At 40.8% G+C, this 72,089-nt stretch overlaps 2 protein-coding genes across 4 annotated transcripts; one reads left to right on the top strand and one right to left on the bottom strand.

Annotated features, from left to right (window-relative positions):
• Positions 1-36,265: 36,265 nt before the first annotated feature.
• LOC104241930 (T-complex protein 1 subunit theta) lies at positions 36,266-45,281 on the top strand. 2 transcript variants are annotated; one of them, XM_009796899.2, is made up of 13 exons: positions 36,266-36,554; positions 37,462-37,724; positions 37,810-37,956; positions 38,038-38,199; positions 40,011-40,088; positions 40,535-40,668; positions 41,959-42,031; positions 42,118-42,195; positions 42,285-42,407; positions 42,648-42,742; positions 42,835-43,044; positions 44,598-44,655; positions 44,962-45,281. In XM_009796899.2, exons 1-13 carry the CDS (start codon positions 36,419-36,421, stop codon positions 45,028-45,030), a joined length of 1,626 nt encoding a protein of 541 aa, XP_009795201.1. In that variant the 5' UTR covers positions 36,266-36,418; the 3' UTR covers positions 45,031-45,281. The 2 variants fall into 2 exon arrangements, with proteins under 2 accessions (XP_009795201.1, XP_009795202.1); XM_009796900.2 differs by lacking the exons at positions 44,598-44,655; positions 44,962-45,281 and adding an exon at positions 43,690-44,066.
• Positions 45,282-45,918: 637 nt separating this feature from the next.
• On the bottom strand, positions 45,919-50,256 carry LOC104241929 (pheophytinase, chloroplastic-like). 2 transcript variants are annotated; one of them, XM_009796897.2, is made up of 6 exons: positions 50,035-50,256; positions 48,625-49,354; positions 47,755-47,981; positions 47,430-47,621; positions 47,190-47,346; positions 45,919-46,338 (listed from the first exon to the last, which is right to left on the bottom strand). In XM_009796897.2, the coding sequence occupies exons 2-6, from the start codon at positions 49,324-49,326 to the stop codon at positions 46,099-46,101; spliced, it is 1,518 nt and encodes a 505-aa protein (XP_009795199.1). In that variant the 5' UTR covers positions 49,327-49,354; positions 50,035-50,256; the 3' UTR covers positions 45,919-46,098. The 2 variants fall into 2 exon arrangements, with proteins under 2 accessions (XP_009795199.1, XP_009795200.1); XM_009796898.2 differs by lacking the exon at positions 50,035-50,256 and adding an exon at positions 49,826-49,993.
• Between the last annotated feature and the right edge of the window lie 21,833 nt (positions 50,257-72,089).

Raw genomic sequence — 72,089 nt, 5'->3', positions numbered from 1 at the left:
CCCTTCGCGAACGCGTCCTTCAACTCGCGAACGCGTAGGGTGCAGGGGGAGGGGCCACCAGTTTGTTCTACGCGAACGCGGCCACTGGCCTATGAATGCGAGGGCTCGAGGTGCTAAAGTATCGCGAACGCGAGCCCAGTGTCGCGAACGCGAAGGTCTACAGACCTGACTCATCGCGAACGCGTTGAGCTTATCGCGAACGCGAAGAATGAGTTTACCCAGTTATTTTTAAGTCCCAAAACAGAACCCATTACGGGATTTCACCAAAATTTCACAAACTCTTTCTTCTCCAAAGTTCTAGGGCAACTTTTGAAGCATCATTTCACCATAAACTCTTGGGTTAGTAATCTTTAACTTATTTTCTTCCATTTTCATCAATATTTATTGAATTTCTAGGCCTAAAACATGTAATTAAGGGTAGAAATTAGGGAATTGGGTAGAGTTAGGGCTTTTTAATTAATTGTGACTTAGACCTCGTTTTGGGGTCGAATTCTGGAAATAATTATATATTCGGGCTCGTGGATAAATGGGTGATTTGATTTTGGTCCGAACCTCGTATTTTGACCAAGCAGGCCCAGGGTCGATTTTTGGGTTTTTGGAAAGAATGATGGAAAAGCTATAATTAGGCAATGGATTCGAATTGTTTAGGTTATGAAGTCATTCATGTATAGATATAATTGATTTGGAGCCGAATTCAAGAGGAAAAGCAGTAATTGAGGATTGACTTGGCCGTGGAAGTTTGAGGTAAGTGTTTGGTCTAACCTTAGCTCGAGGGATTAGGAGTTGAGTCCTATTTGCTATGTGATAATTGTTGAGTACGACATATAGGCATGGTGACGAGTATCTATACGTTGATGTCTAGCATTACGGTGAGTCTTTACATTGTGAATATCCTGATTTTGTTGTGTTTTTCATGCCTTAGTGATGATTTCTATATGTTGTGAAAATCTTGTGAAAGAAATTGTGACCTTTGAACTTCGAGGAGCATTGACTCGAGTTATATTACCAAGTGTGAAAGTATATGAAATTATTGAACCCTTTGGAGCGTTGGCTCGAGTGATAAAGTGAATTAAGAAGTAAAAGTGAAAGAAAGAGAAAGAGTTATTAAATTGCTCCCTTGTCGGGATGATTGTTGCTTTGTTGATTATCTCCCTTGCTGGGATGCTGAGATTATTGATATTGTTCCCTTGTCGGGATTTAACTGTTTAATTGTGTTCCTTGCCGGGATTTCTATTATTATTATTTGTTTAGTCCCTTGCCCCTTTGTTTGTGATTGTTGTTTGGGTGAGGAAAAGTGTTAAAGCACGAAGGGTGATGCCGTGCATTGTTTGCTATTGTGAGGAAAGAGTGTAAAGCACGAAGGGTGATGTCGTGCACATTTTTATTATATGATTGATTTGGTGAGGACGAGAGTAAAAGCACGAAGGGTGATGCCGTGCAAATTGTTGATTTCTGATTCTTGATGATATTCTAATTATGTTGTTACTTTCCTTACTTGATGCTTTCTATTCGGAACCGTTATTTCCCCCCACAGCATGTTCCCCCTTCCCACATTTACTGGTTATTTTTGTATTTTTTCCTTTTCGCTGTATATAAATAAATTGCACAGGTTTATTTGGTAGTCTAGTTCTAGCCTCGCCACTACTTCGCCGAGGTTAGGCTAGACACTTACCGGCACATGGGATCGGTTGTGCTGATACTACACTCTGCACTGTGTGCAGATCCGGAGCAGCTTACGGACAGTAGTTGGAGGGCTTCCTTCAGTCCACCCGGAGACCCAAGGTAGACCTGCAGGCGTTCGCGGGGTCTGGCGTCTCCCTCTATCTTTATTACCTGTTTCATTTTCTTTCGTTCAAAAACAGTTTATTGTATTTTCTTCAGGCCTTGTTTGTAGTGACTCTTAGATAGTATGTGACACTATGACACCAGATTTTGGGTATTGAGGTTTTGAAAGCTGTAATAGATATAGTCTTGAGTTATAAAATTTGTTGATTTCCGCTTATTTATTTAATTCTGCTGTTTTCATGTTATCACTGGTAATTGAAAAAAAAAGTAAGTAATTTGTTAATGAAAAAGGTAGTTAAGGGTTGTCTTGCCTAACTCTCATTAGTAGGCACCATCACGACTCCCGAGGGTGGAAAATCCGAGTCATGACAAGTTGGTATCAGAGCTCTAGGTTACATAGGTCTCACAGTTCATAGACAAGCTTAGTAGAGTCTGAGGGACCAGTATGGAGACGTTCGTATTTATCCCCCAGAGGCTACAGAGTTAGGAAAAAATTCACATTTATTCTTTCTTGTCGTGCGGATTTGTTTCTCAATGCTAATTGGAGTTCTACTCTATCCTTCGCAGATGGCGAGAACACGCGCTTCCTCATCTATCGCTTAGCAGCCCGAACCCCCAGCAGCATCTTCCACTAGGGGCAGAGGGCGAGGCCGAGGTCGTGCTAGAGGCCGAGGTAGGGGCAGAGCTCAGCCCCGAGCAGCAGCACCAGTGGCGGAGCCTCAGGTTGATTTTGAGGAGGAGGTTCCGGCCCCAGCAGTTCCGGTGGGCCCAGCTCAGGTCCTAGAGGGGTTCATTTCCACCTCAGTTCTTCAGGACGCTCTGGTCCGATTGGTGGGCCTCATGGAGAGCGTCACCCGAGCTGGTTTGCTTCTTGTATCACCAGCCACTTCTCAGGCCGGAGAAGGGGCTCAGACTCCTGCTACTCGCACTCCGGAGCAGGTGGCTCCCCAGATTCAGATTCCAGCGGTTCCGCCAGCTGGAGCAATTTAGCCGGGTGTAGTAGCTCAGACCGGCGATGGAGCGGCTATGTCCGCCGATGCTTTGTGGAGGCTGGATAGGTTCACCAAGCTCTTTACTTCTACATTCAGCGGTGCATCTACTGAGGATCCCTAGTATTATCTGGATAGTTATCACGAGGTTCTTCGGAACATGGGGATCGTTGAGACTAATGGAATTGATTTTGCTACCTTTCATCTGTCTGGATCTGCCAAGACTTGGTGGAGAGAATATTGCTTAGCCAGGCCAGCCGGATCACCATCTTTGACAAGGGAGCAGTTTACAGTGTTGTTTCTAGAGAAGTTTCTCCCGTTACTCAGAGAGAGGCCTATCGGAGGCAGTTTGAGCACCTCCAGCAGGGTTTCATGACGGTCACCCAGTATAAGACTAGGTTCATCGATCTAGCTCGCCATGCTCTTGTCATACTTCCCACCGAGAGAGAGAGAGAGGGGGTGAGGAGGTTTATTGATGGTCTTATTCAGCCGATTCGTCTTCAGATGGCCAAGGAGGCCGGGAGTGAGATCACCTTTCAGGAGGCGGCCAATATGGCCCGCAGAGTTGAGATGGTTTTGTCACAAGGAGGTGGTCATGGGTCGGATAAGAGGCCTCGTCATTTGGGCAGATTCAGTGGTACCTCGTTTGGAGGTAGAGATTCATATGGTAGAGGCCATTCTCCTAGGCCCTTTCAGTCACCTCTCTAGGTCTCACATGGTACTTCAGGTGGTCGTGGTTCTCAGACGCATTATTTTGATCAGCAGCCTTATAGTGCACCACAGCTCCCATCAGTGTACCACCGCTTTAGAGTTTCTGAGGTGGTCATTCAGGTTGATAGGGCCAGCAGTCTCAGCAGCCGAGGGCTTGTTACACTTGTGGTGATCCGGGTCACATTGCTAGGTTTTGCCCTCGAGCACTGGGTAGCTCTCAGCAGCAAGGTTCTCGTGCTATGGTACAAGAACCAGGTGTTCCACAGCCCGCCCAGCCAGTTAGAGGTGGGGGTAGAGGTTCTAGAGGTGGAGGTAGAGGTCCTAGAGGTAGAGCTCAAGCCGCCAGAGGTGGAGGCCAGCCAGCAGCAGGCCATCCCAAAGAGGTAGTTCAGGGTGGTGGGGCCCAGCCCCGATGTTATGCCCTTCCAGCTAGGCCCGAGGTTGAGGCTTCAGATGTAGTTATTACATGTACTATTCTGGTTTGTGATAGAGATGCTTCAGTGTTATTCGATCCGGGGTCTACGTATTCGTATGTGTCATCTTATTTTGCACCGTATCTGGTTCTGCCTAGTGATTCACTGAGTATTCCTGTTTATGTGTCTACATCGTTGGGTGATTCTATTGTGGTAGATTGAGTTCATCGCTCTTTTGTAGTTGTGATTGGGGGTCTTGAGACTCGTGTAGATTTGTTGCTTCTAGACATGGTCGATTTCGATGTTATATTGGGGATGGACTGGTTATCACCTTACCACGCTATCTTGGACTGTCATGCCAAGACTGTGACCTTAGCCTTACCGGATTTGCCCCATTTAGAGTGGAGAGGGACTCCTGGTCATTCTACCCGTAGTGTTATTTCGTATATGAAGGCTCGGCGTATGGTCGAGAAGGGGTGTTTGGCCTATTTGGCATATGTTCGTGATTCTAGTGCTGAGGTCCCTTCTATTGATTTTGTGCCCGTGGTTCGTGAGTTTCTTGAGGTTTTCCCTTCAAACCTGCCGAGGATGCCACCCGACAGAGATATTGATTTCTGCATCGATTTGGCTTCGGGCACTCAGCCCATTTCTATTCCGCCATATCGCATGGCCCCGCCAGAGTTGAAAGAGTTGAAGGAGCAGTTGCAAGACTTGCTTGAGAAGGCTTTCATTAGACCCAGTGTTTTGCCTTGGGGTGCGCCGGTGTTGTTTTTTAAGAAAAATGATGGTTCGATGAGAATGTACATTGATTACCGGTAGTTGAACAAGGTCACCATCAAGAATAAGTATCCACTGTCGAGGATTGATGATTTGTTCGATCAGCTACAGGGTGCTAAGGTATTTTCAAAGATTGACTAGAGATCTGGCTACCATCAGTTGAGGATTAGGGCATCCGATGTCCCTATGACAGCATTCCGCACTCGGTATGGGCATTATGAGTTCTTGGTTATGTCATTCGGGTTGACAAATGCCCCAACAGCTTTTATGGATTTGATGAACCGAGTGTTCAGTCCTTATTTGGACTCGTTCGTGATAGTTTTTATTGATGATATTCTGATATATTTTCGCAACGAGGAAGAGCACGAGCAACATCTCCGAGTGGTTCTTCAGACTCTGAAGGATAGTCAGCTATATGCGAAGTTCTCGAAGTGTGAGTTCTGGTTGAGTTCAGTTGCATTCCTGGGTCATGTCGTATCAGCAGAGGGTATTCAGGTTGACCCAAAGAAGATTAAGGCAGTCAAGAACTAGCCTAGACCAGCATCAGCTACAAAGATTTGAAGTTTCTTGGGATTGGCAGGCTACTATCGTCGGTTCGTGGAGGGGTTCTCATCTATTGCATCCCTGATGACCAGGTTGACCCAGAAGGGTACCCAGTTCATATGGTCAGACAAGTATGAGGCGAGCTTTCAGAGGCTCAAGATAGCTCTGACTACGGCACTGGTGTTAGTTTTGCCCACAGGTTCAAGGCCTTATACCGTTTATTGTGATGTATCTCGCATTGGGCTTGGTGTAGTGTTGATGCAGGATGGCAAGGTCATTGCCTATGCTTCGCGGTAGTTGAAGATTCATGAGAAGAATTATCTGGTGCATGATTTAGAGTTAGCAGTCATTGTTCACGCACTGAAGATTTGGAGGCATTATCTATATGGCGTGGCATGTGAGGTGTTCGCTGATCACAAGAGTTTTCAGTATTTGTTCAAGCAAAAGGAGTTGAATTTGAGGCAGAGGAGGTGGTTGGAGTTGTTGAAGGATTATGATATCACTATCTTATATCACCCGAGAAAGGCCAATGTGGTGGCCGATGCTTTGAGTAGAAAGTCAGCCAGTATGGGCAGTCTTGCTTATATTCCAGTCGGTGAGAGGCCGCTTGCTTTGGATGTTCAGGCTTTGGACAATTGGTTTGTGAGGCTGGATATTTCTGAGCCTAGTTGAGTATTAGCTTGCACGGTTGCTCGTTCTTCGTTATTGGAGCGTATCAGTGATCGGCAGTTTGATGATCCCCATTTGTGTGTCCTTAGAGACACGGTGCAGCGTGGAGGTGCCAAGCAGGTTACCTTAGATGCTGATGGAGTTTTGAGATTGCAGGGTCGAGTTGGTGTGCCTAATGTGGATGGTCTTCGGGAGTTGATTTTAGAGGAGTCACATAGTTCCCGGTACTCTATCCATCTGGGCGCCGCGAAGATGTATCAGGATTTGCGGCAGCATTATTAGTGGCGTAGAATGAAGAAGGATATTGTTGCACATGTGCCTCGGTGTTTGAATTGTCAGCAGGTTAAGTATGAGCATCAGAGGCCTGGTGGATTGTTTCAGAGGATTGAGCTTCCCGAGTGGAAGTGGGAGCGGATCACTATGGACTTCGTTACTGGACTTTCGCTGACTCGGAAGAAGTTCGACACAGTTTGGGTCATTGTTGATAGGCCGACCAAGTCAGCGCATTTCATTCCTGTGGCAGTCTCCTATTCATCTGAGAGGTTAGCTGAGATCTATATCCGGGAGATTGTTCGCGTTCATGGTGTGCCGATATCTATCATTTCGGATTGAGGAACGCAGTTCACCTCGCGTTTCTAGAGAGTAGTTCAGCGAGAGTTGGGCACCCAGGTTGAGTTGAGTATAGCATTTCATCCTCAGACAGACGGGCAGTCCGAGCGGACTATTCATATATTGGAGGATATGCTCTGAGCTTGTGTTATTGACTTTGGAGGTTCGTGGGATCAGTTCTTGCCTTTAGCAGAGTTTGCCTACAACAACAGCTACCAGTCGAGTATCCAAATGGCTCCTTATAAAGCTTTATATGGTAGGCGGTGTCGATCTCCGGTTGGATGGTTTGAGCCAGGAGAGGCTCGGTTGTTGGGTACAGATCTGGTTCAGGAGGCCTTGGACAAGGTCAGGATCATTTAGGATAGGATTCATACAGCTCAATCCAGGCAAAAGAGCTATGCAGATCGTAAGGTTCGAGATGTGGCTTTTATGGTTGGTGAGCGGGTATTGCTCCGAGTGTCGCCTATGAAGGGTGTGATGAGATTTCGGAAGAAGGGCAAGCTTAGCCCTAGGGTCATTGGTCCGTTTGAAATTCTTGATCGAGTGGGGGAGGTGGCTTATAGACTTGCATTGTCGTCGAGCTTATCAGCCGTGCATCCAGTTTTTCATGTGTCCATGCTCCGGAAATATCACGACGATCCATCCCACGTGTTAGATTTCAGCACTGTCCAGTTGGACAAGGACTTGTCTTATGAGGAGGAGCCGGTGGCTATTCTAGACCGGCAGGTTCGTCAGTTGAGGTCGAAGAGTTTTCCTTCTGTTCGTGTTTAGTGGAGAGGTCAGCCTCCTGAGGCATCGACCTGGGAGTTCGATTCCGATATGCAGAGCCGTTATCCTCATCTTTGTCCCGACTCAGGTTCTTCTTTTTTATGTCCGTTCGAGGATGAATGGTTGTTTTAGAGGTGGAGAATGTGACGACCCAAAGGGGTCATCACTTGCTTTTAATTGTATTCTGTGTTTCCGAGGCCTTGAAAACCTCATTTAGGGTCACCTCGATTTGTGTGCATAGTCTGGGCGCGTAGCCGGAAAGCTTAAATATGAAATTCTGTGAAAAATGCTAAGTTTTAAGTTTAAATTGAATAAATTTGACTTCGTTCAATATTTTGGGTAAATGGACCCGGACCCGTGATTTGACGGTCCCGGAGGGTCTGTAGGAAAATATGGGACGTGGGCGTAAGCCCGAAATCGAATTTCAAGGTCTCAAGCCTGAGGAATGAATTTTTAAGAAAAATTGTTTTCTGAAAATGTTTAAGGAAATTGGAAATGAAATCTGATTAGAAAGCGATGGTATCGGGCCCGTATTTTGATTCCGGTGCTCGGTATAGGTCTTTTATATGTTTTAAGTTCTTCCTGTAAAATTTGGTTGAAATCGGACGTCGTTTGACGTGTTTCAGACTTAAATTTCTAAATTGGAAACTTGATGAAGTTTGAGGAAAAATTCTTGATTTTGAGGTTTGATTCATTGATTTTGAGGTTATTTAGGCGATTTGATCGCACAGATAAGTTCGTATGATGTTGTTAAGTTCGTATGATTTTGACTTCTTCGCGAATGCGGAGGATGAGACGCGAATGCGAAGCTCAGGGGGGAGACCCTTCGCGAACGCGTCCTTCAACTCGCGAACGCGTAGGGTGCAGGGGGAGGGGCCACCAGTTTGTTCTACGCCAACGCGACCACTTGCCCGCGCGCGAGGGCTCGAGGTGCTAAAGCATCGCGAACACAAGCTCAGTGTCACGAATGCGAAGGTCTTCAGACCTGACTCATCGCGAACACATTGAGCTTATCGCAAACGCGAATAAGGATTTTGCCCAGCTATTTTTAAGTCCCAAAAACAGAACCCATTACGGGATTTCACCAAAATTTCACAAACTATTTCTTATCCAAAGCTCTAGGGCGACTTTTGAAGCATCATTTCACCATAAACTCTTGGGTTAGTAATCTTTAACTTATTTCCTTCCATTTTCATCAACATCTATTGAATTTCTAGGCCTAAAATATGTAATTAAGGGTAGAAATTAGGGAATTGGGTAGAGTTAGGGCTTTTTAATTAATTGTGATTTTGACCTCGTTTTGGGGTTGAATTCTGGAAATAATTATATATTCGGGCTCGTGGATGAATGAGTGATTTGATTTTGGTCCGAACCTCGTATTTTGACCAAGCGGGCCCGGGGTCGATTTTTTGATTTTTGGAAAGAATGATGGAAAAGCTATAATTAGGCAATGGATTCGAATTGTTTAGTATTTGTTGATGTTATGAAGTCATTCATGTATAGATATAATTGATTTAGAGCCGAATTCGAGAGGAAAAGCAGTAATTGAGGATTGACTTGGCCGTGGAAGTTTGAGGTAAGTGTTTGGTCTAACCTTAGCTCGAGGGATTAGGAGTTGAGTCCTATTTGCTATGTGATAATTGTTGAGTACGACATATAGGCATGGTGAAGAGTATCTATACGTTGGTGTCTAGCATTACCGTGAGTCTTTACATTGTGAATATCCTGATTTTGTTGTGTTTTTCATGCCTTAGTGATGATTTATATATGTTGTGAAAATCTTGTGAAATAAATTGTGACCTTTGAACTTCGAGGAGCATTGACTCGAGTTATATTACCAATTGTGAAAGTATATGAAATTATTGAACCCTTTGGAGCGTTGGCTCAAGTGGTAAAGTGAATTAAGAAGTAAAAGTGAAAGAAAGAGAAAGAGTTATTAAATTGCTCCCTTGTCGGGATGATTGTTGCTTTGTTGATTATCTCCCTTGCTGGGATGCTGAGATTATTGATATTGTTCCCTTGTCGGGATTTAACTGTTTAATTGTGTTCCTTGCCGGGATTTCTATTATTATTTGTTTAGTCCCTTGCCCCTTTGTTTGTGATTGTTGTTTGGGTGAGGAAGAGCGTTAAAGCACGAAGGGTGATGACGTGCATTGTTTGCTATTGTGAGGAAAGAGTGTAAAGCACGAAGGGTGATGTCGTGCACATTGTTATTATATGATTGATTTGGTGAGGACGAGAGTAAAAGCACGAAGGGTGATGCCGTGCAAATTATTGATTTCTGATTCTTGATGATATTCTAGTTATGTTGTTACTTTCCTTACTTGATGCTTTCTATTCGGAACCGTTATTTCCCCCACAGCATGTTCCCCCTTCCCACATTTACTAGTTATTTTTGTATTTTTTTTCCTTTCCGCTGTATATAAATAAATTGCACAGGTTTATTTGGTAGTCTAGTCCTAGCCTCGTCACTACTTCGCCGAGGTTAGGCTAGACACTTACCGACACATGGGGTCGGTTGTGCTGATACTACACCCTGCACTGTGTGCAGATCTCGGAGCAGCTTACGGACAGTAGTTGGAGGGCTTCCTTCAGTCCACCCGGAGACCCAGGTAGACATGCAGGCGTTCGCGGGCCCTGGCGTCTCCCTCTATCTCTATTCCCTGTTTCAATTTCTTTGATTCAGAAACAGTTTATTGTATTTTCTTCAGGCCTTGTTTGTAGTGACTCTTAGACAGTCTATGACACTGTGACACCAGGTTTTGGGTATTGAGGTTTTGAAAGTTGTAATAAACGTAGTCTTGAGTTATAAAAATTGTTGACTTCCATTTATCTATTTAATTTCGTTGTTTTCATGTTATCGCTAGTAATTGAAGAAAAAAAGTAAGTAATTTGTTAATGAAAAAGGTAGTTAAGGGTTGGCTTGCCTAGATCTTATTAGTAGGCGTCATCACGACTCTCGAGTGTGGGAAATCCGGGTCATGACAACGTCGTGCGCGCGACGTTAAATCGGGGATTCGTTAGGAGGCAACCCAACTTTACTGCTTTCTTTTATTTTTAGATTTTTTTAGAATTTTTTATTGTGTTACTTTTGTAAATAGTTTTTATTTTTATACATTTTGTAGGAGCATGAAAGCAAAGTTATTGGATGGATGCAACAACAAGAGAGATGGTTGGAACTAAGTGTGGGGTGATCGCACAAAGAAAAATGCTTGGGAGAAGTCTAAGTACCCCATGAGCTGCTAGGACTTTGGCCTTTGGCCTACCAGGGAGTTTCTTTTACCCTCTTATTATTTATATTGTGCATTTGGGATAATGTACAATTTTAAGTGTGGGGTGAGGAGATTGTCTTGGTGGCTTTCTATGCTATTTTAGTTGTGTTAGTTTAATTGATGATTTTTTTAAAACAAAAATTTAGACTTTTCCCGACGATAGATCACCTAGACAGTTTTCTTGAGGATTTAAACAAAAAAATTAGAAAATAAAAAAAATACAAAAACATGTCTTCTTTATTTTTCTTAGGTAGTAATAATCCCTCGTGGTTTTTCTTCGTGCCTCGGTTCTTTTCCATGAGATGTAATTTGAACTAGGTAGTAATTTATTTATTAGAGTAGTATGTAGGAAATAAAGTAGAAGAAATGATATGATTCTCACCTTTTGACTTGTTTGATAGTTGCATTCTTAGGTTCTGGCATGTGTTTCACCTTCCCTTGATTTTAAATATATGATAATGCTTTGGTAAAAATGAATAGCATGTGTTATGACTCCTATGTCTCATTTGCTTGACTTGTGTTCATTTTGTGCTTAATGCTTAATATATCTCTTGGCTTTATGAATACTTGTTTGATTGAGAGTCGGAATAGGACTATCATTAGTGAGTCATGTGCATGTATGATGTGAGTTCTTTGTATATTTAATGTTACTGCATTTGAGTCTAGAACTTGCCCAGAATGTGAATTGAAGTGAAATCCTAGTTGTTTCTCGGTTTGAAAAGTGATGTTAGACTTTCTTTGATCTTTTCGGGTTTTGATGCTTATCACAAATAAAATCATCCCCGGGCCGGTAGAGGCACCCCAACTATCTGAGTACAACTTCAATGTCGATGTCTTAGGTCGTATCAGCCATAGGGAAAATCAAAGATGCCAGGTGGCCAAAATCCGTATTATCGGACCCTTCACAGAGGAACCCAAACTTGATGTGTAAGTATCACGGCACTCACGGTCATAGGATCGAGGATTGCAGGCAGCTTAGGAAGGAGGTAACCCGTTTGTTCAACGAAGGGCATCTTCATGAGTTTCTCAGTGATGGGACTAAGAACTATTTCCGAGAAAGAGAGGAGAACAGAAAATGAACCAGAAGAACCACAACATGTCATCCACATGATCGTCGGAGGGGTCGACGCCCCACAAGGACCCATTATCGAGCAAACAAAAATATTCATCGCTAAGGAAAAACGAACTCGAAGTTACATACCAAAAGACGCTCTCGCATTCAGCGAGGAGAACGTTGAGATCTTGTCTCAGCCTCATAATGACGCACTAGTAATTTCTTTTCTTTTGAATAAGTTTCAAATTAAACGTGTGCTCGTGGATCCAGGTAGCTCGGCCAACATAATTAGGTCGATGATGGTGGAACAGCTCGGACTGCTCGACCAGATCGTACCTGCCTTTCGAGTCCTCAATGGATTCAACATGGAGAGCCAGATAACAAAAGGGGAAATCATCCTCCCGGTCGACATAGCCGGAACAATCCAAGATACCAAATTTCATGTCATCGAAGGTGACATGAGATACAATGCTTTACTTGGAAGGTCGTGGATACACATTATGAGGGCAGTACCCTCAACCCTTCATCAGATGATGAAGTTTCCAATCATCAAAAAAGCCAAAAGGCAAGCAAACAGACAAATAGCAACCACAACCTACCTCCTCGATTCCACCCGAATGAGTAAATAAAGGACCGTGTTGCGTCCTCGGAGCAAGCAATAAAAAATGGATCGAAGCTCTAACGCCATCAATGCTAAGGTACAACCTTCCCCCATTTCATTTATGTTTTGTACTAACTTATTTTGCAGGTGCCCGATTAAGAGGAATCGAAGCACCCTCCAGCTCGAAGTCCTTGGGTTTTAAAGCATGCGTTGCACACTTTTTCCCTTAGACCAGATTTTATCCCGAACAGGTTTTACCGGCAAGGTTTTTAACAAAGCAACACCCATATGCTATCTAAGGAGAACTCATCAAGTATTCAAGGCTTCCTTTCGATCAACCTCAAATACTGAGGGCCATCACCCCGGAAGGCCGCCTCTTCAAAAAACCAAACTATGCCTAGGAGGACCTCGGTAGGAGAATGTTATATTGGGCAAAACAGTCAAATGAACCGTGTCCATATAGAATAATCGAGTCCCCAAAAGCAAAAAATATGTACACATATATCAAGTAATTAAGAAAGTCCCCTTTGCTTACCAAAACACTTTGTGCCTCGAAGAAATCCACTACTTTTTCATAAGACAACTCGAGGGCCAAAGGCGAACACTCAGGGACTGTCACCGACAGTTAGATCATTGAACCATCGAAAACTCAAATTTTTAAGACCTCAATCAGGCAACTTCGAGCTTGTAAGCCCTCAGTGAGGCAGCACCAAATCTATAAGACCTCAACGAGGCATGCCAAAACTCGTAAGACCTTAAAAAGGCACAACCCCGATATTAAGGCCAAGGCTATATATCGAACTTGTAAGACCACTAAAAAGGCATACCCTCGATATAGATGCCAAGGTCATCTCACCCGGGAACTATCGACTACGGGCACATCAAAAGGCTGCGGCCAAATTAACGCTGCTCGGAGATGTCCGACTGCCGCCATAGAAATAAAGGCCTCCAAATACTTTGAAAACACTTCGAAAAGAACCGGTTAATCAGGCTACCCCCGGCATAAGCAAAAGAGCTTCGATCATATCGGCTCCAAAAAATGACAAGGCTTCGAGACAATCAGCCGTCAGCAAAAGGCTCCGAAAAATTAGCCTTCAAGAGAACCTCCCGAGCTACTCAATTATCGTCGCATATCGATTTGTAATCGAGGTTCTTATTTGAGCCATTGAAGAATCGAATGAACACAAAACATGCCAGGGCATAATCAAAACTTCAACCGAAATGAGGAAAAACTATAGTCATATCAGAGGTCGCATCGACCCAATCTAAAAAGTGCTTAAGGGACAATGCGTAAGAGTCTAAGGGCCAGCCTAAAGAGCCTAAGGGACAATGCGTAAGAGATTGAGGGTCAGCCTAAAGAGCCTAAGGGCCAATACATAAGAGCCTAAGGGCCAGTATGTCGAAAACCTAAGGGTCAATGAGCCTGAGTCAAAACTTGATTCGAGGATCGAGCCCCGAAAGTTTAACTATCATCAATTACTCATCAAGCATAACCTAAGGGTTCCTATCTTAAAAGTCCAACATATCAGACTAATTATCGACAAGCATCAACACTCAAAACATAAACAAAGACACAAACAAGTGAAAATTCATACAAAGGGAAAACCAAAGGTTTCCTTTATTATTATGAATGATGGTACAAAGGTACATTTACACCACTCCCGCAGGGAGCCCTATACAAAGAAAAAGAAAGAAAAACCTAGTTTACCCTCGAGAACTTAGCCTTCCCCCTCGGGACTACACCATCGGCCCCTTCGGGACCAGCTCCCTTACCGGCCCCTTCCTCGTCATTTTCATCATCGAAAACGAGGAACTTGGCGTTGAACTCATCCGCCTTAGCCTACTCTATCTCCTCCGAGAGATCAAAGACCTTACCATAAATTTCCTTGAGAGTTTCCCTCTGGACTTGCATCGGGCATATTCATTGCTTCTCTTCTCTCGATCAGAAGCCTCCATCAACTTCGTATAAGCTTCGACGGCATATTTCATATAGATGGCCACTTTCTTACCGGCCTTTGATCGGACTTCCTCAGCTTCGGCTCGAGCTTCCACGACTTCGGCCTTCAACTTCAATAGATTTATTTCAAGCTTAGCAATTTGGCTCATCTGGACTGACTCACGCACTCGAGCATTACGAAGCTATATATCGAGAGTAGAGGACTTAGCCAAAGCATTCCTTTTGGCCGCAACATGAACATCTATATGTGCCTTCAAATCGTTTCATTCAGAATTGACCTGATTAACCTCGCCTCGAAGGCCCTCCAGCGTACTTGTTTTTTTCTACAATTGAGATACCAGAACATAAGTTTCCGAAAATGAGAGAAGAAGCCTATATTCCCTCAAAATATAAGTTACCTGTTTCTTGAGGTTGCCTTCATAATCTCGGCTTCGGTCCAACTCCGATCGAAGATGTATCAGCTCTCTTGTCTTCTTGTCACAAAGAAGCCTGAGAGAGATCTCTCCATTCAAAGCTCTATGCAACTCACCCTCACAGCGAAGAAGCCCAAACTTGAGCTTATCGAAGGCCTATGAGAAAGAAAAGTTCAGTTAAAGAGGAGGAAATATGAAAATTGAAAAAGTTATAATAACTTCAAAACTCACCATAGAGCAGAGCCACTGAGCTTCCTCGAAGGTCGACCTCGCATCTACCTCGGTCTCATCAACCCCGGTAGCGCAACCCAAGGCGCTCCGGCTAGGCAAAGATACCCTGAAGCCCATTCCTCTCGGGGTACTTCCCGACAACCTAGAACCAGCTGCCAAATCAGGTAATGAAGGACCCCCACCTTTCCTTGATTATGGAATCCTCTTCGGGTGCATTGATGTCCACAGAGCGACCGATGAAAATGAAGCATTCGTTGGCAACAACGTCCTCCTCGCGCCTCCAGACGAATCCTGTTCTATTGTAAGGATTCTCGTCATCCGAGGACCTTTTTCTTTTATTATCTTTCTCTATCTCGAAAATCGAAGGTCCTTCCTCGAAAGGGGATGGTCTTACCTTAGAAAAATCACCAATGCCTACAACTAAGAAATTACTGCAAAAGAAAGGGAAAGTACTCCTCAAGAAAGGGACTACATGGCACATACCATGGTGCTTAGCCTCCCACTTGACCTTCGACAAATCTCGCCAATTGTGCTCATCATAAATCGAAGAGGCCGCCAATTTACGGGCCCTGCCCGCAAGAACGGAGACCTCATTTGGCATCCACGGGATCGCTGCAGAAAAGGAAAGAAAATGGCCCTTACGGAATCAAGCTCCACCGAGAATAAAAATAATAGAATCCAATGCATCACTTACGCTTAAAGTTCCATTTCTCGGGAAACGGCAGGAACTCTGCAGGAATAATATCGACGATCCTTACTCGAACAAACTGACTCATCCATCCTTGATCCCTGTCCTCCTCATCATTGGAGATAAAGGGCCTGGTGGATCGACGTCATAGTGTAATTATACCTCGATGGTGTAAAGGCCGATACAATCTGAGGAGATGGCTAAGAGTGAACTCAGCTCGCCCTAATCAGTAAAAAATCTCATCATCAGCACAATCCGCCAAAAAGGATGGATCTTAGCCAAAGTAACTTAATGTTTTCGATAGAACTCGAGCACGATTCAGTAAAGAGGACCCAACATAAACGGGTACGTGTACACGTTCAGAAACCCCTCTACATGGGCTATGATATCCTTTTCCCGAGAGGGCACCTACAGCCTCACCTTTTCTCCCCACCTGCAGTCTCTCCTCACAGCCTCGAGATGTCTCTCCTCTATTGATCTAATGAACCTCTATGCATGCTTTCGATGACCCGAAACGTCGAGAGGCTTCTCCATCGTAAAATCTCTCTTCGAGATGAAACAATTCGAAGTTAGCTTGCCTAACACCGGAGGTGTACCGCCGGCCGGACAAGAAGCAGAGGTAGGACTTTCCTCTTCCCGGTGAGCATATTTGGGCATGGTAGCCATAGCTACTTCAACACAAGAAAGGGAAGATGAAAACTCAGGCGAAAGCTTTGATCTGATGTGGCACTAAAACTAGCGCAAAAAAGCAACTCTACAGAGACAGGTAGTTACACAAAGCGGCAGAGCCTTCAAAACAGGGAAAGCAAGTATGTATGTATATATATATATATATATAAGAAAAGTGGCGACTATTCATTAACTTTGATAGCCAATCAACTCTCACAATGTAATTATGACTTTTTGGGAAATGTACCGACGGGGCTATTTCGGTCACATCACTGTCATGTCACAGGAATGATGCTGCCACCCCGTGTTCGATACATCGAGGGGTCAAGTCAAGTCCTCACCAACCCGACCTAGGGAAGATATGCAATTAGAACTAGACCCACCGGATCTAGAGGGTCTCTATTGCTCTGAGACCGAGCTCGAAGAAGTAAAATTAAGTTCGAAGCTTGACTTCGGCGTAAACACTAAAAGGCTAAACTTTGAAGACACCAAAATCCTTTGTATTCCAAAAATATATTTACAAAGGTGCATTTACAAAACTCCTACGCAAAGTTCATGTACAAGAAAAGAAGAAGCAGAAAAAAAGGGCAAAGGTGGCTTAGTCTTCGTATTCGCCACTCCCCGAGCCCTCGTCCAAAGAAGTCGGAGCTACTGACTCCTCTTCCAAGGCCTTTAATTCTTCGACCTCGGTGCAGAAATCAAAACCTTTGGCATGCATTTCCTCAAAGGCCCTTCTTTAAGCCTCTAACCGAGCGTGTGCAAGGGCACGAGCCATTTTGAGCTCGGCCTTTTAAGATATCTCCCTAGCTCGAGCATTTGCTGCAGCAGCATCTTTCCAATATGAGGATAAGAGTGCATCGGTCCAACTTAGCCATGGATAACGCATCAGTAGACTCGACATAAATCACCTTGAATTTGTAAGCCTCCTCCTTAGCACCTTGAAGAAGACCCTGGGCCGAGGCCAGCTCTCCTCGGAGAGTATTTCTTTCCAAGGATGTGCTATCCTTGCACTGCTTCAGCTCAAGTATCTCGGCATCTTTGGCGGCAATATCTTCCCAAAGCTACTCCGCTAGGGCATCCTTTTGCTCAATCTGTAAACGTCGAGCCAAGATAGTAAACACCAAGTTACAAAAACAACAAGCAAGCTCACAAATACTGAACTACCTGCTCAGTGAAGTTAGCTTGCTCTTGGAGCATTTTCTCCTAGCTTGCTCAAAGGCTATTTAGTTCCTCCTCCCTTCGGGCGTATAGAGTTTTCAGCTCTTTCAGCTCCGTGGAAAGTTTCTCAAACTCCTCCTCGCGAAGAGTCAGTTCAACTCTTAACTTAGAGAAGACCTGGTCATACAACATCATGACCTATAGCACGAAGGAAATAAGTAAGGAAAATGAAGATCAAAACTCAAGGCGCAAAGATGATGTCAATATCACCTGTTTTTGTAGTTTCGTAGCCTCCTAGAGAGCGACTAGGGCATCAAGATCATCATCCTCTTCGACTCCGGCAAAGAAATCTCCAAACATCTCATCCTCCCCCCGGAAAGCCCCCACATCGGTGTTCTCCCTGCTTTGGGCATCCCGTATTTGCCCTGGGGAAAACAATGGGCCTAATTGAAGACCGCCCATGACATCAACCTTTATCGAGGCTTCTTCTTTCCCTCGAAGGGCCGCAGAGCCAGATCCTCCAAATACACCGAACAAGTGTTCATCAGCACAAGTTGAACCCTATTCAATAATCGGCTCAAGAACTGCACCCAAACCCTCCTTGAGGGGTTCCTCAATATGAGATGGGACCACATTGACCGCCTCTAATTCGGTAGTCTTATGCCTGGCAACCGTCGAAGCATTAGTACTTCGTCTTGACCTATGTATCAATGGGCAGCCGTCATCATTTTCAGCACGAAGACTCTCAGACGCTGCCGAAGTTAAGACCGTTGCATCGGTTTTGGACTTTCGAGCCTTGGCTCTTTTTTTTAGTTTTGGGGGTCTTCGCCAGCGTCTCCTCCTTTCTATTTCTATATTTGGTAGGCCTTTGAGTCTCATCATCATCAGGAGGGGTGGTCTCATTGAAACAACTTCCCCGAGGCCTACACAAGCGTAAAATGTCAAACACACTGGCAAAAAAATCCATTCATAAGGGATTTGGAAGTGATAATGGCGAAGGCGTACCATGATTTTTGACCTCCCATCAAGTTTTGGCTAGATCACGTATGGAGAGCGAAGTCTAAAAGTCTAACCCAGCCCGTGAAGTCGTTGACCATGCCGGGGAAACCACACGGTTGCTAAACAATCAGAGAGAAATCAATTCACACAACAAAGGAGTTAGTTCGAAAGAGGAAAAGAGGACATTCAGATGATAAAACATGCTCGTTGTAACAACACTTATGCCTTATATTCCATTCCTCGGGGAATGACATCTTCTCAGTAGGGATGAGGTCTGAAGTTCTGACCCTAACGAGCTGCTTATCCACCCCTGGTCCTTATCTTCATCGGTATTGGCAAAACATGCTTTGGCAGACAGATGCCGCAGTTTGACTAGGCCTCCTCAATAAAGGTAAGGGCTATACAATCTAATCAGGTGATCGAGGGTGAAAGACATCCCCTCGACCATGTTCGAGAAATGTCTAATGATAACTAGGGATTTTAACGTGTTTCATGCTCCTTCTTGCTTATGCTTTTATTATAAATTGTTACAAAATAGTCCCAAAAGGCTCATAAGTTGTGCTTGATTGCAGGTTTGATCGACAAAGTGATGAAATTTCAAAGATCGGCTCAAAAGGAGTGAAACCTGATCAAGTATCAAAGACAAGGCAATATGAGAGCAAAAAGGCCTAGTGCGGCCGCATTTGACTTTGTACGGCCACACTAGGTGGTCCAGAGAGTTGGCAAAAATGGGCTTCAGGTAACGCGGCCGCAGTACACATTTCGCGGTCCACGGTGAAGGCTCCGCGGCCACGCTATCATTATGTGCGGTCCGCGAAAGAGAGATTCAGAGAGGTGAAATTTGCCATGGTTCAAGCTGTGTGGTCCGTAGTCATACTTGTGCGAACCGCATTAGAGATTTCCGCGGCCGCGGTCCATTCTACGCGATCCTCGGAGCCCAAGTTCAGAGAGCCCAAAATTGAAGTCCAAGAGTCTAGCGCGACCACGGTCCATTTTATGTGGCCCGCGCTGACCCCATAGGGGTATTTTTGTCCAGTTTTTCCAACCTAGTATAAATAGAATATTTTGCTATGTTTAGGTCATCAGTTAATTCCAGAACATAGTTGCGCTCGTGAAAAGCTATTGTGTAGCCATTTTTGGCATCTTAACTTAGATTTTACGATAGATTCTCTGTATTTAAATTAGCTTTTAAATTAATGTCTTGTTGTTCATCTATTTCTCTATTTTCTCCTTCAAGCATGAGTAGCTAAACCCATTAGCTAGGGTTGTGGCTCAACCCTAGTGTGAGTAAATAATGGGTGTTGCCATTTATTGTTAGATTGACTATGGGTGTTTGTTATTTGGGTCAATTTTATGGTTTAATCTATGAATTGGTGGTTGTAAACACTGGTTTGTGCTAAGTTGACTTGGCTCTTCTTGAGAAAGAGAGCCTAAGTTTCCAAAATTGACCCAACAAGGAATTGGGATGGACTCAAGAGAATTGATAGTCCTAATTAAAGGGTTAAACCTCGAGAGAGTAATTACCCAACTTGAACCCTAGTTGCTTGAGCTAATTTGCCTACCCATTTGGTCTCGAGAGAGTCAATTGGGCAAAATCACTCTCTCTACCGAGAGGTGTGAGAGTGGGTAAAATTGTGCAACGGTTATAGCATATTTCCCCAATTATGTCAATCGAACCTTAGAAATATTTACCCGTCAATTAGCCACCTAGGTGAAAGTCACTACCCTAGTGCCTTTCTACCCATTAGATTCAACTCTAGCAATTTTCTTATTAGCATAATTTAGTTCTAATTAGTAATTGATAATATTAGTTTGTTAAAGAAAATTCAAAAGATGTTTGGAAGTGACATTTGGAACAATTACACAACTCTAGTCTAGATAGATACTCGACTCCATTCCTAGCTCCCTGTGGAAATCGATCCTGACCCTCATATCAGGTAAAAGCTATTGCGACCCTCTCTTCCTATTTTTTAGTAGTCTGGAGTTGGTAGCGATCACTTTTTGGCACCGTTGCCGGGGAGCTAACGGTTTTGGCTATCTATTTAGTTAGTTTTGTGTATTGTTCTTTTTTCCTTCTTTGTTACTTACTTGTTTGTGTCATTACTCAGGTACCAACATGGCTTTAAACAACGCTAATGATCCTCTTGAAAACGTGATAGCGGGGGAGGAGGTAGATGATCTTGAGCAAGATGAGGTGTCTCTTGCACCTCAAGGTCAACGAAGAGGCCGGAATGTCAATGCTAATCCAAATGACAATATTCCAGACCCTCCCCCGGTTCCTCCAAGAGTGGCTCCCAGAGTATTACCGAACCAGGGCTACGAAAGTGCTATTGTCCCACCCCAAATCCGGGCGGACAACTTTCAGATAACAAATGTGATGTTGACCTTACTTGAGCAGCGTGGGTACTTCACGGGCGCTGCAAACCAAATGCCTACAAACATCTCAAGGGGTTCGTAGATACATGCTGGGGGAGCAAGCAGACGAATGTATTCGAGGATGCGCTGAGATTGAGACTTTTCCCGTTCTCACTTCGGGAAAAGGCATTGGATTGGCTCGAGAGACTCCCCAACCATTCCATCACAACTTGGGATGAGTTGGCGGATAAATTTATTGCCAAATTCTTCTCTCCTAGTCATATGGCAGCACTTCGAGATGAAATATTAACCTTCAAGCAAGAGCCAACGGAACCTTTGCATGAGATTTGGGAGCGGTATAGAACGATGGTGAAGGAATGCCCAAATAATGATATGACCGAGGCCATGATCCAACAAACCTTCTACCGGGGCATAAATACTACAAATCAATGCATTGTTAACCAATTGGTCGGGGGCAATTTTATGAAGCTTTCTTATGAGGAGGCATGTGATGTACTTGATGAAATAGCGGACACTTCTTCAGCATGGCAGAGTAGAGCAAATATGCCTCAAGGTGACCCTACGGTTATTTATTTGCACAAGGAATTACATGATCACGGGCAAGCGATAGCTGAGCTTACAACTACTATGAACCAATTGGATAAGGTGCAGTTGCAACAAGTTCAGAATCCTCGCCAAGTGAATGTCATGGAGGGTGTTAGTATGCTTGTCAACAAGAGAAGGCAAAGGAGGCAACAAAATCAAGGAAATTCTGAGCAATTTGTTGATGAATATGATGGGTGTCAAAATAATGGTTATGATGACCAAAGTGAGAACGTACAATATGTCAACAACTATTAAGGCAATAGAGGCAACTCTTCAAACCAACAATGGCGACCCCAAGGAAATTGGGGCAATCAACAACAAGGTGGTGGTAATTGGAACAACAACAACCAAAACAACAATTGGGGTAATCAAAACAACAACCAAGGCAATTGGAATGAAAATAACAATAATTGGGGCAACAACAACAATCAAGGCGGGTGGAACAACAATGGAAACCAAGGCATCTGGGGGCAAGGCTTTCAAAGGCCCCAAATGTACCAACAACCGAACAATCCACCCCTTTCCCTTTTAAAGGTCCTAGTTCTTCCGGTAATGATATGGGTTGAATTGAAATGATGTTCGAGCAGATGATGAAGAGGAATGCGGATTCAGATGCACAGTTAGTTTTTCACAACACCTTTATCCGAAACTTGGAGGTGCAATTAGACCAAATCTCTCAGTCATTGAATACTCGCCTGAAGGGTGCTCTACCAAGTGATACGGTAGTGAACACAAAGGGTGGGAACAATCATGTTATGGCGGTCACAACAAGAAGTGGGAGAGGCGGTGATGTGAATGCCTCTAAGCAAAAGCAAATCATGGATGATGATGTTGAGTTGCAAGATGACGAAGTCCCTTTGGTAGTTGAAGATGTGGTTGATGAAAATGTGAACAATGAAGTGAGGATTGATATTGAAGAAGTCAAGGTGGAAACCCAAAACGATGTGAACCCGTCTAGGGAACACATAATTAACATGTCGGAGACGGTTGTGCCAAAAGCCAAGGCTCCTTTGCCAAGACCACCTCCACCTTATCCTCAAAGGCTCGCGAAGTAGAAGAATGATAATCAGTTTAAAAAGTTCATTGACACGATGAAGAGCTTATCTATTAATGTGCCTCTGGTGGAGGCACTTGAACAAATGCCGGGTTATGCAAAATTCATGAAAGACTTGGTTACAAAGAAGCGTTCTATGGATTGTGAAACTATAAAGATGACTCACCAAGTTAGTGCTATAGTGCATTCAATGGCCCCGAAGCTTGAAGATCCCGGTGCTTTCACCATTCCTTGCACCATTTGGAGTGCGGATTTTTCCAAAACTCTTTGTGACTTGGGAGCTAGTATCAATTTGATGCCCTACTCGGTTTTCAAAACTTTGGGTATCTGGCAACCTAGGCCAACTTCAATGAGACTTCAAATGGCGGATCGATCAATGAAGCAACCTTTGGGCATTATTGATGATGTGCTTGCCCGGGTGGACAAATTCATATTGCCGATTGACTTTATGATTTTGGATTGTGAGGTGGACTATAAGATTCCTATTATCTTGGGCAGACCTTTCCTTGCAACGGGGAAGGCATTGGTTGATGTTGAAGTGGGTGACCTCACTTTCCGAGTGGGAGATGAAAAGGTCGTTTTCCACGTTTGCAAATCTATGAAGCAACCCAATAGCACCGAGGTGTGCTTATTTGTAGACCTTGTCACAGTTGTGATTGTGGATGATACCAGTGCTATGATCAACGTGGAAGATCCTCTTGAAGCAGTGCTCTTAAACATGGATGTCAATGATGATGCTAGTAGAGTGGAGTGCGTGAATGCCCTACATGGGATGGGCTTTTATTCTTATGAGCCGAGGAAATTATCTTTGGATCTTGAAAATCAGAAAACTCCACCAACAAAGCCATCAATTGAGGAGCCACCAGTGTTGGAGTTGAAACCACTTCCTACACACCTTAGGTATGAATTCTTTGGCTCAAATTCTACTTTACCAGTTATTCTTTCTTCTGGCCTTACTAACATGCAGGTTGAAGCCACCTTGGCGGTTCTTCAAAAGCGGAAAAGGGCAATTGGATGGACTCTAGCCGACATTTGGGGAATAAGCCATGCATTCTGTATGCATAAAATTATCTTGGAGGATGATGCAAAGCCTTCCTTGGAGCATCAAAGAAGATTGAACGAGGCTATGCAAGAAGTGGTAAAGAAAGAGGTGATTAAATGGTTGGATGCCAGGGTTGTGTACCCCATTTCTGATAGCTCATGGACTTCTCTGGTACAATGTGTGCCGAAGAAGGGTGGCATGACTGTGGTGACCAATGACAACAATGAACTTATTCCTACTCGTACGGTCACCGGGTGGAGAGTGTGTATGGATTACCAGAAGCTAAACAAGGTGACTCGAAAGGATCATTTCCCATTACCATTCCTTGACCAAATGCTAAATTGTCTTGCGGGGCGTGCCTTTTATTGTTTTTTGGATGGGTACTCGGGGTATAATCAAATCTTAATTGCCCCAGAGGACCAAGAGAAGACCACATTTACTTGTCCATATGGAACCTTCGCTTTCTCTCGGATGTCGTTCGGATTGTGTAATGCTCCGGCGACATTCCAAAGATGCATGATGGCTATTTTCACCGACATGGTGGAAGATATATTGGAGGTCTTCATGGATGATTTCAGCGTAGTTGGTGATTCCTTTGAAGAGTGTTTGGGTAATTTGGATAGAGTGTTGGCCCGGTGTGAAGACACAAACCTCATACTCAATTGGGAAAAATGTCATTTCATGGTTAAAGAGGGTATAGTGTTGGGTCACAAAATCTCAAAGCATGGAATTGAAGTTGACAAAGCCAAGATAGAGGTGATTTCAAGGCTTCCTCCCCCTATTTCTGTCAAAGGGGTGAGGAGTTTTCTTGGGCACGCGGGTTTTTACCGAAGGTTTATAAAAGATTTCTAAAAAGTGGTACACCCCTTGTGCAAGTTGCTAGAAAAAAAGGCAAAGTTTTTGTTCGATGAGGGATGTATGCAAGCATTCGAGCTTCTCAGGCTTAAGTTGACCACTACCCTTATCATTACCGCACCAAATTGGAGCTTGCCTTTCGAGCTCATGTGTGACGCAAGTGACATTGCTTAGGTCAAAGGGTTAACAAGATGTTTCATCTGGTGTACTACATAAGTAAGACCATGAATGAGGCTCAAAGGAACTATACAGTCACCGAGAAAGAGTTGTTGGCTATTGTGTTTGCTATGGAAAAGTTTCAACCTTATCTTATGGGGGAAAAAGTTATAGTGCACACCGATCATGACGCCTTAGGTACTTGATGACAAAGAAAGACTCCAAGGCAAGATTGATGAGATGGGTGCTACAACTCCAAGAGTTTGATCTAGAAATTGTGGACCGAAAAGGTAGTGAGAATCAAATGGCGGACCACTTGTCCTGTTTGGAGGAGGAGGGGAGGCCTTGTGATGGCCTTGAGATAAATGATTCATTTCCCGACGAACAACTCTTTGCGGTGTCAATGAATGATATGCCATGGTTTGCCGATGTTGCCAATTAACTTGTGACCAGAATAATCCCGTATGAACTCTCTTCTAACCAATGGAAGAAGCTCAAGCGGGATAGCTTGGATTTTTATTGGGATGAGCCATACTTGTTCAAGATTTGCATGGATAGTGTGATTCGTAGATGTGTCCCGAAGGAAGAACAATTGAGTATCTTAGAGGCTTGCCATTCTTCACCCTATGGTGACCATCATGGTGGGGTGAGGACCGCCTTAAAAGTTCTTAGTTGTGGATTCTATTGGCCCACCTTGTTCAAAGATGCGAGCGATTTGGTGAAGAGGTGTGATGAGTAAAAGAGCGGGCAGAATTTCAAAAGGGGATGATATGCCTCTCAATACCATTCTTGAAGTGGATATCTTTGATGTTTGGGGCATCGATTTCATGGGTCCATTTGTTAGCTCTTGTGGGAATACTTACATTCTCGTGGCGGTTGACTATGTCTCAAAATGGGTTGAAGTCGTGGCTTTGCCTAATAATGAAGCCCAGAGTGTTGTTACATTTCTTAAAAAGAGCATCTTCACAAGGTTTGGCACTCCTCGTGCAATTATTAGTGATGGGGGGTCTCACTTTTACAATAAAGCTTTCGACACATTGCTTTCCAAGTATGGTGTCAATCATAAGATTTCGACCCCTTATCATCCTTAAGCTAGTGGTCAAGTGGAAGTCTCCAACAGAGAAATTAAAAGTATCTTGTCAAAGACGGCCAATGCAAAATAGGACCGATTGGTCGAAGAAGTTGGATGACGCTCTACGGGCTTATCGGATGGCTTACAAAACTCCAATTGGGATGTCTCCATATCGGTTGGTGTTTGGAAAATCTTGTCATCTTCTGGTTGAGTCTAGCACAAGGCCATGTGGGCTTTGAGGAAGTTGAATTTGGAATGGGATGTTGCGGCAAATCTTCGTGTTGAACAACTCAATGAGCTCGATAAGTTTAGATTCCATGCCTACTCAAGTTCATCCTTGTATAAGGACAAAATGAAGTACCTTCACGACAAATATGCTCGGGGTAAGGAGTTCAAGGTTGGAGATATGGTTCTCTTGTTCAATTCCCGGTTACGTCTGTTTCCGGGTAAGCTCAAGTCAAAGTGGAGTGGGCCATTTGAAGTTGTGTTCGTGACCCCATTTGGTGCTCTTGATCTAAGGAACAAAAATGGTGAAGTTTTCAGAGTTAATGGGCACTGGGTCAAGCTTTATCTTGGAAAATTTGATGACAGCCACGTGGTGGCACTTCTTCATCTAAAGTGATGTGATGGTAACATGCGTCGTGCCGCGACATTAAATCAGACGCTTCTTGGGAGGCAACCCATGTCTTTTTTTTCTTGTTTTCTTTGATTTTCTTTGTAGTGTAGGATTGATTTTTGAGCTAATTGATTGTGAGATGTTGCAGGGATTGTGTTGATATAGTGCAAAATATTTTGGAAAAATTGAACAGTCTCTGAAGTTGCTAGTGCGACCGCATTGCACTTTGTGCAGTCCGCACTGGTGAAGGCTAAATGGGATACTCTCTAAAGTTTTCCACCATAACCGCACTCCATTTTGTGCGGACCGCGGTGGACCTCCGCGGCCGCGGTTTGTTTTGTGCGGACCGCGGAGGTTGCCTTCTCAGACTTCTTCTGAACAAACCCAGCGCGGTCCGCGGTCCGTTTTGTGCGGCTGCGCTGGTAGGTAAGACTGGGTCCCACATGTTTTTCTATAAATAGACCACAGGGGTCACCAGTTACCCTTTTCGAAAGATTGACTCTCAGAGACCTAAATTCTACTGTTCACCCCCACTTTTCACGTAAATCCTTGCTTAGATTGATTCATTGCATTCCATCTCCACATCTGGTAACATTTCACTCATTTTTCTTTGTTTGATTTTATAATTTCATTTTATTTTCATGTCCATTAGCCTGTAGCTTCTTCTTCTTCCCATAATTCTTAAATTTCTAGGTTAGTTTGGTTTAACTGTTAATCTTTGTGTGCTTTGTGAGCGTAATGAAATGGGTAATTGAGTAGGGACGTTAATTAAGCAAAAAAAATTTGAACTAATTGCAAGATTTGAGGACCCTAACTCAGTGCCTTGACTTAGCACCCTCGTGGACCGTAGTCATCCTTGTACGGTCTGCGGTGCTGTGATGTGGTCCGCAGTAACACTTTGTGCGGACAGCGATGAGGATTTTTTAGGAAATTGACTTCTTGCCCAGCGCGACCGCATTGCATTTTGTGTGGTCCGTGCTGGCCCACTGCGGCCGCGGTGCTACTTTGTGAGGGCCGCGGTGGTTAGATTCAGAGAAGTGGTTTTATAAACCTTGCCTCAGTGCGGACCGCAGTTGCTTTTATGCGGTCCGCGATGCCCCTAGTGCGGCCGCACTCCTTTTTGTGCGGCCCCCGCTACACTATTTCTGCAACATTTTCTGCAACTTCTGGCTTCTGTTCTGCAATTCATTTTCCACATCTGTTTCATTATCTGTACTGATACTAACAAAGTTAAATGCTTGTGCTTGCAGATAATGGTTACTCAAAGAGGGAGAGGCTCAAAACAATCGGGGAGAGGTGAATCCTCCTGGAGAGGCAAGGGCCAGAAGATGATCCGATGCACTCCCCAAATGAGAGAAAGTATTAAAAAGTTGCGGAAAGCAATTAAAGCTGCTGATAGAGCTTGTGACCAGTCGGGGAGTGAATACATACCTTCCTAGGATATTTCCTCTAATTCTGTGCCCGAATTTGTCCCTGACTAGCTCGGGAGAATGAGATTGACTGATGATACTCCTCCACCCACACCCACTGCCCAAGCAGTAGATCATGTCTCCAATGAGTCATCTGAGGGCTCAGCATCCGGCAGTGGTGATTACTCCACATCTCTCACAACTTCATTATCCGGGGAGAGTGTAGACGGAGAGGATGAGGGAGATGAGGAGGTACCTGCGGGTGGTGTGCCTCAGGTTGGGGGTGTTGACCGGACTAGAAATCCCGCTGTTTGGGAAGATAGATTCGTCAGCCAGGTGGCGTTCCACAAGTTTAGGGAATGGTGGCCGTCACATAAGTTGATTCTTGAGATGAGCTTCATTGACAGAGACCTTTTACCCCTACACCCCAATGTGCATAGATAGTTTCGAGCTCGAGTGGGTTGGGAGAACTTTATAGATGATTGTGTGAAGGCAAATGAGCACATGGTCAAGAAGTTTTATAGCAATGTGGCCCACATCTTGAAGGGCACCAAAGTGACCAAGGTGCGAAACAAAAATGTGGTGTTTACCGGAAAGGCGCTGAATGAATACCTAGGCTTCAATGAAGAAGATGAGTCCCTTTACAATGAAAAGTTGGCAATGGACGAGGAGGTTCGTCCATGGTTAGCTTCATACCTGGCAATCCCGGGTACTGTTCCAGAGTGGTTGACAGCAGGGGCCAAAATCCTTCGGAGGACCCTTAACTTTGAGGCTAGGGGGTGGTTGACTTTTGTATATAGTCGGTTTGATCCCACTACACATGATCAGACTCTTCCACTTGCCTGGGCTGTTCTAGTTGCATCGATTATGGCAGGATACCCTATCAACATGGGGAATGTGATGTTTCGCATCATTTTTTCAGTGGGGGTTGAGCATGACCGGAACTACCCTTTTCCCAACACCCTCACTATGTATTTTCGGGACCTGAAGGTGGAGAAGAGACCTTTTGACATCAAGGTCAAACCTGTGGCTCCGTTTTCGTGGTATAGTTTGAAGGGGTCAGACAAACCCAAGGACAAGAATTACAAGCCGCCTGCTTCTACCCCAACTGGCCAGTCTGAAGAGCCGGTTGCGGTAGAGCCCTCCACTGAGCCTGCCTCCACAGTTGCTGACATGCCTCCTGAACCTTCCACTACTGCTGGTCCTCTAGTTCAGCTGGCACGGGGATTCCATCTTCCCGGGCCCATCCTATCACTACCCACCAGCTGAGCCAGACACTTCATAACTTGAACAACTGGATGACGACTGCTTCGTCCACGTTGTCTACATTGACCTCCACCATTGCGGCTCAGTCGGCACCACCGCCAGTGCATGTGCCCCAGTCTATCGAGGATTCACTTAAGGAGATTCTTGCCAACCAACAGAAGATCCTTGATTCTCAAGCTGCCTTGGCTAAGGCTCACATGGCAAGGCACTGAAGGAGCTTGCCCGGGAGAACAAGAAGCTGCGCAAAACACGGGCTTCCAAGGAGTCTGTGAAGGAGCTTAGAGCGGATGTGGACAAACTGAAGGCTGACCAACTGCCTTTAAACTTGCTATTTGAGGATCCAGCTCCAGCAGCAGTACCAACAGTAGAGCCACAGCAGGAGCAGACATAGAGGCCTCCAAAGAAGAAGAGGAAGCTCCCTAGTGCAGATGAGGCCATCATCCAGTTGGCGGACCCACCGGAGGCCTCCTCCAGTCAGCCACAGGATGTACATGATATACAGCCTGTCCATGTCCAGGCCCCAATCCCAACAGCTGAGCAGCAGGATATAGAGAACCAGTCTGAGGTTCCCGTGCATACAGAGGACTCGGGGACCACTGATGATCCTATGCAGACGGACACGGCTTAGGGAGTCCTCATATCCTTTCCTTATACTTTTTGGTGCTTATTTGTTTAGTTGGCATTGGGGACAATGCCAGCTTTTATTTGAGGGGGTGCGCCCTACATTTTATCCTTGGATGATTGTATATATATACTGATTTAGTTTATGCCTTTTTGAATTTCTATTGGTCTGTATATAACTTTACATTTAGTTACTTTTATCGCACTTTTTATCTTTCCTTTGGTCTGTATATAAAGTTTACATTATTGTATATATTCATCCCCCGTTGTATATTCAAATCCTCTATTGTACATATTCAAATCCCCGTAGCTTCTTATATAGGCTCGTAGTTTTTTGTTTCATTTTTGGCGCTTTCAATAAACTTTTGGTTTTCTTAATGCCACGGTTCTTTCCAAAGGTAGAGTATTGTGTGAATCGGGTGGCTCTTCCCGATGATGGATGGCATAACAACCTTCTTAAGGGTTTGAGTCCGTTTTTTTTTGTTTTTGTTTTTGGTAGTTTGTAGTTAAGGGTACCTCAAGCAAAGCTTCACTTAGGCCTAGCACATGCGAGAAATCGAATTGTGAGTCCAAGTCCCGAGCCAATGGTCTAGAACTTGCCCTGAATGTCTGTTGAGGCGAAATCTTAAGTGAAATTTGACTTGAGAAGTGATTATAGGCTCTTCTTGATCCAAATGATAGTTGAACAATTCCATAGCCTACCAATGATATAATCCCTAGTTAACTCTTTTGAGCCTTAAACCTTTTTCTTCCAAGAACCAATGTTATAAAAGCCTATACCCATTCGAAAATATACCCTCTCTTGGCACCCGATCTTTCCTTGAGCAATGGCAAAAGTCTAAGTTTGGGGGAAGAGACAAGAAAGGGAACAAAGTGGTAAAAGGTACAAAAGTGAAGAAAAGGAAGGCAATGAAAAAAAAAGAAAAAAAAAAGACAAAAAGAAAGCCCAATGTAAAAAAGAATAAAAAGGTATTCAAGAAAAGCAAAAGAGAAAAAGGTGTGGAAAAAGTTGAAAAAAGAGAAACGTTTTGAATTGCATAAGAAAGAGCGACAATATGTCTCTCTAACCCCTTAGAAAGAAGTGAGATACTCAAAGAGTCAAGAGAATTGTGCCAAATGAATAAAAAAAGTGCTTAAGGGAAGATGAAACCCATTTAGATCAAAACATTCCCTACCCTGAACCAAAAGCCTTCACATTGACTCCACAAAAGCCCTATATGATCTTGAGTTGAATGACGCTTGCATTAGTGGATACTTACATGAGGAACAAGCATATGGTACGTAGAGCCGGACTTGTGACCTTTCCTTGAGAGAGACGAGTGAATTCTCATTAACCTCGGTTTGTGTGCTAATACTCTAAAAAGGTGAGGTTTGCTTAGGGAGAGTTGAGGATGTGTGAGTTTGGGTTCCACAATGACCAAAGTAATTGAGAGAGTTCTTTGATGTAATGAGTCAACTCTTGATGCTCTTGTGTCACACTTGATCCATGGTTTTTCAAAGTTTAAATGTTGTTAATGATTCATTCGTATTGAGGACAATTGTTAGTCCCAATTGATGCTTGTTGAGATTACTTTAGGATAGCTGGAAATACTTGGATTTTCCCTTAAGTTGTCGGTCTTATTTTGTTTGCTTGAGGACAAACAAAGGCTTAAGTTTGGGGGAGTTGATAACTAGGGATTTTAAAGTGTTTCATGCTCCTTCTTGCTTATGCTTTTATTATAAATTATTACAAAATAGTCCCAAAAGGCTCATAAGTTGTGCTTGATTGCAGGTTTGATCGATAAAGTGACGAATGTCAAAGATCGGCTCAAAAGGAGTGAAACCTGCTCAAGTATCAAAAACAAGGCAATCTGAGAGCAAAAAAGGCCTAGTGCGGCCGCATTCGACTTTGTGCGGTCCGCACTAGGTGGTTCAGAGAGTTGGCAAAAATGGGCTTCAGGTAACGCGGTCGCAGTACACATTTTGCGGTCCGCGGTGAAGGCTTCGCGGCCGCGCTATCATTATGTGCGGTCCGCGGAAGAGAGATTCAGAGAGGTGAAGTTTGCCATGGTTCAAGTTGTGCGGTCCGCAGTCAAACTTGTGCGGACCACATTAGAGATCTCCACGACTGCGGTCCATTCTACGCGGTCCGCGGAGCCCAAGTTCAGAGAGCCCATAATTGAAGTCCAAGAGCCTAGCGCGGCCGCAGTTCATTTTATGCGGCCCGCACTGACCCCGCAGGGGTATTTTTGTCCAGTTTTTCTAGCCTAGTATAAATAGAACATTTTGCCATTTTTAGGTCATCAGTTAATTCCAGAATGTAGCTGCGCTCGTGAGAAGCTATTGTGTAGCCATTTTTGGCATCTTAACTAAGATTTTACGATAGATTCTCTGTATTTACATTAGCTTTTAAATTAATGTGTCTTGTTTTTCATCTATTTCTCTATTTTCTCCTTCAAGCATGAGTAGCTAAACCCATTAGCTAGGGTTGTGGCTCAGCCCTAGTGTGGGTAATTGATGGATGTTGCCATCTATTGTTAGATTGACTATGGGTGTTTGTTATTTGGGTTAATTTTATGGTTTAATCTATGAATTGGTGGTTGCAAACACTGGTTTGTGCTAAGTTGACTTGGCTCTTCTTGAGAAAGAGACCCTAAGTCTCCAAAATTGACCCAACAAGGAATTGGGATGGACTCAAGAGAATTGATAGTCCCAATTAAAGGGTTAAACCTCGAGAGAGTAATTACCCAACTTGAATCCTAGTTGCTTGAGCTAATTTGCCTACTCATTTGGTCTCGAGAGAGTCAATTGGGCAAAATTACTCTCTCTACTGAGAGGTGTGAGAGTGGGTAAAATTGTGCAACAGTTATAACATATTTCCCCAATCATGTCAATCGAACCTTAGAAGCATTTACCTGTCAATTAGCCACCTAGGTGAAAGTCACTACCCTAGTGCCTTTCTACCCATTCGATTCAACTCTAGCAATTTTCTTATTAGCATAATTTAGTTCTAATTAGTAATTGATAATATTAGTTTGTTAAAGAAAATTCAAAAGATGTTTGGAAGTGACATTTGGAACAATTACACAACTCTAGTCTAGATAGATACTCGACTCTATTCCTAGCTCCCTGTGGAAATCGATCTCGACTCTCATATCGGGTAAAAGCTATTGCGATCCTCTCTTCCTACTTTTTAGTAGTGTGGAGTTGGTAGCGATCATCTAAGCAAATAGACGATTCTCCAAAATGAAGGATAAATCTGACCAAGCGTCACTCGATATTCTCGACAAAAATCGAGGATCACCGGGTCTATCGATGGAGAAGAAGAGCTTACAGGACCCAAAGTAAAGGGATATGTTTACACGCTGAGGAAACCAGGTTTATGCATAGTTATATCCTCTTCCAGAGAAGGGATATATACTTGTACCGCCTTTCCCCAACGACAATCTATTTTTACCTTCTTTATGTCAATTATTAGACTAACATACCGAGACATGGGTTCGCACCGGCCTGGTACTGAAGAGGGTTTATCAATCTTGAAGTCGGAGGCTATATCGAATGTCCCATGAACACAATCCTCGACACTGGGGGGGGGCACTACCTTTTTTCTCTTAGACGAGCGTGACAAAGAAAGGGCTTCCCCTTTTTGAGGTACTGTTTTAGAAGTATTTGCCATGGTTGTAACAAAGGTTTCAAAGCAAGTTGACAAAGAACTGAACACGAAAGAAGGGTGAAGGCATGAAACTATTAATGAGGACTTGAAGATTTGAAAATGTTGCAAAGTTTTGAAAGATAGAGGATTGGAGTATTTATAAGTCACTAGGAGGAGTTGAAAGGGCGACCAATAGCGGTTTGTGGGCTTTTCGAGAACCGTGTTTGATAAGACCCCTGTATAACTTTTCTGTCACACCATTTAATGATCCACGTGGCTGACGTCATAATGGGGGTATCGAAGAAGCAAGAACTCAAGATCTTTTCTTATTATTTCATTCTAAGAAACGCGGGGACTATCTGTATACAGCCAAAATTGGAGAGTTTGATTCTGGGGCTACTATGCCTCTCCACGCCTAACCTCGAAGAAGCTCGAAGCGGGGCATAAGGTGCAACCCCAAGGTAAGTCCCTTGAGGGAGCACATCGAAGACTCATTGTGGTCAACCTCGGAGCAGTACAATCAATGATCGTCATGGAGAGGCGGGAAAATTCCTGAATACACGTAGTTAGAGCTGACCAGTCTGCAAAGGATAGTACTAATCCGTACTAAGTCATTATACAACTGTACCAATAGCATTCCCTTATTATTATTAGACATGTACTATGTTGGGATTATCCTTCCTATATAAAGGGGACCCTTGTCATCTTGTAAATGATTCAGATTATTACACAACATATTGAATACAATACAATATTCTTTGCTCTTTGCTTAAACAATTATTATTCACATTTATTGCTTATTCTTTCATTGTTCATTCATTGTTCATTTATTATTCTTCATTTATTGCTTATTATTAACCGCAAATGACCATCTTTGAGGCCCTCGTTATCATTGATCCCCCATCGATCGCTCATCGCTATTAGCCCATCTAGACCTCGAGGCCCAGCATCATAACCATATTGGTTTGTATTTCTTATTTTCTTTATTCACACTTAGCATCTATTGCCTAACAACTAGCGTTAAGACAAATCACGTATTTTTAGAACCACAAAATCAAATATAATTGTAGTTACCATTTTCAAGGTAAACAAATTCATAATCTCGAGGTGGAGGCAAAAGGGTTCACATCGTGCCGCGATCTTAAATTTGGCGCTTGTTGGGAGGCAACCCAACTTTACTGCTTTATTTTATTTTATTTTAAATTTTTTTATTGTGTTATTTTGTAGATAAGTTTTATTTTTATTTATATTTGTAGGGACATGGAAAGCAAAGCTATTGGAAGGATGCAACAGCAAGAGAGATGGTTGGAACAAAGTGTGGGATGCTCGCACAAAGGAAAATAACTGGGCGAAGTCTAAATACCCCATGAGCTGCTAGTGCTTCGGCCTACCAATGAGTTTCTTTTACCCTCTTATTATTTATGTTGTGCATTTGGGACAATACACAATTTTAAGTGTGTGATGAGGAGATTGTCTTGGTACTTTCTATGCTATTTCAGTTGTGTTAGTTTAATTGATGATTTTTTTAAAACAAAAATTTGGACTTTTCCTGACGATGGATCACCTAGATAGCTTTCTTGAGGGATTTAAGTCTAAACAAAAAAATACAAAAAAAAAATACAAAATAGAAAAATACAAAAACATGTTTTTTTTTCTTAGGTAGTAATAACCCCTCGTGATTTTTCTTTGTGCCTCGGTTCATTTTCATGGGATGTAACTTAAACCGCGTAGTAATTTTCTTTTTAGAGTAGTATGTAGGAAATAAAGGAGAAGAAATGATGTGATTCACATCTTTTGGCTTGTATGATGGTTGCATACTTTGGTTCTAGCATGTGTTTCACCTTCCCTTAATTTTAAATATATGATGATGCCCTGGTAAAAATGAATAGCATGTGTTGTGACTCCTATGTCTCGTTTGCTTGACTAGTGTTCACTTTGTGCTTAGTGCTTAATATATCTCTTGGATTTATGAACATTTGTTTGATTGAGGTCGGGATAGAACTGTCCTTAGTGAGTCGCATGCCATGTGTGAAGTGAGTTCTTTGTATAGTCCATGTTATGTATTGCTTGAGAAAGAGTGCATATTTAGGTTTTTGTCGAACAACGTCACTCCTAAGGTATGAGAGATCAATATGGCGGGTTTAAAAGCGGGATTAGAGATAACGAAGTTTTGACGTGATAATAGTGAGCGATAAATAAGTGCGAGCTAGCATAATTCGAGAGAATATGACTAATACTTTATTGTAGTTGCTCGAGAGAGAATTACGATAAGTCGAGTGCTCATGATCAGTAGAGAAAACTTAGGCTGTAAGAGACGTAGCGGGAAAGATTCCGGCAATTGGAGAGTTCATAACTCTAGGCTTTTCTAATCTTGTTTCCAACCCTTAGTATCCCTAGTTTCTAATTTACTTCTTTAATTTGTTAGTTAAGTAGTTAGACATAAGAATCTTAATATTTATAACTTAAGAATTATTCGAGGTTGTCTTCTGAGTTATATTGAACAGCTATAGTGAAACTTTAGTTTTCTGTGGGATTCGACTCCGGGCTTTTAGACCAGATTATATTTTCAGCAACCATTTATCCTTTTTAGGACTAGAGTTGAGCGTGAACAGTACTCTTATGGCTTGTGTTGATCTCATTTCTATATAGAATTCACAGAGGCCATGACTTTCTCTATAAGAAATCAACTACGTAACGAAGATACACATATTATCAAGTATAAATAGGTAAAATTCCACATTTGTAGACGAGAGACACTTTTGGAAAAAATGAGGTAAACAAAGTAAACAAGGACATTGAGTATAAGCTTAAATATAAATTTTTTTAACGGGTTAACAATTTATTCGATAAAAAAATTGAGTAATTTGCTCCCAAATCATTAAACTGTTAATTATAAAATCTCAATCCGTTCATCAATTACTATCACGATAATCCGATACCAATAAGCCATCGATTCAGTTCGATTAACTGTTGCGATTCGATTTTGAACCGTCCTAACCACCACTAGTTGCCTGTAACCAACTATTGCCGAACTTTTAAAATGTGTTACTCAAACAAATTATTTTTTATATACCACATCAGCAAAGATTTTCTATATTTTGTTGATATAATATTAAATTTTATCTAAATTTACTCTAATAAATTCTGCACATTCAAATATTAAGGAAAACAATAGCCTTAATTAGTTAGATTTCCAATTTAAGTTTAATCTAGGAAATTATCCCTTTTTAGCTTTTGTCATCGTTATTAAAATATTGAACAGGCTAATAGGAGAATGTGTATTAGGGCTTTATTTGGGTTTCCCTCTTCTCTTCACTTTACTCTCTCTCCCCTCAGTGAATACAAAGAAGCCTTCACAGCATTTGCTAGGGTTTAAGGAAGAGAAGAGTCTTCAGTAGAGTTTTCATCTGTCTCACGAGATCAAGAAAAATGCAGCCCTATGGAATACAAGGAATGCTGAAAGAAGGCCACAAGCATCTTTCAGGTCTTGACGAAGCTGTCCTTAAAAACATCGATGCTTGTAAACAGCTCTCCGCTATTACTCGAACTTCTCTCGGCCCAAACGGTACTTCCTTTTTCACCTTTCCTTTCCCGAGATCTTATTTTTACACAATATTGTTAAATAGGATCTGTTTCAATGAGATTTGTTTGTATAATACCTTTTTTGATAAGCAATGTGTATGTTTAAAACAAGTTATGGATAATTAGCCGCTGACCACTTTTTTTGTTCAATGGGTATCATTTCATAGTCAATCTACTAAGAAAGTGGCATTTTTTGGTGGATAATGCTAATGTAATGCTTTAATGCTATACTTGAAAAAACATATGAACAGCACTTCATTAATATTCCCACAATAAAGAAGAACAATCTTAGTGATACATTTATTGAGAAAATTATACAGTAACTACGGATAACATCTCAAAGTTTGTATCTTGTCATCCTTTATGGTGTATTCTCGAAAATTGAACGATTTTTGATTTTTCCACTTATACGATGGCAGAGAGCATAGACATTTTTAAATTTTTTAAAAGGATTTTTTACTTCCATCCCGAAGATTTTGAATATTTCAGAGATGAAGGTGTGAATGATTATCCTATTGCTTTTATATCCTTGGCCAAAGGTAAAATTGATATAACGTTAGTCTGATAAATAACCATTGACAGGATACAAGTTTCTTTTCCATTTTATTGTATTTTCTATGGTTATTTCCCATTTCACTTTAATAGTTGTTAGTTGCAGAGGTGCTCTAAAATAATAATAATCTAAGTAGATAAATAAAGTAGACATTTTGTCAAGGGAGCTCATCGAACTTGGCAATATGTAAGTTAAATCGGGAAAGACTTGAATAGTTTTTGAACTGTGAAGGAGTGTGTTTGTTATCAGGAATACATGATGGTCCATGCATGCTCCTTTCTATTATCTTTTAGATAAGTTACTTTTGTTCACATCTTTTTGTCATTTATTTGTTTAGGTATGAATAAGATGGTTATCAACCATCTGGACAAGCTTTTTGTCACAAATGATGCTGCCACTATTGTCAATGAACTTGAGGTCCAGCACCCTGCTGCCAAGATATTGGTTTTGGCTGGAAAGGCACAGCAAGAGGAGATTGGCGATGGAGCTAATTTGACTGTTTCATTTGCGGGGGAGCTCCTCCAAGGTGCCGAGGAGCTCATCAGGATGGGGTTGCACCCTAGTGAGATTATCATTGGCTATAATAAGGCGATAAATAAGGTACATTATATGTTTTACACTAATTGTGCTTACTATACATTGACTAGTGATCCGAGATTTACTCGCTAGTGTTCCACCCTTGCAGACAATTGAATTATTGGATGAGCTAGTCGAGAAAGGTTCTGAAAATATGAATGTCACAGACAAGAATGAAGTTATTTCACGAATGAAATCTGCAGTTGCCAGCAAACAGTTTGGACTAGAGGATGTCCTGTGTCCTCTTGTTGCTGAGGTACATGACCTGCTCTTCGCGTAGCATTCTTGGTGGGTTTTAACCGTCTTGCTTTCTAATTCATCTATTCTTGTTGTGTAGGCTTGCATTCAAGTGTGCCCTAAAAACCCAGCAAACTTCAATGTGGATAATGTACGTGTTGCAAAGCTCTTGGGCGGGGGTTTGAATAATTCCTCCATAGTCAGAGGTATGGTGTTGAAAAGTGATGCTGTTGGGAGTATAAAGAGGATAGAGAAGGCAAAGGTGAGCTGTTACAAACTCATTCCAGAAATTCTTTTACAGTGAAGTCTAGTTAAAATGTTACAGTCTATATTCATTTCCCTTTGTTATTCAGGTTCAGCTGTTGTTACCCTGTCTGATTGTGGTTCAGATTTTGACCTTCACTTTGCCTTTTGTGCTATTTTCACCCATTTGCAAGAATTATTTTAGCTTTCTTCTTTTCTATTTTTTTTTGAATAAGTAAGGTCTGTTTCAGCTTTTTCTTCCTAATCTTCCATTTCTTGAGCGGATAAAACTGCTATATGGTAGTTGTAGGATGGTTGGTTATTTACTTTTTGAAAACAGTTTCTTCAACATGCTTCATATAAAAATAGTTTCTTCGGCATGATACAAGAATTGTCAGTTGTAAACCAACCAGTTATATGAAGATGCAGTTTTCATTTTCTAGGATGTTCCATTATGTTTGGTGAACTTCTATTAATTATGTTTGAACTTTTGTTTTATTTTTTATTTTAAATCTAATTAAATTGGGCTAATCCATGCGTTAGAAGCATTACCGAGACAAGGGTTAGTTGCTTAAGCATTGGATGATAGTCATAACATGATATCACAGTTTATAATGGATGACATTTACTTTTGCTATTGTGGCATATAACTGAGACATTAAAATGTGCAGCTGATAGGGAAATCTACAATCTAAGTCCCACCGTAAGAAGATTAGTAATTTCAGCGGTCCTGCTGCACCAGTTTTGATTGTTATTCTGCGTGGCTTGCTGGTAGATTTGGTCTCCAAAACTTAATAGTTTTCTATTTTACATTATACCTGGATGCCTGTATTCCGACACAATCTTCAGTTTTTCTCATCCCTACCTAAGGTGAGCTTCCTCTCCAAAACCGCTCCCTACTTATTTCCGGGTTGAAGTGACGTCCAATATTTTCTCACTTTTCTTGGATAACTGCTTCCCTCCTGTACCCTCTTGCTTTTCCTTTCCTTCACATCATGAAGGGTCAGAACTAGACCCCAGCACCTGCTTCTTCCATGGATTGTTGTTTTCGCAAACCAAATTTTCGTTGTTCCTCATTCGTTTTTCTTCATCCTTTTCGACATCTGTTGGGGGCACTACACGAGTTTTTCACATAACTAAGGGGACTATAGTAGTTGAAAATGCTAGTATAAGGGTTGTGTCATACATATTGGGGGCTTCAACCCCCCCCCCCCCCCCCCAACCACCAAAGCAGATGGGACAAAGCTACTGGGTTGGAGACATAATCCGGAAGTTACTGTTCAAAGCAACTATTTATCATAAAGCCTATGCAACCGTCGATATGGGCTGGAAATGCATACTTCTAAAACAAAATGAATATGTGCTCCCTTGATCCTCTATGTTTGGTACTCCCTCTGTTCCAACTTATGTGGCACTCTTTCCTTTTTAGTCAATCGCAAAAAGAATATCACCTTTCCTTATTTAGGAATAATTTAACTTTAGAATTCCTACTTTACATTTGATGATTTGATTTACAGCCATGCAAAATATTTATGGTTTGTTTTAGACCACAAGTTTCAAAAGTCTTCTTTCCTTTCTTAAATTCCGTGAGGAAGGAGTATTTGCTTGCTAGTTGTATGCATGGAAAATCTTGGCTTGTTCTCGTGTGATTTGCTTTGGCTTGTATTGCTTAATTACTGTTACCATTATCAAAAAATGTCCTCTCAGGTTTGGTCCCTAGTTGTAGTTGTAATGACTGGCTACATTAGCATACACACAGTTGAACTGTCATCCTCTTAGCTTCAGCCTTCGCTTGGTTTTTTGCTTTACGAACCATCTACTTCGATGCAGGTCGCCGTTTTCGTTCAAGGCGTTGATACATCTGCGACCGAAACAAAAGGAACAGTTCTTATTCATAGTGCTGAGCAGGTAACTCATTGGGACTATACTGCTTTTTAATTAAGAAGTCTCATTGGTGTAGAAAGTCAATGCACAAGTATATTGTTGTTTCTGGATGGAGTTAAGAGATGTTAATTGACTTAACGGTGGTGAACACAAAAAATGATAGATGATGCATTTATTTGTTATAAGACAGGAAATGCTAATTCTGATTTCAATCTGATTTCTGTGGCCTTTTTTACCTTTTCAAGAAAAAATCTGATTTGTGTGGCCTCTGTTGTAATAAATTTTCTATGTACATGAATTGTAGGATTAGGCTTTGAAGTCTTAGGATTAGCACCACTCTGAATTAAAACTTGAAGTTATTTAAATTCCAAACAAAGTTATTTCCATGTCTTTCCCTTTTATTTTATTTACCTATTTGTCTTTCAGCTTTTTCTATCTGTCAGTAATCTCTTTGTCTCTTGCATTTGCAGCTTGAAAATTATGCAAAGACCGAGGAAGCTAAGGTGGAGGAACTTATTAAAGCAGTTGCTGACTCGGGTGCCAAGGTCATTGTCAGTGGAGGAGCTGTTGGAGAGATGGCTCTACATTTCTGTGAGCGTTACAAGTAAGACGAATACTGTATTTCCTTTTACATATGATGTTATTAGTTAGGGCCTTTTTGTGTACTTCTTTATAAATATGTTTCTGGGGAGTTATATGATTTTCTGAAAATGAGCAGCGAAAAGAAGCTAATTGGGGGGGGGGGGCAGTCATCATGGGTCATTTGTCTGCACATGTACTTACCCATGATACTCTTAATTTATATCAGAGGATTGAGCTTTTGATTATCTTAAATTTTATTCAAAATACACCAAGATGGTTTCAAACTGTGTTTAAAAATAAAGTTAAAAGCGATTATTATCCCGGAAAAATCTATGCAACTATGGTGACTGATATTCTCTTAGATTTTCAACAATAGAATTCTTTAGCTTCTCAGTAGGGAATGTGATGTTATAAAATCTTTCTCATCTTGCTTGGGGATTGTCGATAGTTGGCAAAGCAGATCCTCCTAACTTGGCCTTTTTCTCCTCTTAATTCAACTATCCAACCAACAATTAAGCTCTTTCATATAAAGCATCATATAGTGTTTTATGGCTGGTATCCTTTGGTTTTGACTAATTGAGCTTCCTGTTCGTTGGAGAAAAAGAAAGGGACTTTAGGGGATTTTACATTAAGTAGCAATTCAAAAGGTTTTGGCTTGTGTAATTTATTCTCTGTTTTTACTGCTCTTGTTATGTTGCTAATCTTCCTATGCTTCACTTATGCTTTTTTGGTACATTCAGTGCTTCATATTTATGTAGTTGGACTTGTACTATATTTAGTTGAAGCTTTTCAAAATAGAAAGGGAAAACTTTTGAACTGACTATAGTAATTGTGTCATCGTGTTAAAATGCTTGTGATATAACTGACTATAGATGTTTGTTGCCCTTATACACCCCCCTCCACCCCCCCCCCCCCAAAAAAAAAAAGAATATCTGTTGCCTCTCAAAGAAAATTCTTTTGACTTCATAGGTAGTCTTTGCTTTATGCTAACCAGACTGTTTTAATGACCTCTTCTGATTTTATTTTTACTTATAGACTAGTTTATGTTTTCACATCTGCCAGGGTATAATCTGGATCTGCTTCATATAGATTCCATTTTTGTTGCCTCTCAAAGAAAATTCTTTCGAATTCATAGGTAGTCTTTGCTTTACGCAAACCAGACCGTTTTAGTTACCTCTTCTGATTTTTTTTTTTGCTTCTTAGACTAGCTAATGTTCTTACATCTACCCTTGTGTAATCTGGAACTGCTTCATATAGATTTCATTTTTTTTGAGAAAGGTATCATTGAGATTTCTTTTTTGTTTTTTTGCAGGCTTATGGTGTTGAAAATCAGCTCCAAGTTTGAACTCCGTCGTTTTTGCCGTACTACTGGGGCGGTTGCGCTTGTAAGCAAATTGGAACTGTTTCATGATTTATGTTAAAAAATAACACTTAAATTTCTTATAACATTCTTCTTTGATTGTGAAAACAGTTAAAGCTTAGCCAGCCAAATGCAGATGACCTTGGCTATGTTGATTCTGTTTCAGTGGAGGAAATTGGTGGTGTTAGGGTAATTATCTTAGATATTATATTTGCAGTCAGGTTCATCAGTTTAGCTGGGATTAACAGTAAATCTGGTTCCTTAAATATGTAATATAGGTTACAGTTGTGAGAAATGAAGAAGGTGGAAATTCTGTCTCCACTGTTGTGCTGCGGGGAAGCACTGATAGTATCTTGGATGACCTTGAAAGAGCCGTTGATGATGGTGTAAATACATACAAGGTAGCCGAAGTAAAAACATAAAGATTTATCACCTGCTAGCTCTTTTCCTTCGAGGTTCATGCATGCATAATAGTCTGTTGTGATTACTTGTCCCTTCATTGTTGCTTGGAAATAGAATTGGATTTCAGAATTACATTTTGAAACGTGATTACTGTAATTGAGGCATTGACAAATGATGGATAGCTATGATTATGTCCGGTTATAATCTTGAATACTTTGATTGCTCTATGTTTATTTCAGGCAATGTGCAGAGACAGTCGGATTGTACCTGGAGCTGCTGCTACTGAAATTGAGCTGGCTAGCAAGCTGAAAGAATTCTCTTTCAAAGAAACTGGGTATTGTTTTTGTTGCTTTTTCTTCGCATATGAGCTCTCGCCTATCACTGCAGCCCAACTTTTCTGTTGTGTAACTCCATTGCTATTTTCAGGCTGGATCAATATGCAATAGCAAAATTTGCTGAAAGCTTTGAAATGGTTCCTAAAACGCTAGCTGAGAATGCTGGCCTCAATGCAATGGAGATTATATCATCCTTGTATGCTGAACATGCGTCTGGAAATACCAAAGTGGGCCTTAACTTGGAGAAAGGTGCCTGTGAGGATATCTCTGCCTTGAGTATATGGGACCTCTATGTTACCAAGTAAGCTGCTCTTTTCTTGGTGTTTGTTTTCATCTTCCAGTAAAATGTGCTAGAAAGGACCTACGCGAGCACAAAAATCTAGATCTTCTCACTTGTGCTTGTTCAGTTCTATCTTTTGCTTGAATAAATTTCCGCTAGCATGTCTATAGTTGATTCAATAGGACTGGAGTAGCATTCAATTGATTCAATTTTTACTGCTGCAACAAGAGGGAGTGAACTTACAAGCTAACTGAACTTTTCCAGAATGACATATTCCTAATGTTAATGTTCGTACAGTTGTTCTTTTTATAATTATTTGGCAAGTTAATTATATAGCTAGTTTCTAGAGAGACTCTTCTGTCAATTGTGAGCAATCCCCTAGACTTCAAAAGAGTACTCAGATTATTGGTTTAGTTTCAAAAGGCAATTTCGTAGTCGGTGGTGTCCAACCATATGGAAGATTTGCTAAACAGAGGCACTAAAAAGGTGACTTTCTTTCACATGGTGTGAAGTGTGGGATGCCATCTTGATGTTTAGTACTATAGTTGTTATTGTTTGTGTAAGATGCATGGGGTGAATATGGATCATCTTCTACTAGTAGTAGCTGTTCTTCAGAATTACGAAGCCTGATATATTCCATATGTTACAATCACTGGCGCTTCCTAGAGTAATGGCTGAAGCAATGGCAAGCTAGAGGGTGGAAAAAATGGATGCTGAAAACAAAGATATGGACGACTGCTCCATTATGTAACTTTTGGTCGGTATGGAGTTATGCTTTTAAGGATAAGTCTTTTGGTCGGTATGGATAGTAGGAATAGTAGAATTTGAAAGTGTCAAAATTTTATTGTCTATCGTAAAAGCTCTCATTTCGTTTGGTTTTTGTGTAAGGAGGCTGGAGGACACCATTAATGTATTAATGGTTGGTCTGAGAGACTTGATATGTAGTAGTGAAACAACAATGTTATATGGTGATCAGATCTTGGTGTATTATCAATAAAATATATAGTATTGATTTATTAGTTAAAAAAAGTTAAATTGGGTCCTCCCGTTGCACACTAATGTTACTATTCTTATTGTCATTATCACTTTTTGATTTGTTTATTTCCTGACAAACTACTATTTCATGATTATGTATTCTGTACTCTGAGTAAGAGTTCCTTTTTGGTGGATTCATTAGCTTTTTATGCTAATCCCTATTCCCTAATCAGTGTTGTCAAAGGCGCGCTTAAGCCCTGAAGCAAGGCGCAGAACATGATGAGCGCTTCGCCCCGCTTTGTATGCGCTTTAGTGTCGCATCAAGGCTCTAAGACATACTTTTCCTTGCCAATGAGTGTAATCCTGAAAAGGCGACATTAAACAATTGATATTTCACTGTATCGTAAAAAAATTCAATTTTTTTGCCCTTATAAAAAACCATATACATATTTTTACTTTTTCTCCAGTTGCGCCTTTTTTCATTAAAGCCCACGCTTTATTTATGCTTTGCGCTTGAAGCCCCAATGGGCCTTAGAGATTTTTTGCGCTTTTGGCCTTTGATAACACTGTCCCTAATGCATCTTGGTCCATTTGAGCAGGTTTTTTGCTCTAAAATACGCTGCTGATGCTGTCTGCACAGTGCTTCGGGTAGACCAGGTATCTTATTGCCCTGTATTAGCTACTCATTTCATGTTTTACTCCTGAGAAGTGCACAATTTTCTTCCACCTTGTGAAAATTTCAACTGTCTTAGTAGTTGGGTTGATACAGATGCATGGAAGAATCTCTGAATAATAGTTAGATTACGATCATCGATGATAGAAAAGGGATAAGAAAGACCTACTATTAAAAACTGATCGACGTTCATATTTGACTACTTGTGCTTTTTTGTTTGCTAATGTAGTTTTTATTCAGTTCTGTTTTAAATTTTGAGTAGGTTTTTAATCATCTATTTTTCGCTGCAGATTATAATGTCAAAACCAGCTGGGGGTCCAAGCAGGAGAGATCAACCGGCAGGGATGGATGAGGATTAATCTTTAGTCTCCGATTTAGGGGTCGGTTTAGTACGGTTTTGAAAGATTTCGGTTCGGTATTTTTTATTTCTGATATTGAAAATGTTATACCAGTACCATACTGACTTGTGTGGTTTGGTTCACTTTTTGGTTTGTGTGGTTCAGTAATTTTGGTTTTACTCTTTAAAGTTATATTGTATTAACCAAACTTGTAATTGTGATTCATGGGACTGATTTTCAAACTCAAGCAAGAAAGACAAATTAAAAGAGAACATATTAAATCAAACAGGTTAATGATGCTTCATTCTAAAACCAGACAATTTTTTTAACCGGAATGTATAAAAGTGAAGAAGTCAGCCTTACAAGTGTCGCTTGTCGAAATTTTATATTAGTGCACTAATTTCATTCCATGTATAGATGTTCTTTATCTGAGCCCGTGGGAAGTTCAAACATATTTTCTACCATTTTTAATAGGAACAATACATAAAACCCTCCCTCTAAATTTTGGTTTCTTTTGCGGCTTACACACTTGTATTATTTCGTGTTTGTATTACTCTTTTGAACTTTCTTTGGGTATCTATTACCATCCTGGACTGGAATCTGGTGAGAAGTGATCATCATTCGGCAAATACGTGAATTTTTTGATGGCGGTGTGCATAAATTTGTAAAGCTTACTCTTTCTTCCAAAATCTGATGGGAAGTGTCATATTCTCTTGTCGGAAAAAACCACGTGTAACTCAACCTTATTGATTTAATAAAATACTGTTGCTGCGTAAACTACTAAAATCAAAAGAAAATTATAGGAGGATTAAGTTAGCTTGATTGTTGACATAGTAATTCTTATATTGCTGTAAAAAGCTTACTCGTTTTCTAGTGACTTTGATCGATAAACCCATTTTCATGTAAGCATTTTGGGCAATCATAAGTATGATTTAATCAAGGGGCAAGAAAAAAAGTTATATATGCTGACCTATATTACAATTTACATTGCTAAATTGTTATGTAGCCAAAAAACATTCAGCTTACTATCGGTGGGAAATTATCACACATGATATGTGAAAAGAAAAAAATGAGTAAATTTATGTGCAGTTATGGAGAGTAAACTCCATATTGGAATCGAGATTTTAGAAACATGCGAAGCCTCTCCCATTGAGAAGTCATTGACCCGTAAAATTGCACTCTTACTGCTTTTTTCATTCCTTGCCGAACAAATTCCAAGTCTCTGACAATGTCATATTCGATGCTTTCTGGACTATCAAGCAGTGGCAATGCAACTGAACTATGCGATTCGATGTTCTTGATCCATCCACGCAGCAAAAAATTCACAATCTGCACATGTAATATCATTATATTCAGGGGCGAAACCAAAATCTAGAGTCGATGGATTCAGATCTAGTGTCAGTGTGGTTCCAGAACAAGTGTGATCTTATGTACATGTCTAAATTTTTGCATATGTATACATAGTTTTAGCAGGGTTCGGTGGAACTCACTGAACTTGCTCTTGATTCGTCAATGCTTCTACAATGTTTCAAAAATGACTTGGATAAGCACTTGTCGGAATTCAGAACTTGGTTTAAGAGGTATGAGGTAAGGGGCTGGGAGAAATGTATAGTACTATATTTCAGTGGCTGAAAAGGAGCAACAACAATTTCTTGTCGTATAACCATAAAATTAATAAATAGGCTTTTAAGCATATGACTCTGAACAAGTCTATATTGCCCACTGACCATTTCTAGTGCGGTCTGTTTCAACGTGGTAGAGCATCCTGAGTAGCAAGGTAAGCTTGTTACCAACCAATGGAGCCCGATGCACTAAGTTTCCGCTGTGCGCGGGGTTGGGGGATGCACCGGACTATATTGGGTCTGTTATGCACCATTGCGTTGCATTTATGCAAGAGACTGTTTTCACAGGACAAAGAAATCCAGATTCAAACTTTTCTTTTGCATTTGACTGACATTCCTCTATCCCTTATTGTTTTATGTGATACTTCGAAGTCCAAATATAACAGTAACCATTCATCTAGTTTGGAGTGGCAAAATGTTTGGATTAAGTCTTGAATTATGTTACTACGTAACAAGTTATGAAGAAAACCTTATGAAGAGATGGTAACAATGAGGAAACATGTTGACAACCAAGATCAAATGTCCAAAGAAGATGTATAGCTTAGTAAGACGGCCTACCTCTGGGACTTCATCATGGGGGCAGTGACCAGCAGGGCTAATCTGATAATATGGAGCTTCAGGCAATTGGCGTTTCACTTGTAGTGCCCAAATAGGCATCACCCAGGGGTCTTCTTTTCCATACATGAGACAAACGGGCACATTGTTCATTCGACACCTAAAAATAGCAAAGGTTGAAGACTTGAGATTTCCAACATTAAGAGAAGCCCAATGCAGTTATGTAATACTTGCTTTACCTACCCATTAAGTGCCTCCTTAAAACTTAGTTGTCCCCTAGGAGCAAACATTATTGAGGTTAAGGATGCAGCTGCTGCAGGGTGTTCTGTTATCTCAAGAATACTGGAGAAAACTTTATCCACTTTTGTGGTATGATCAGCGTAAACTTGTTTAAGCACCTCCGCAATGCTCTCGGGAGCACTAATTTTCTGCCATCTGAAAATGAAGCAAGGGAATAAGTATGAATACTGAACAAAAGCCCTGGTCTTAAATCTAATCAGTATTATAACTGGCAAGAAAAAGATAAACTTCCTCGGTATAAATTAAAAGAGCAAGTCATAGCACTCACACAAGTTCTGTGAGCTTTCTGATAGTGGTGGGAAGAGGAAAAGTCCCAGCCCATGGAAACAATCTAGATAATCTCGGAGATCTAACAGGATTAGGGAGAAATCCCCAAAATGGGGTCGCATTAAGCAAGGTTACACCTTTCACCAATTGAGGGTAGTATGCTGCTAAGTAGAGGGCAACATATCCACCAAGCGAATTTCCCACAACGTAGACTGGCTCTTTAATAACCTGCACCATCAAAAGATTATACGAATTTATTTGTTCCTTATGAGCAAGATTGTTCTAAAAGCAATCCCTCAAGTCTAAATCAATCAATAACTTGGAAGACTTATTAAGAAGCCCATTGCACCATCATAATTAACTGTTTAGTCAAATAATCTTAAGCTTCCCTGAAGATTCAGTTGTGTCTAATAACATAATGCTGTAAGAACAGGAAAAAGAGCATCGGAGAAACATTACACGTGAAGATCAACTATAAGATATCTTCCAAAGAATAGAGAACAAACAGCATAGTGTTATACAATAAGACATACCTACCTTGAGTCTGAGATCATATAAGCATTAGGTAAAGTTATAGCCATGCAATTATACATAAGTCAAACAAAAAACATACTAAAGTTCCAAGGGATGGAAGTCTGCTATAATGTAGCATACTGTCATTGACTGCATCAATAGCGTGCTCGTAAACCTTCTACAAATGTTTATAAGTTCATCTTTCTACGAAGAATACTAGACACATGACCCGAAATAGAACAGGTAATTAATAGAAAGAACACACAAGTTAAAAGCCAGCAATACATCGATACAATTGCTTAAGTCTGCGCAATAACCACTTAGAGGAAAATCATAAGGACAAAGATAGAAACGGTACCTCTTCAATAAAATAACGTACTTGGTCCCTCCATAAGTCAACAGAATAGACAAGTTCTTTTGCCCAAGGTTCTGCTTCATCTCCAAAACCCCAGACGACACTGTTTCCATCAGGTTCAGATTCATCTAATCTTTTGGACTGCAAAGTTGGATCCTCGCATGGTAATGACTTCCCTTGTCCAAGAAAATCTAATGCCCATACTCTGTGATCACGACCAAGATCTTTTAATTGCTTTTCATAGTGAAAGGAGCCAACACCAAAACCAGGAAGAAAAAGTATTGGTGCGGAGTTAACATTTTGACAACCAGATTTCTCATAATGAACTTTCAGTTTGGGTTTCCATTCCCACAAGCAGCTATCGACCACAGCAACAGAGTCGGCTTTAGTTTCATCAGGTAAACTGGGAACGATAACCTTTGTTACTGATTTAGCACTACCAGTCACATCTTGGGTACCGACTTTCCCATCTATAATATCTGAGTTATAGCTTTCACTCAAGAGACTTGAGTCGACACTGTCAAATCCTTTCAGAGCAGTGATAGTAAGCCTCTGAGTCCTCTTTTTCTTTATGCTATAAACATCTAAACCAGAATACAACCTTCTTTCTTTTACTATGGGAAACTTTGCCTGATTTGAAATTAGACATTTGCTAACATTTACAATGCAATAATAGGTTGTAGAATAGCAAGAATGAACTTCCATCTTGGAGTCAGCTTTCTAAAATGAATACCTGAAATCAAGAATGTATCGAAAAACAAAGCCCTTAGTTTATTATCAAAGAATAAGCTAAAAAGTACAGGATAGTAATGCAATCAACTCAAAGAAAAGGACTATAGGATGTCAGTAATTTACTTCTTCACATGTAATTATCACTTGAAAGAGCTCAATTAGTCAGGCTATATGATCAATCAACTAAGACCGGGTTCTTTTACTACTCAAGCAAATTCTACTTCCTTTTTTCTTAACTAAAACTCGTTTCGTCTAACTACAACATCGTCCAAATAAAAGCTTGGATTCATCCATCTGGGTATAAATCAAATCAGCCTGATCTAGAAAACCAAAAACCTGAGCAAATATTGCTATAATTTCTCCTTCTACTACAAGTACGATAACTGAAAATATTATCAATATTTCACTTGTGCAATATTGCTAGATTTAGAGAGAAGCAGATCATACAGAATAACTAACTGGAATAACTTACTTGGAAATTGACAAACCAAAAAGACCAGTTTTTCATAATTCTTTTGGTAATAAGGAAACACAAAGAAAACATAAAAGCCAAATTAATGAACTTAAACATCAAGGAATTAGAAAATCAATCTTATTATTACACAAAGCTCAATTATTAGTAATCACAAAAAAGGAAAATATAAACAGAACTTAACTTTTAGTTGCATAAAATATTACTACCTTTAATCAGCTACGCGAGATAATTGATCAGCAGAATCTCCACGAAGAATATGGGGTTTGGACATTCCCTTTTTCTCTTTTTTAATATTCAGTTGGCGGACTATTCGTTAATTATATATGTATTCTACAAGACTCCACACAATAAGAGATTGCTTAAAAACACGGCATCTCTTTAGAAACCAAGAAAATTGCGATAAATGACACTTTAACACGCTTGTACATGATTATAACAGAAAATTTGTTATCCCTAAATAACACTCCCTCCGGTTTAACTTTAATTAATTTTTTGGTCTTTTTTTCGTGGTCAATAATATTTAATTTTTTTCCCCTTCAGAATTGTTAGAGTGAAGAGCCTAGGGGCATTTGCTATATTTTTAATGAATAAACTAAAGCTAATATGATCAATTTTATTGTTAATTAACCTAAAAGGTGGATTCCTTAATATGTGCAAAAATAGCTAAAAATCAATTAAAGTGGACTGGAGGGAGTACTCCCTACTAATGTATATTTTATTATGCAAGGAATAATAATGCAAAATATAATACACCAACTAAGCTCCCGTTGGACATAGATTTTGGTTATTATTATTGAAAACATTATTTGTTCATATAATTTGATCAATTTTTGAAAAAGGATTGAAGAAAAGTTTTCAAGTTCCTAAAACTGGTTTGGGCCAATTTTGGGAGAATTTTTTTTGGCTCACAAAACTTTAATAATTGTTCAAGTAAAATGCATGTCAAAATATAATTTCAAATTTCCAAAAATTATTTTTCAATGTAACTTTTTAATTTTTATTTTTTCAAATTTCAACTAAATTTATGTCTAAACGCTAGCTAAGCCTCGATCTAAAACAAGTTGGAATATGAAAAGTATTGCAAACATATTACGAAAGATATTACTTTACTTGTATATCAGAGACTAAATATTGTATTACTGGTATAAAAATTTAGATTAAAATGCAAAATTCAGTAGGTGGGAAAGGAAAAAAAGGAAAAGAATGGAGTACACGAAACGAATTAGTGTAGCCAATTGGGCCACCACGTGATCCGGTGTTCAAAGTTGATTGGATTTTGGTATATTTGTCTGCATGCATGGTGGGAGCAACATAAATGTGGAAAATTCAAAGGCAGATCTAGTGAGAATGAGGCTATGAAGAGTGAAATTAGATGGACCATTAAAAAAATATCCAAAAAAACACCTCGTTTATTTCATGTATCTTATTTTAGACCGACAATAATTTCTTTATCTTCCAACCTTTACAAAAGTCTTGAAAATATTGCTAAAAAATCAAGGAGACTTCTTGTGGATGATTATGATTATGTTAAAAAAATTCTTGAAAAAGTATTTAATGAACAGTTAAATCCAACCGACTATTTATGTAAAGATCCCATGTTAAGACTTACGTATTTGAATGTATAGTAATGGTAGTAAGTTGGGATGTTATCATTTTAGTCTGTGTCAGAAACTATTTATATTCGTTACTCAAAAACTTATATAAAATCTTTATAATTTTTGTATATAAGATACAAAATGTATATATACAAAAAAATATATACTTTTCGACTATTATTTTGAGCGCGCAATGTAATTTTCCCTAGTAAATTTAGCATTTAGGAAAGTTGTGCTAACTTAGCCTTAATCAGAATTGCATGCTTGCAGCCCAAAGCTATGGCTAGGCCGTAAATAGGCATTTCGTAACAGGTCTTGGACTTGACTAGATTAGTTTAGTTCTTTGGTTTTTTGGCAGAGTCGTGTTTTGTTTAACCGTATCAAATGTTTTAATATAAGAGAATGTCGTGTTTTTACTTTAATGTTTTAAAAATGAGGATGTATCGATTAACTATAAATTGTGGTAATTAGTTAGCAAATGCTGATGCTTGATTATGAATAGAATGGAGTTCGTGAGTAAACGTTGCTGAAACGGTGGAGAATGTGAACATATTCTAAAGGAATTTTTACCTCCTATAGCAAATGTTGATACCTTATTTATTTTAAATAATTACCCTTTTAAAAAATTATATTTCATAGCTATCTTTTGATTTTTATAGCCAAATATCTATTTATGGCCACCTTCTATCCTTAAGCCATAACATATGCTTTGTATTATTTTTCTCTCTCATTCTTTCAAATTTTTCTCCACCCTTTCTCTCTCAACTCCAGTCTTTCTCCATGAAATTTTCTCTTGGTTTAACGAATCAGATCTCATGGGTACTACAAGTTGACATTGATCCTAAGGATGCAAAAATCGAACAAATGTCTAGGGACGAAACCAATAAATTTGGTCTACTTTCTTGAGAATTCGTCCGTCGCCATGGGCTGCACCTATTCGGCACAACTTCCACATGGTTCTTGTTGGACATTGCTTTCTATAGCCAGAATCTATTCCAGAAAGATGTGTTCAACGCAATTGGATGGATACCAGCAGCCAAAACCATGAATGCCGTTCAAGAAGTTTACAAGATTGCAAGAGCACAAACCTTGATTGCACTACTTAGTACAGTGCCAGGGTACTGGTTCACCGTGGCATTCATCGATGTAGTTGGAAGGTTCGCGATCCAATTGATCGATATACTTCGGATACAAGATTCGTAGAAGAAATACTTCTGTTAATATATTTCAATGTATTTCAATGTATCTCTCTATATTTCATTGTATTTACTGTCTTTTCTTTCATTGTATTTCAATGTATCTCGCTCTATTCTATGTATTTTCATTGTATTCATTGTCTTTTTTTTCATTGTATTTCAATGCATCACGCTGTATTTTATGTATTTCATTGTATTCACTGTCTCGCTATATTTCATGAATGTATTCATATATTTTTTTAATCAATATAATTTATATATTCAGATGTATTATATAATTTCTCTAAAGATTGCTATGTTTTTGGGGTGTTTTTCGGTTGAGAATCTTTTTTATAACTGGAAATACAAAATTTATGTGTTATAATTGAGTTGTTGAGTTATATTAGGAGCCTATTATGTTAATTGATTCACTTTTCATTTAAAAATAGTGTAATTCCCTGTTTCACGCCGTGAATACAGTCGAATGCAATAATCTGTCAAGCTGTAATCCCTTGTTTTACGCCATGAATACAGTCGAATACACTCGAATACAAAAATCTGTCTAGCTGCAATCCCCTGTTTTACGCCTAGAAATGCTACTGTATTCATAATACATCGAATACACTCTAAAAATCTGAAAACATAGCTATAGGAAGTAATATAGTAAATGATAGCTACAACTAGCTAATAACCACTAAAACATAGTGGTTTCTGTAAGTTTCTCTATTTTAAATCCCTGTTGCACGATTTTATCTCTTGAGAATTGGCTACGGTGTAAAAGGGGGCAAGTGCACAATATGCTATTTAGAGATTAACACTTATTTTGTCCTGAAATTTTAAACTATAAATTTTAAGTTAAGGACAAGTAAGGACATTTTTGTCCCAAAAATTTAAACTGAAAAAATGAAATTCAAAATGTACTGGCTAACTCCTAAATAGTAACCCTTTAGAGTGGGTACATGGTGTCATTTATACCTAAAAAATATGGATCCAATCTAGATGGATTTGAACCATGAAAAGCCTAGATTGGGTTGTTGTACAATGGGCAATTGCATATTATGGGCCAAACCAAAGGGACTCCCAAGTACATTGGGCCACAGCGTCCAAGAAAAAGGCTCCATCCGCAAATTTGAACAATATTTGGTTTATGTTTGAAAGAAAAGTAAGTAATTGTACTTAAAATTGAAAAATACTACTCCTGCATTGAAACTTTAGAGACAATCCGCCGGTGGCAATCAGTTAGCCGGTGTATTTAGCTGTCAAAGCTGGCCAGCTCAACTTACTCAATTTTTCGTTAATTAAAACATGTATTTCCGATACTCAGATAACGTTAATCTTTGATTGTATAAATAAAATCACCTCTTGGAATTAGTCGTCATCTTCTACCCTACCAATCTTACAGGACTACTAGCTTTTCAAGAATTTTATATACTGTTAAGAGGATAATTATCAATAGTAAAACTAAAATCGGGCGAATGTAATATAGTAAGCGGGGAAAAGTTTTCATAAGAGTCATAATTAGACAAATGATTGTTATTTTTCTAAATGTTTCATCATTCATGTTGTACCGGTGCGGAGCTAAGGCATATGGTAATTTCTCGAAAAAACTGTATTGTTATATAAGGTTAAAATTATTTTTTACAAATATATAATACACGATCTTTTTTTTTTTTTTACTTCGGCCACACTGTGTTTACAGTACAGTTACTCATGGCTTTAGTACTTTGCCCTCTTTCAACAAAATCATAGCTACAACAAACTTTGGTTGTTTATTCTCTCATAAACATGATTGATGATTCCATTGCTTTTCAAGTTCAATCATTTGATGATTCCCATCCCAAGATGCTCCGATGCAAAAAGAAAGTTTCATTTTCTCTCTATCTCTATTTTTTGTTTTCCTTCGGAAAAGCAATCAATTATGACTTTTGGACCTTCATGTTTAAGCTTTTCACTTTACAGCATTTGCGCAGCTTATATTTACACATAAAGTTAGATTCAATCATTCAAATAGTTTTTTTTTCTCATTTCCTACACTAGCTAAAATTAAATGATTCTTTGTTTAATATCTCTTCTTCGTAATAGTATTGGCAATACTATAACTTACTGCGATAAAGAATTATAAAGAGAGAATACGAGAACACATGTGCTGATGAAAGATGATAAATACTCGATGAAATAGTCAATATTTTGAAGAAAAGAAGAAGAAGAAAAGAGAACATACATATGTGTTTTCTTTATTTGAGGTACATTCTAATTGTAATAAATTAATGTGTCTCGCAATGGTTAACGTCTTAACGAAACATCTGAAAATTTCTTGTTTTCATGTCAATCTACAAGTGTCCACGAAAGATACTCTCTAGTCGTTGACCTTATCGCCATGGGGCAAAAGTCAATGAGAAAAGATATACATACATACATACAATTACCCGACCATTTACTTTAAGGTTAAATGATATCTTCGTATTTCATTCTTTTTTTAAGGAAAAACTTTTGTGTTAATTTCTTTTAAATTAGTTTGATGTAGTATAAAAATCTTACTTTATTTTAACGCTTATTCATTAAATTTTTTAATTCATATACAGTCAAATTTCTCCATAATGTTTGGTCCGAAATTTTTTTGCTGCTAGAGTAAAGTGTTATTATAGAGAGCATATATTATAACATAACGTAAATAATCGGTTTCAAGGAAAACTTGACCATTATGCGACGTGCTGTAATATAGATGATGATTGTTATAGAGAGGTCTAATAGACGCTCATACTTCAAGTCTCGTTTATGACTTAATGTAAGATATAGGGGTGTGCATTCGAATCGGTTTATCGATAAATCGAATCGATTATTTGTTATCGGTTTATCGATTTCGATTTTTCGGTCTATCGATTTCGATTTCGATTTCAAAATTTTCCTTATCGATTTATCGATTTCGATTTCGATTTTGTCCTCTTCGATTATCGGTTTATCGATAAACCGATAAGCTACAGTAAATTGTTTTTAATTTTTTTAATTTTTTTTTAATTTTTTTTAATTTTTTTTACCCTTATTCTATAATACCCTTTCCTTTACCCTAAGTCTCTAACCCTATTATTTCCTCTACCACATTTAAGGAATGATCATATTTAAAGCTCAAGGGAATGAAGTTCAAATTAATGGAAAACAGAATTAGCCGTGATAATGTATTTTGATTTTTTATTTGTTTATACCGTTGGAGTGTTGGTAACATACATTTGATCCCTTACTTTAGTTTCGTTGCATGTGCTTGTTGACACAATTTTTATGTTATAAACGGTGCTCTTCTTATTTTAGCTTCCTTTTGTCCATATTAGTTAGGTGTGTTTGCAGCAATATACTTTCCGTGGAATCCCGTAAATTTTCTTATTGGTGTAATCGATAACCGAATCGATAAGCCCCAAAAATCGATAAATCGAAATCGAAAAAATCGAAACCTTATTGAAACGATAACGATATGCATATGTACAAATCGATAATCGATAAGTAATTATCGATAAGGGTCAAAATCGAATCGATAAATCGAATGCACGCCCCTAGTAAGATATATGACTTTTATACACATATTTATCACTTAATCATGATAAAGTAACACAATTCAAGGGGAATATATGCAAAATTTTGCATAGTTCAAGTGCAAGTCTTTTTATGTTTACCCTCACCCTTAAATTTCTTTTAAAATAGATCTCTGCTCTAGAAAATTTATTTTTATTTTTAACCCTTGTTCATTAAATTGTTCAGTCCATGTATGCTCATACTTCAAGTCTCATTTATCACCTAATGAATATGTATTTTTATATACATTTATCATTTAATCATGATTAAATGATATAGTTCAATGGCAAATTTGAATGATTTCCGTTGTAAAAAGGGACATGTGTTGCAAAGCCTCTGTCCTTAGTCACAAGGGAATTACCCATTTTGATAACGGCAAGTGTAAATTTTGCCCTCCCCATAATAATGGAAGGTAAATCAAGATCTTGTTAGAACATGCGCAGCGGAAGCAAACATGATTCAGATATCACATATATGTAATCTAGACAATGACTTAATTACGGAGATTAGAAGTACTAACCTTTCGAAACTGTTGCACAACTCGTTCATAGGACAAGAATCTAGGACTGCAATCTTCTGCTATGCTCCAAGTAAGCTTTAGACGAAAATACTTGTGTGGACAATTATTACTACTACAAAGAGTGAGTTATTAGGTGAAACTGATCTTCTATTTGTAGCACAAGAAATCAGGCCAAAATACAGCCACAAAACTTGTAGGATTCTGCTGAGGTAGTAGACTCCTATTCCAACTCAAATAGAGAACTTTTTTCTCAAGTAACTTCCTTTCTAAGTCTGTCAAGGTTTTAACTAGGTATAGCAGAGACCACATAAATAATAAAAGGCTACCAATTATGGTATTAATTTTAAAATTTTGAGTGAATTAAATCCTACTATAATTAATCACCGTTTATTCCACTAAAAAATTATAATTAAACTCCTCAATATGAATTTCAACTCGCCGATACTTGTTTTAACTTCCCGTATTATAATTATAAATACCAGTTAATTAAACTAAATCACTAACAATTTAATTTAATCAACTAATTAAATTCTTTATAATTTCGCTTAAACTATTTCATGTGACGGATACAAAATTCACCGGCTGGGTTTTCACATGAAAACTTATAAGCTTACATAAAGGGGTATTATCAAACTCAAGGTCGAGTCATGGACTTTATCAACTAATTATTATTTCACAAATATCATTCGTTATTGTCCAGTCTATTAGGCATACAATAACTCAACATAGAGTTGTATCTTTTGATAAATTAAATGTAACGACTCGGTCGATTATTTTGAGAGTATGAGCCCCAATCCCCTATTTATTGCTTCCTCTGTTTTATTTTGTGGTTACTTGACTCACCGGAGTGCTTGGTGTCGGGTTTGGGAGAGTTTCAGAGTGAAATGTGACACATAGTCCCTAAGTTGAAGTTTAAGTTGTAAGAGTTGACCGTAGTTTGACTTGTGTGAACACGACTCCAAAATGGAGTTATGTCAGTTCCAATAGCTCCGTATGGTAATTTTGGTCTTAGGAGCGTGTTCGAATGTTGAGTTGGAGGCCCGTAGGTCATTTTGGCATTAATTGGCGAAAGTCGAGAAGTTGGAAGATTTTTGGAAAGTTTGTCCGGGAGTGGACTTTTTGATATCGGGGTCGAATTTCTATTTCGGAAGTTAGAGTAGGCCTGTAATGTCAAATGTGACTTGTGTGCAAAATTTGAGGTAAATCGGACTTGATTCGATATGTTTCGACATCAGATGTAGAAGTTAGAAGTTCAAAAGTTTATTAGGCTTGAACCAATGCGCGATTTACGATTTTAGTGTTGTTTGATATGATTTGAAGGCTTGATTAAGTTTGTATGATGTTTTAGAACTTGTTGGTATATTTGGTTGAGGTCCCGAGGGCATCGGGTGGATTTCGGATGGCTAACGAGGTGAAAATTGAATTTAGAAGACTACTGAAGGTTTGCTGATGTCCAATTCTGGTTTTCTTCTATGCGATCGCGTGCGTAGGTACGCAATCGTGAAGACTTGTTTGGGGGCAGCTGGATTTTTGCTCTTCGCGTTCTCATAGTTAGGGTCGCGATCACAGTAGTGATGAAGCTTGTGCTTCGCGAACACGTAGGTAGGATCGCATTCGCGTACAAGGAGTTGAGGTAGACGGTTCAACACAGTTGTGCTTCGTGATCGCGTGGGCGTGTTCGTGATCGCGTAGGCCTGGGAGTTCGTTTATTCTGCGTTCGCGTGGTGCCAACTGCATTCGCGAAGGCCATTTCTGGGGGCATCCTTGCTTTCTTCTTCGCGATCGCGAGGTTTATTCCGCGACCACGTAGTGTAATAACTGGGCATCAGAACTTAAATTTTAAAATCAAGGGTTTACTCTTATTTTTTATTTGGGGACTTTGAGAGCTCGGATTGAGGCGAGATTTTGGGGGATTTTTAGAGAAAATATTTGGGTAAGGATTCTTGACTCATTTTTGATTAACTTTCACTAATCTATCATTAATTCCTTCATTTAATTAAGGATTTGGGTTGTGAAATTGGGGAAAAATGGAGGGATGTTCTTAGGTCGAATTTTGAGGTATTGATTGAGATTTTTATATCGGATTTGAGGATTTTTTGTTTGGGGGGACTCGTGGTTAAATGGATGTTCAAATTTTGTGACTTTTACTCGATTCTGAGACGTGGGCCCGGGTTAACTTTTTGAGGCGATTTTCTAATTCTCTGCTAAAATCATAATTTCATTATTTAGATTAGTTTCTCATAATTATATTTATAGTATGTAATTACTTTTGTCTATATTTGAGCCGTTTGGAGTCAGAGAGCTGAGGGAAAGGCCCTCTTATTGACGATTGAGCGTGGTTTGAGGTACGTGACTTGTCTAACCTTGTGTGGGGGAAATCCCCTTAAAATTTGGTACTATTGAGATAATTTGCGATATGTGATGCCGTGTACATGAGGTGTTGAGCGCGTACACGGGCTAAACGTTGAAATTTCGATTTTCGCTAAGCAGCTTTTTTTGTTTTTATTTTTTATACCTTAATTGAGTTATTTTAGCACATGTAGTCTTCATGTTTATCCTAGATTCACATGTCTACCTGCCCTATCTCTTATTTGTAAATTGTGCTACATGCTTAGTTGAATTACGTGCTTTCTTGATATCATATCCATTATTTAACTATGTTCCTTACTCGAAATTGCTACCGTTGAAATATCATTATTTTAGTTGTTATGTTTGGTTTCCATGATTATTGTTGAGGTGATTGTTTGGTTGTGGCACGAGGTTTCTGCCATGCGGATTGTTATTTGGCACGAGGTTTCTGCCATGTAGATTGTTATTTGGCACGAGGTTTCTGTACCTTGTATGGTACTAGTCCATAAATACCGGGTATGTTGCTATTTGGCACGGGGTTTCTGCCGTGCAGATTGTCATTGTGGCACGAGGTTTCTGCCGTGCGGATTGTTATTGTGGCACGAGGTTTCTACAGTGCGGATTGTTATTTGGCACGAGGTTTCTGCCGTGCAAATTTTCGTTGTGGAACGTGGTTTCTGCCTGCGGATTGTTATTGTGGCACTAGGTTTCTGTCATGCGGTTTTGTTTTGTGGCACGAGGTTTCTACAGTGCGGATTGTTATTTGGCACGAGGTTTCTGCCGTGCAAATTTTCGTTGTGGAACGTGGTTTCTGCCTGCGGATTGTTATTGTGGCACTAGGTTTCTGTCATGCGGTTTTGTTTCCTCTAGTTGCTGTATTATTTGTTGTTGTTGTTGTTCCTTAACTTGTAAGATTCTGGTTTCCTTGCGTGTTCTATTTGTCTTCTTTGATTCCTGTGCTATTTCTTTCTGTACATTCTTATTGTTTAGTTTCCCTACCATTTTATCGTATCATTTTTTCTTATATTCCACTAGGGCCCTGACCTGACCTATGTCACTACTCTACCGAGGTTAGGCTTGGCACTTACTAGGTATCGTTGTGTGCAGACCCAGGTACATCATACTAGCCTCGATATTAGAGTGTTGTACTGCTGCTTGGAGACTTCAAGGTATATCTGCCAGCATTCGCAGACCTCGGAGTCCCCCTCTATTTTTATTATGTTGTTTTCCTTATCCTCATTAGACTCTAATGTATAGAGATATTTAGTACTTCTCTTTAGAGCTTGTGACTTATATCTACTGGGTTTTGGGTAGTTGTTTGTACTCTGAGTTGTAGATTTTATTTATTACAGCCGTTGATCTTTTGAGTTTTGCTTAATATCTTAGTTATTTCGCATGCATGTTAGGCTTACATAGTCTTAGAGGCTAGATGCCGACATGACATCTTACAGAGGGAATTTGGGTCGTGATAAGTTGGTATTAGAGCCCTAGTTTGATAGTATTATGAGTCACAAGAAGGTTTAGTAGTATCTCGCGAATCGGTACGGAGACATCTGTACTTGTCTTTGGGGCTATGGAACTGTAAGGAAAATTTTCACTTCTTGATTCCTTGTTGTGCGAAATTGTTGAATTCAGAATTCTAAACTTATGTCTTTCTATTCTCTCATAGATAGTGAGGACACATACAGCCAGATCAGATGACCAGACACCCGTGCCCCCTACTAAAGTTGCGAGATGCCAGGACCAGGGTAGAGGCCGAGGATGTCCATATGGTGCTTCTAGAGCACCCACACGAGCTACTGTAGAGGCACCACTAGTAGCTCCAGTCGGAGCGCATGCACTTGAGATGCCTGTTACTGCACCAGCTCTCTAGGAGACTATCACCCAGTTTTTAAGCATGTTCTATACTTTAGCTCAGCCAGGGTTGATCCCACTTGCTCCTGCCACATCTCAGGTCGGGAGAGAGCACAGACTCCCGCCGATCGTACCCTAGAGCAGCGGGTTCAGGTCGACCAGGTTCCAGAGGCCATACCAGTACAACCGGTAGCCCCAGTTCAGCCCGAGGTTTAGGCTGCAGTTTCTAAGGGGGAGTGATAACTTAGGATTTTTACGTGTTTACGTCCCTACTTGCCTATGCTTTGAGTATAAATTGATACAAATAGTCCCAAAATGCTCACAAGTTGTGCTCGATTGTAGGTTTGATCGACAAAGTGACGAAATGTCAAAGATTGGCTCAAAAAGGAGTGAAACTTACTCAAGTATCAAAGACCAAGAGAATTGAAGAAGAAAGGGCCTAGTGCGGACCGCATAACAGTGACCGCGGCCGCACTAGGAGGTTCAGAGACATGACATATTCAGGCTTAAAGACACACGACCGCAGTAGGATTTTTGCGGTCCGCGGTGAAGCTTCGCGGCCGCACTCCTGCTTTCTGCGGTCCACGTTCATAAGGTTCAGAGAAGGGCACTTTTGATCACGCGGTTCGCGGTCACGACTGCACGGACTACGCCAGTTGCCATGGCGGCCGTGGTACACTTCCACGTGGTCCGCGTCCCCTAGTTCAAGTTATCAAACAGTTGAAGTCCAAGAGCCAGTGCGGCCGCAGTCCGTTTTGTGTGGCCCGCACTGACCCCGCAGGGGTATTTTTGTCCAGTTTTTCCAGCCTAGTATAAATAGAACATTTTACCATTATTAGGGGGGGTTTTATCTGGGGAACTTGAGACGAAAGCTGCGCTTGGTGTTGTAGCCATTTTTGGCATATTTTGCTTCCCATTAACAATGGATTATTGTAGTTTCTTCTTAGTAATTAATTAATATGTTTAGTTCTTCATCTATTTTTTTTAGTTTTTTTCTTAATTATGTGTAGCTAAAACCATTAGCTAGGGTTGTGGCTCAACCTTAGTGTGGGTAATTGATGAGTGTTGCCATCTAAGGTTAGATTGATATTGAGTGTTAGCTATTTGGGTTGATTTTATGTTTTTATTCAAGAGTTGGTGGTTGCAAACGCTATTCAAGCTTAGTGGGTTTAACTCTTCTTGAGAAAGAGAGTATATGGCCCCAAAATTGACTCAACAAGAAATTGAGATGGACCCATGAGAAATGGTAGTCCCAATTAACGGGTTAAATCTCGAGAGAGTAATCACCCTAGTTGCTTGGTCTCATTGGCCTATCCAATTGGTTTCGAGAGAGTCAATTGGACAAAATCACTCTCTCTACTGAGAGGTGTGAGAGTGGATGCAATTGTGCAACGGGTTCAGCATAATCCCCAAATATGTCAATCTATCCCTAGTAACATCTACCCGTCAATTAGCCACCTAGGTGATGCTACGTCCTTAGTGCTCTTCTTCCCATTAATTACAACTTAGCAATATTCTCCTAGCATAATTTAGCTTTAATCCTTAGTTTTATAGTAGTGGTTATAAATACAAAAACTCAAGAAATGTTTGAAGTGACAATAGAAGCACAACCACAACTCTAGGCTAGACAGAAAATATAACTCCACTACTAGCTCCCTGTGGAAATTCGATCCCGGACCTCTATTTGGGTAAAAGCTATTGCGACCCTCTCTTCCTACCATAGTGTAGTGTCGAGTCGGCAGCGATCACTTTTTGGCGCCATTGTCGGGGAGCTTACGGTGTTGACTATCTGTTTAGTTAGTTTTGTGTTTTACTTCTCTTTCCTTCTTGTTTACTAATTTTGTTTGTGTCGATCACTATCAGGTACAATGGCTCTTAATGCAAATGACCCTCTCGGCAATATGATAGCGGAGGAGGAGGTAGAGGATCTAGAACAAGATGAGGTCTTACCTCAAGTTCCACGGAGAGGACGAAATGCCAATGTAAATGCAAATGAGAACAACAATATTCTAGACCCTCCTCCGGCACTGCCAAGAGTGGCTCCCAGAGTTCTACCAAATCAAAGATACGCCAGTGCTATTGTTCCTCCCCGAATCCGGGCGGGGAACTTTCAAATCACAAATGTTATGTTGACCTTGCTCGAGCAAAGAAGGTATTTCACGAGTGCCTCCGATCAAAACGCCTACAAGCACTTGAAGGGGTTCGTGGATACATGCTGAGGTAGCAAGCAGACAAATGTGTCCGAGTATGTGTTGAGATTGAGGCTTTTCCCGTTCTCTCTTCGGGGTAAAGCATTGGATTGGTTAGAAAGGCTCCCCAATCATTCTATTACAACATGGGATGAATTGGCGGACAAATTTATTTCCAAGTTCTTTTCTCCAAGTCATATGGCAGCTCTTCGGGATGAAATTCTAGCTTTCAAGCAAGAGCCAACGGAACCTTTGCACGAGATATGGGAAATATATAGAACAATGGTGAAAGAGTGCCCTAATAATGACATGACCGAGGCTATGATTCAACAAACCTTTTATCGGGGCATCAACACCACGAATCAATGCATTGTGAACCAATTGGCCGGAGGGAACTTTATGAAACCTTCTTACCAAGAGGCATGTGATGTACTTGATGAAATGACCAACACCTCTTCGGCATGGCAAAGACGAGCAAATGTGCCCCAAGGTGACCCCACGGTCATCCATTTGCACAAGGAATTACATGATCATGGCCAAGCTATCGCCGAGCTTACAACAACTATGAATCAATTGGCAAAGGTGCAATTGCAACAAGTCCAAAACCCGCGCCAAGTCAATGCAATGGAAGGTGTGTCTATGTTGAAAAGGAGGCAAAGAGGACAACAACCTCAAGGTAATTGTGAACAATATGACAACAATAATGATGGTGGTGGTTATTCAAATGAATGCTATGATGATCAAAGCGAAGAGGTCCAATATGTCAATAACTACCAAGGGAATAGAGGCAACTCTTCGAATCAACAATGACGTCCTCCAGGAAATTGGAATAATCAACAACAAGGCGGAAGTAATTGGAATAACAACAACCAAAACAATAATTGGGGTAATCAAAACAACCAAGGAAATTGGAATGGCAATAACAATAATTGGGGCAACAACAACACTCAAGGAGGGTGGAACAATAGCGGGAACCAAGGCAACTGGGGGCAAGGCTTTCAAAGACCTCCCATGTACCAACAACCGAACAATCCACCCCCCTTTCCTTCTCAAGGTCCGAGTTCGTCCGGAAGTGATATGAGAAGAATTGAGAGCATGTTCGAGCAAATGATGAAAAAGAACCAAGATTCTGAGGCCCAATTAGCTTCACATAACACATCTATCCGGAATTTGGAGGTACAATTAGGCCAAATCTCTCAAGCATTGAATACTCGTCCCAAGGGTTCTTTACCAAGTGATACGGTGGTGAACCCGAAGGGTGGGAATAATAATCATGTGATGGCAGTTACAACAAGAAGTGAAAGAGGCGGTGATGTGAATGCCTCGATGTAAAAGCAAGCTATGGATGAAGATGTTGAGTTGCAGGATGATGATGTACCTTTGATTGTTGATGATATGGTTAATCAAAATGTGAACAATGATGTGCGGATTGATATTGATGATGAAGTCGAGGTAGAGACTCAAGATGCCGTGAACCCGTCTAGGGAACACGTGATTGACATGCCCGAGCCGGTTGTACAAAAGGCCAAGGCACCTTTGCCTAGGCCACCTCCACCTTATCCTCAACGGTTAGCAAAGCAAAAGAGTGACAATCAATTCAAAAAATTCATTGACATGATGAAGAGCCTCACAATCAATGTCCATTTAGTTGAGGCACTTGAGCAAATGCCGGGGTATGCGAAGTTCATGAAAGATTCGGTTACAAAGAAGAGGTCGATGGAGTGTGAAACAATTAAGATGACTCATCAAGTGAGTGCCATAGTGCATTCAATGGCACCCAAGCTTGAGGATCCCGGAGCTTTTACTATCCCTTGTACTATCGGAAGTGCGGATTTTGCTAAGGCCCTTTGTGACTTGGGGGCTAGTATTAATTTGATGCCGTACTCAGTCTTCAAAACTTTGGGAATTGGGAAACCTCAACCTACCTCAATGAGACTTCAAATGGCGGATCGATCGATGAAGCGACCCTTGGGCATAATTGATGATGTTCTTGTCCGTGTTGATAAATTCATATTGCCGACCGACTTTGTCATATTAGATTGTGAGGTGGACTTTGAAGTGCCGATTATTCTTGGTAGGCCTTTCCTGGCTACGGGGAAGACATTGGTTGATGTTGAAGCGGGTGAGTTGACATTCCGAGTGGGAGATGAGAAGGTGGTATTCCATGTTTGCAAATCAATGAGACAACCCAATAACATGGAGGTGTGTTCATTTGTGGACATTGTCACAGCTATGATAGTGGATGACACAAGTTCCATGATCAACGTTGAAGATCCTCTTGAGGCTGTGCTTCTTAATATAGATGTCAATGATAATGCTAGTAGAGTGGAGTGCGTGAATGAATTGCACGGTATGGGTTCATATTCTTATGAGCATAGAAGGCTATCTTTAGATCTTGAAAACTGCAAAACTCCACCAACAAAGCCATCGATTGAGGAGCCACTGGTGTTGGAGTTGAAGCCACTTCCTCCACACCTCAGGTATGAATTCTTGGGTTCAAATTCTACTTTACCCATTATTCTTTCTTTTTGCCTTACTAACATGCAGGTTGAGGCCACCTTGGCGGTTCTTCAAAAGCGAAAAAGGGCAATCGGATGGACTCTAGCTGATATTCGGGGTATAAGCCCCGCCTTTTGAATGCATAAAATCATATTGGAGGAGGATGCGAGGCCTTCACTTGAGCATCAAAGAAGACTAAATGAGGCTATGCAAGAAGTAGTAAAGAGAGAGGTTATCAAGTGGCTTGACGCCGATGTGGTTTATCCCATTTCTGACAGTTCATGGACTTCTCCGGTGCAATGTGTACCAAAGAAAGGTGGAATGACTGTGGTGACCAATGACAACAATGAGCTTATTCTGACTCGGACAGTGACAAGTTGGAGAGCTTGTATGGACTACTGGAAGCTTAACAAGGTGACTAGAAAAGATCATTTCCCATTACCGTTCCTTGACCAAATGCTTGATCGTCTTGCGGGCCGGGCTTTCTATTGCTTTCTGGATGGTTACTCGGAGTACAATCAAATTCTAATTGCCCCGGAAGACCAAGAGAAAACCACCTTTACATGTCCTTATGGCACATTCGTTTTCTCTAGAATGCCATTTGGATTATGTAATGCTCCGGCGACCTTCCAACGTTGCATGCTGGCTATTTTCAGCGACATGGTGGAGGATATCTTGGAGGTCTTCATGGATGATTTTAGCGTGGTTGGGGATTCTTTTGAGGAATGCTTGGTAAACTTGGATGGAGTGTTGGGTCGGTGTGAAGATACCAACCTTGTTCTAAACTGGGAAAAGTGCCCTTTTATGGTAGAAAAAGGTATAGTGTTGGGTCACAAGATCTCGAAGCAAGGAATTGAAGTTGATAAGGCCAAAATCGAGATTATTTCAAGGCTTCCTCCCCCTACTTCTGTCAAAGGGGTGAGGAGTTTTCTTGGGCATGCGGGTTTCTACCAGAGGTTCATTAAAGATTTTTCTAAGGTAGTTAACCCGTTGTGCAAGTTGCTAGAGAAAGATGCCAAGTTTGTTTTCAATGCGAAGTGCATGGAGGTTTTTGAGCTCCTTAAACAAAAGCTGACAACTACCCCTATCATCACCGCACCAAATTGGAGCTTACCATTTGAGCTCATGTGTGATGCTAGTGACATTGCGGTGGGGGAGGTTTTAGGCCAAAAGATCAACAAGATGTTCCATTCGGTATACTACTCAAGCAAGACCATGAATGAGGCTCAAAGGAACTACACAGTCACCGAAAAGGAGTTATTGGCTATTGGTTTTGCTATGGAAAAGTTCCGTCCTTACCTTATAGGGGCCAAAGTTATTGTGGACACCGACCATGCTGTCCTTAGGTATTTGATGACCAAGAAAGATTCAAAGGCAAGATTGATGAGATGGGTTCTTCTTCTTCAAGAGTTTGATTTAGAAATTGTTGACCGGAAGGGTAGTGAGAATCAAGTGGCGGACCACTTGTCCCGTTTGGAGGAGGAGGAGAGGCCTTGTGATGGCCTTGAGATCAAGGATACATTTCCTGACAAGCAACTCCTTGCGGTGTCAATGAGTGGAATGCCGTGGTTCGCTGATGTTGCCAATTCCCTTGTGACTGGAATAATCCCGTGTGAGCTCTCTTCTAACCAAAGGAAAAAGCTCAAGCGAGATAGTTTGGATTTCTATTGGGATGAGCCATACTTGTTCAAGATTTGCACGGATGGTGTGATCCGTAGATGTATTCCGGAGGAGGAACAATTGAGTATCCTAGAGGCTTGCCATTCTTCACCCTCTGGTGGCCATCATGGCGGGGCGAGGACGGCCTCAAAGGTACTCAGTTGCGGATTTTATTGGCCTACCTTGTTTAAAGATGTCGGTGATGTGGTCAAAAGATGTGATGAATGCCAACGAGTCGGCGAAATTTCAAAAAGGGATGAGATGCCCCTTAATACAATTCTCGAGGTAGATATTTTTGATGTTTGGGGCCTCGACTTCATGGGTCCTTTTGTGAGCTCTTGTGGAAACACTTACATTCTTGTGGCGGTAGATTATGTCTCCAAGTAGGTTGAAGCCGTAGATTTACTCAACAATAAAGCCCAGAGTGTTGTGGCATTTCTCAAAAAAAGTATTTTCACGAGGTTTGGCACTCCCCGTGCTATCATTAGTGACGGGGGATCTCACTTTTGCAACAAGGCTTTTTATTCATTGCTTGCCAAATATATAGTTAATCACAAAGTGACCACCCCTATCATCCTCAAGCTAGCGGTCAAGTGGAAGTCTCCAACCAAGAAATTAAGAGTATCTTGTCCAAAACTATCAATGCTAATAGGACCGATTGGTGAAAAAATTGGATGATGCTCTTTGGGCCTATCGTACAGCTTACAAGACCCCAATTGGTATGTCTCCGTACTGGTTGGTGTTTGGGAAAGCTTGCCATCTTCCGGTGGAATTGGAGCACAAGGCTATGTGGGCCTTGAGGAAGTTGAATTTAGAATGGGATGTTGCTGCAAATCTGAGGGTTGAACAACTTAATGAGCTCGATGAGTTTAGATTCCATGCATACTCCAGCTCGTCCTTTTACAAGGACAAAATAAAGTATCTTCACGATAAATATGCTCGGGGCAAGGAGTTCAAAGTTGGGGATATGGTTCTCTTATTTAATTCCCGGCTACGTCTGTTTCCGGGTAAGCTCAAGTCAAAATGGAGTGGGCCATTTGAAGTTGTGTTCGTGACCCCGTTTGGTGCTCTTGATCAAAAAAACAAAAATGGTGAAGTCTTCAGAGTTAACAGCCACCGGGTCAAGCATTATCTTAGAAAGTTCGATGGCAGCCACGTAGTGGCGCTTCTTCATCTAAAGTGATGTGGTGGTAACATGCGTCGTGCCGCGACGTTAAATCAGGCGCTTCTTGGGAGGCAACCCATGTCTTTCTCTTTGATTTTCTTTGTAGCTTCGGAATTTTTGAGCTAATTGTTTGTGAGATGTTGCAGGGATTGTGTTGAAGTAGTGCAAAACAAATTATGAAAATTGCATAGTCTCTGAAGTTGCCAGTGCGGCCGCGGTGCACTTTGCGTGGTCCACACCAGCATGAGTTTAGAAGGAGACTCTCTGAAGTTCTTCACCGCGGCCGCGGTCAAGTTAGTGCAGTCCGCGGAGGACTTTCACGGCCGCATTGCACTTGTGTGCGGTCCGCGTAGAGTGATTACTGAAGGGTCACACAAATAAACCCAGCGCGGTCCGCGGTCGCATTTGTGCGGCCGCGCTGGTAGGTGAGCACGGGTCCCACTGGGTACCTATAAATAGAGACCAAGGGTCTCATTTTACCCTTTTCGCAATTTGAAAACCCAGAACCCTAATTCTACTGTTCATCCTCTACCAAGACTGGAATTATTGATTGTTTGGATAGATTGCATTCATTCTTCCTAATCCTGGTAACATTTCATGTATTCATGATTAATTACTTTCTTATTTGTTTATTTTATTTGCTTGCCAGTAGTCTGTAACTTCTTTTTCTTCATGATTTTCTTCGAATTTGTTTGTCTAGGGTAGCTTTAATGTTAGTTTAAAGTAACTAATGATTGAGTATCTGAGTAGGGACAAGTAGAGGTAAAAATTTGAACAAAAATAGAAGAAAACATGCAACCCTAGGTTAGTCCCTGAAATTGACCCAGTGCATTCCGCAGCCGCCTTAGCGCGGTCCGCGGTGCCCTAACGCGGTCCGCGATGCTTGATTGACTGAGGAATAACTTGTGACCAGCGCGACCGCGGTAACTTTTGTGTGGTCCGCGCTGGTCCAACGCGGCTGCGTACCCATTTTACGCGGACCATGGTGCTTAGATTTAGAGAAGGACTTTAGTTGTGACTTGATCAACGTGGACCGCGGTAGCCTTTGCGCGGTCCGCGGTACCGCAACGCGGCCGTGCTCCCTTGTGCGTGGGCCGCGGTGACTGGTTCTGCAGCAGTGTCTGCAACAATTTTGTTTGCTGTCTGCAACTTTAATTCATTCACCTGCTTAACTGCCTGTGCTTAAACTAACAATGTTAGATGCGTTTGCTTGCAGACAATGGTAAAACAACGAGGAAGAGGTGCCAAACAACCCGGCCGAGGTGACCCCTCCCGGGGTGGAAAAGGAATACAAGTTAAACTCACTCCTCGACCTAAATTGAAAACAAGGAAACAAGTTGTTATAGATGATCAATCGGGGAGTGAGTACGTACCCTCTCAAGACCTCTCTTCTGACTCAGGGCCAGCTCCTGCATTCCCAGCTTCACATACTGCATAACCTCACAACGTGTACCTTCTGAGTCGTCTGATGGCTCAGCAGCAGGCAGTGGTGAATACTCTACCTCCCCCACAGCTTCAGTATCTGGGGAGAGTGCAGAAGGTGGGACTAATAGTGATAATGAGGTTCCAGACAGTGGTGTGCCCCAGGTTGGGGGTGTTGAACGAACTAGAAAACCTGAAGTTTGGGAAGACCGATTTGTCAGCCAGGTGGAGTTCCACAAGTTTAGGGAATGGTGGCCGTCATGGAAGTTGATTCTTGAGAGAAGCTTCATTGACAAAGACCTTCTACCCCTACACCCCAATGTGCATAGACAGTTTCAAGCTCGAGCGGGTTGGGAGTTCTTTAAAGACAATTGTTTGAAGGCGAATGAGCATATGGTCAAGGAATGTTTACAGCAATGTGGCCCATATCTTGAAGGACAGACCAAGGTGAGAAACAAAAATGTAGTATTCACCGGGAGGGCACTAAATGAATACTTGGGGTTCATTGATGAAGATGAGTCCCTAAACAAAGATAACTAAACATTGACATTTTTGGGCATGGAAATAACCCTAAATCAAAGAACAAAACAAAACAAGAGATGAAGAACCTATATATGAAATTAACATACCAGTAATGAAGATGCAGGTGAGAATCTAACTTGATGAAATGAGGGAAGATTTGAGAACAATGGGAAGATGCACTGTGTTAGCTTAGTCGTAGAGTGCAAAGTGTAAAAATATGAGAGATGCTCTATTTATAGTTGCAACCCGTCGGGCCCAGACCGACCTGAGTGCGGCCGCATAATTTTGATGCGGTCCGCACTCCTTACATGCCCTGTGAAGTCCTACTGTGGACCATGCAAAAATGAGTGCAACCGCAATTTGTTAAGCCTTTTTGATAAACCAACTTCAGAGACCATGCATTTTGACACTTAGCCAAATTTTCTTGCACAGTCCCTACAATGCACACCCATTCCTGCATACACTTCAAAACTAGTTAGCACAAAATAAAGCCTATCTAATCTAAAGAAGAAAAATAAAAGAAAGAAAAAGACACATGGGTTGCCTCCCAAGAAGCACCTGATTTAACATCGTGGCACGACGCAATTTACCAATCACTTGAAATGAAGAACCGCCACAATGTGGCCATCGTCAACTTTGCCAAGATAATGTTTAACCTGGTTCCCATTGACTCTAAAAACCTCATTGTTCTTATTTTTCAAATCTAGAGCACCAAAGGGGTTACATTCACTACTTCAAAGGGGCCACTCCATTTTGACTTCAACTTGCCCAAAAAACATCCGTAACGGGGAGTTGAACAATAGCACAAGATCACATTCTTTAAACTCCTTGTTATGGATGTACTTATCATGGAGGTACTTCATCTTCTCCTTTTAAAGGGACGAACTTGTGTAGGCATGATACCAGAAATCATCAAGCTCATTCAAATGTGCTACTTTTAGGTTTGCAGCGACATCCCACTCAAGGTTCAACTTCTTCAAAGCCCACATGGCCTTATGCTCAAGTTCTAGCAAAAGATGACACGCCTTCCTAAATACCAATCAATATGGAAACATCCCAATCGACATCTTGTAGGTCATCCTGTAAGCCCAAAGAGCATCATCAAGTTTTCTTGACCAATCCATGCGGTTGGCATTCACAGTCTTTGATAAAATACTGTTGATCTCCCGGTTGGAGACTTCAACCTGTCCACTTGCTTAAGGATGGTAGGGGGTTGAGACTTTATGAGTGACACCATACTTATCAAAAGCTCGGTTGCAAAAAATACGAACCCCCATCACTAATAATGTCCCTCGGAGTACCAAACCTTATGAAGATGTTCTTTTTCAAGAATGCCACCACACTTCAAACTCGTTGTTGGGTAAAGCCACGACTTCAACCCATTTTGACACATAGTCCACAACTCCCAATATGTAAGTGTTCCCACAAGAGCTCACGAACGGTCCCATGAAATCAATACCCCAAACATCAAAGATATCAATCTCTACAATGGTGGTAAGGGGCATCTCATTCTTCTTATCCCACCGGCCCTTTGGAACTCATCACAATGCTTGACAAGCCCACTAGCGTCCTTGTATACGGGAGGCCAATAGAATCCACAAGTCAAAACCTTTGTAGCCGTTCTAGCTCCATCATGATGATCACCATATGGTGAAGAGTGGAAAGCCTCAAGAATCCCCATTTGTTCTTCTTCCGGCACACATCGCCCGATCACACCATCGGTACATATCCGGAAAAGATACGGCTCATCC

Source organism: Nicotiana sylvestris, chromosome 9, assembly GCF_000393655.2.
Source record: "Nicotiana sylvestris chromosome 9, ASM39365v2, whole genome shotgun sequence".
NCBI lineage: Eukaryota > Viridiplantae > Streptophyta > Magnoliopsida > Solanales > Solanaceae > Nicotiana > Nicotiana sylvestris.
This window is presented reverse-complemented; position numbering and strand designations above follow the sequence as displayed.

Coding starts and splice junctions, on each gene's coding strand:
- LOC104241930 (XM_009796899.2), top strand. CDS start 36,419: ATGCAGCCCTATGGAATACAAGGAATGCTGAAAGAAGGCCACAAGCAT. Junction 38,200..40,010: donor AGAGGATAGAGAAGGCAAAG/GTGAGCTGTTAC, acceptor ACTTCGATGCAG/GTCGCCGTTTTCGTTCAAGG. Junction 42,196..42,284: donor AGGAAATTGGTGGTGTTAGG/GTAATTATCTTA, acceptor TATGTAATATAG/GTTACAGTTGTGAGAAATGA.
- LOC104241929 (XM_009796897.2), bottom strand. CDS start 49,326: ATGGAAGTTCATTCTTGCTATTCTACAACCTATTATTGCATTGTAAAT. Junction 47,982..48,624: donor TACGTTATTTTATTGAAGAG/GTACCGTTTCTA, acceptor TTGATGGTGCAG/GTTATTAAAGAGCCAGTCTA. Junction 47,347..47,429: donor TTTAAGGAGGCACTTAATGG/GTAGGTAAAGCA, acceptor TGCTATTTTTAG/GTGTCGAATGAACAATGTGC.